The 71,276-nt window shown below is 44.6% G+C and overlaps 2 protein-coding genes across 3 annotated transcripts; one reads left to right on the forward strand and one right to left on the reverse strand.

The window, feature by feature from the left end:
- The first annotated feature begins 13,838 nt into the window (after nucleotides 1–13,838).
- Nucleotides 13,839–36,239, forward strand: MRPS18A (mitochondrial ribosomal protein S18A). Of its 2 annotated transcripts, none has more exons than XM_050893643.1 (6): nucleotides 13,839–13,938; nucleotides 14,102–14,133; nucleotides 17,680–17,784; nucleotides 24,846–24,969; nucleotides 25,782–25,848; nucleotides 35,482–36,239. In XM_050893643.1, the coding sequence occupies exons 1-6, from the start codon at nucleotides 13,839–13,841 to the stop codon at nucleotides 35,624–35,626; spliced, it is 573 nt and encodes a 190-aa protein (XP_050749600.1). In that variant the 3' UTR covers nucleotides 35,627–36,239. The 2 variants fall into 2 exon arrangements, with proteins under 2 accessions (XP_050749600.1, XP_050749601.1); XM_050893644.1 differs by having other exon boundaries at nucleotides 13,926–13,938; nucleotides 14,057–14,133.
- Nucleotides 36,240–38,073: 1,834 nt separating this feature from the next.
- Nucleotides 38,074–57,190, reverse strand: RSPH9 (radial spoke head component 9). Its single transcript, XM_050893642.1, has 5 exons — nucleotides 56,964–57,190; nucleotides 56,541–56,703; nucleotides 55,834–55,963; nucleotides 55,129–55,275; nucleotides 38,074–38,328 (listed from the first exon to the last, which is right to left on the reverse strand). The coding sequence occupies exons 1-5, from the start codon at nucleotides 57,188–57,190 to the stop codon at nucleotides 38,168–38,170; spliced, it is 828 nt and encodes a 275-aa protein (XP_050749599.1). The 3' UTR covers nucleotides 38,074–38,167.
- Between the last annotated feature and the right edge of the window lie 14,086 nt (nucleotides 57,191–71,276).

A 71,276-nucleotide genomic window follows, 5' to 3' on the forward strand; every position in this document is an offset into this window, starting at 1 on the left:
GCTCCTGGGCACCCGGGGAGGCTTTGGCAAAAGAAAGCAACCCCCACTCAGCGCACTCTCAGTGCTGCACCTTCTGGGAGGAGGCACCTTGCCCTGGGCTTTCCTGTCCTTGTTAGTTTAGAATTTAAGTTGCAGATCTGCACAAATGAATACACGCTTGTGTGTTCGGCAGAGCTGTGCAAGTAAAGGAGAAGGGGTTTTCTGCACGTATTTTATGGCACTGTCTGGGCAGAGATGGGAGGGAGCTTATACGCTGCATGTGCACGTGCACATTTTCATGTTGTCTGCACGTGTGTGCATGCGTATGTGCATTTCCATATTGTGTCTAATAGGCTCTTTGTTTCTCCAGAGAAGAAGGAAAAGGAAATCCGCATGTAATGAATCCATTTATTTTATGGAGCTCCCCTGGAGAGGGGCAGGGGAGCACAGTTTATGCAAAAAACCAGGCAGCTGCTGTTGGGAGGGGGACATCAATCTGGTTTTGATTTTCATTCGTAAGTGGAGGTGGCCACACAAGCCAAGGCCTCATAAACTCCCTGTAGAGGAGAGTGGCCCGTTGGTGTGAGGCTGTCAGAGCCTATCTGGCCATTAGTATCGAGCCGCTCTCCTCTGCATCTGACTAATTCCCGCCCTGTTGTTCTGCCTTCCTAGGACGTGTTTCCCCGTGCTGAGGCCTCCCATTAGAAGACAGAGGCAGAGCTGTACTGGGGCACAGACTGAAATCTTTGTATTGAAGGGCAAAAAGCCCTTTCCAGAGCATTTGCAGTTCATGTCACAATCCAGTGTATACTGTATACTATTAAAAAAAACCCAAAAGCAACATGACTTGTACGCTACAGTCCAGTTCCTCTCTGCCATTTATAAAAACACAGGGAGTGAGATGGGATGGAAAGACTCCTGGGCTGGAAGAAATGGCCTGGAAACTACATACCACTCATCAGTTTTTTCCATCCCTACTATTTTGCATAACTCAATGCATCTCGTCAGGACTGTGGGTACAAAGGGACAGTGGAGAGTTTCCTGCTGGGAAAGATGCTGTAACAGGGGCAGAGCTCTCGACAGAATTCTGTTTTATTATCTGATTCTTCATCAGATTAAGGGTCCATGGAGTTTATCCATCAGTAGCACAAGAGAAAACTGCTCTTAGCATACTCTAACGCACACTATGACAGCCCTGTATGACAAGGAAGTTACATTTGGCTTCCTGATGTTCTGCCCCCAGCTGTCTGTGCCAGGCACAGCTCATATGCAAAGAATCTAGCTCAAAATCTAACTCAGGGTCTGTATTCTTCACCATCACCTTGTGCATGCCCGGCAGGGGTAGGCAGCTAAGTGGACAGAGAGATATATCAATTCAGGAAACCAAGAATGAAAACTAGTCTTTTCTGAAAACTGTCCTCACATGCTACCAGCAATTAATTACTGGACAAAGTTAATAAATTTTGTATTTTAGTTACTCTCTGTAATTCAGGTCCCTACAGAGGACACAGATTCTCTAGTTCTCAACATAGAACGATATTTTTAGATCACTCAGATACATGTTGTCCTCACAGAGAACAGACAGCACTTGCCTGTTGACACTGAACTTTAAAAGATTTTTCCTTGGCAGAATTAAGGCCCAGTGGTGGGTCAGTGAGAAGAATTTGGAAGAAGAGGTGTGGTTCACTTACCACTCCCTAAAATGCCCAAACCACCTTGCAGAAGAAGGATTCAATCTGAGAGCTGCAAAAAGGAAGGTGGCTCATTCACATGTAACACCTTTGTTGACTTTCCAGGTAGTCTTTCCATGGCTTTCTAAGAAAGAACTTCCTTTGCCACCAGCTTATAAGACAAGCATGTTTATGCTAAGCTGCCAGCAATACAGCCCCTGGCATCACACTGCTCTTGCATTACCAGACATTCTGTACCTCTTGTTCCCTAGCATCTGGAAGGGAGAAAAAAAAAGCTGCTTTGAAAGTATAAAGGCCAAGTATGCACTGATGTGAAATGCTGACTTTAAAGAAGCGGCCACAAGGAATGTTTGTTTCTGAAACCAGTGGGATCAGGGCCTCTTCTTGAAGCCAAAAGTGGTAGGTCAACTGGGCCATCAGTTTTCAGGCCAAGAGAAGGAGCTGCTTTTACAGGCCACACTGGAAAAAGCTCCTATAATGGAGTCTGATCTGTGGAGGAAGGGATCAGGTCACAGAGCTTCCACCAGCAGAAGCTTTCCAGGATAGAGTTGGAACCATTTCACAATTTTGTTTTGAAAGAGACCTAATTGTGCACTAAGTCTCAGAACTACTGGCCCTGTAGCAGAGACTAACAAAGATCAGCTGAAAGGCCTCAACTTTACAGTAAAGTGCCATTATCCACACTTGCCCCTTGAGAATCCCCAATTCAATGACTTTACTCCGTTTGAGAGACAAGACTGAGAACCAATGAGCAAAACACTGTGCAAGCCGGGTGAGTAGCTAAAAGTAAACAGATCACCTTAATGCTCTCCTGTTTTACATTTTCCTTCCTTGTATATAACCATGGGTATCTTTAGTAGCATTGCAAAGGATATTTAGAATTAGGGAAATGTTGAACTGATCTACCTCCCCACCTCATGCATGTTTTCACTTCCACTTATGAAGTGCACGTTTCAAGTCATCTTATGAACTGAACATCTTATGAAATCTTGGTTGAATGATACTGTATCAATCAAAATTTTTCAATGGTCCCTTCAGCTACAGCTTGTGCAACTCTTAATTTTAATGTGTTCATCTTCATACAGACCTACAGGGAAGAGAGGCACAATTATGCTCCAGTTATGGTTAAGTCCCTGAAGAACTCAAAGACTAAGGCTTGTCCCACACTGCAAAGCTCATCCAGCCAGAGGGCTGCTGACATAACTGTGCCAGCAAAAACCCTCATGTAGATGCATTTAAACTGATGCAACCCTATACTGTCCTCATTTTTGTCACTGGGTAAACAAGGAAATGGCCCTAGGCTGGGAAGAGAGGAGGCAGTAAACGATACCCAGTCCAGCAGAAAGACTTCCAGACATGCAGACCATGTTCCCACTAGGTGGCTCTGCCAATGTAGCTATGCTCTTATCATTCAGTAATTACTCTAAGCTATTATTTCTCAAGCACAACCACATAGACCACGTGTAGGTGCTCCGTACTTCATGAATGGCCAGCATGCAAAAACTTGTTCTTGCTATTCTCTTGGAGTTTGACTTGTGCTTCTAAAAATGTGTCATTTGATTGGTCACAAGAAAAACGTGTTGGAAAAATCACTTCATGACTTGCCAAGGTCATGCAGAAAGTCTGTGGCAAAGCAGAGAATTGAACCCAGGTGGCCCAGCTAGTCACCTAAGAATACGGATCAGATGCTGCATTAGAAGCAGGACAGCCTGGAAGCATCCCAAGAAAATTTATGCCATCATCAGGATGTAACAACCCAGAAAACAGGAAGCAAAATAATCCTGGGAGAAAGGGTGAGCTGCCTTGACAGACAGACATAAGGGCATGCTCACATATGCTACTGCGTGGCTAGAGACATGGCATGCCGAATATCCCACAACATAGCACTACATACATTCACATGTCATGCTATGATATGACACCTCTTCTCCAAATAGATGGCTCTGAAGACAATGAGAGGAAATAGTTTCCTGCAGTATCTCTGAAGATCAAGAGAAGCTTCCATACAACTGGGGTGAGGACTACACAGTGGAATTAGACAGCAGCTGTGAGCAGAGAAGTTCCAGCCTGGCCTCAGGGCACCCACAAATGGCGTATTAAATTCTGCTACTCCTTACATAAAAGCTACAGGTCCATTGCTTTGGAAAGGGTCTTAGTAGACAACGAGGGAAGTTGAGAAAAACTTAAGGAGCCTAGTCTAGTTCAGCTGGTCAAGAACAAAGTCCCTTCTAGCAGCAAATAACTCAGCATGGCCCTGACTCCTTCATCTAGGAGGTGACTTCCATCCAAGAGCTCCTCACCAGGAATTACACCTTTTCAGCCAGCTCTCTGCAGTTCCTACTGACTTGGCCTAATGAAAGTGACTCCTAATCAAGACTGGTTTAGTAAAGTTCCTACCAGATCAAAACTGACTTCAGCTGGCTCCTGTCACTTCCAAAAAGCTCCTGCTGATTTGGCTGACTGTCCGAGCTCCAGGAAAATTGCATGTAAGCCCTGCATTTGCAGAGGGTAAATTCTCCCTTTCTGGAACACAAAGGAGACAGGAGCAAAGCCAACAGGAACAAACAGAGTCAATTTGTCTGGATGGAAATGTTTGCAGCAACCCCTGCTCTAGGGCTACTGACCCTCAGCAGCACACCAAGACATCCTAGGCAGACCAGCATCCTGGGCCTCAGTGACACAAGCTTCCCCAGCCCCTCGGCCACTTTCTTTCTAGCTTTTTTTGACTGCTCCAGTCCTGGACACCAGCACAACTTCATGCTGCAGGCACTTGCAGAGAGAACTATCCTTACGAAGAGTTATTTCATCTTGCAAGGGGCTAATAATTTAGTCCTGAAGAGGACACTCGGAAGCACCCTGTACTTTGGAGATGAGCCCAGCAGGACTTTCATGCGCTTTCCTCACCCCTCTCAAGCCCTTGGCAGAACCAGGATTCAAAACAATCGCTTTGATTAGAGGCTTATGGCCACTTAAGCATCTGACTTCCATGCATGGCCCACCTGGCAAGGCAGGCACACCTCCCCCAAACCCACGCCGGGCCCATAACATTTGCAGGCTGTGTGGGCTGCTCTGCTTCAGGGCCGAGGAGCCTGCCGCGTTCCCCTCCAGCTGCGTCGTCGGCAGCGTCATGCTGACAGGTTCAAGCCGTGCAGAGAGGGTTGTTTTTATAACCCGCTCTCGTTTAACAAAACTTTCCCAAGCTTATTCCTCTACGTTATAGTCAAGATCACCTGCTGGTCAGGGGGATTCAGATTCTTAAAGGAAAATTGCAAAAAAAACAGGAAAGATTGACACATAGTGGCATCCAAGGAAGAGGAAAGCACCTTAGCACTAACCAGTTACTCCAAATACTGAGCTCTGCCAACATCCCTCGTTCCTGACTGGCAGCTCCCCTCCTTTCTCTGTTGTTCCCTGGTGTCACCACAATAAACTCTGCGGATGCTCCTCATACTGACCTGCAGCTCTCCTACTATTCCAGCCCTGGGACCACAACGTGTTGCCCAGGAGTTGTCTTTGAGCCTTGATCGATAGCCCCCAGTGCCACAGTGACATGCTGGTCTACTCACACGTTAAGCACAACTCAGCTCTGTGATCACCCATCTCTGCTGGCACGCCTTGGCCTTCGCTTATGACACCCCAACTGTTCTTGTCCCAGATTCACAGCACAGCTCCTTCCATGCACCTCAGTCCTGACTCACCACCTCCTTTAGCCCATACAGACAGAAACCAGCAGATGTGGAACATGTGAGTCGCTCTGCTACACCAGTCCCAAGGTCTCTATAGTTCAGTATTTCACCTCTAGAAAAAGCTACCAGACAAGTCAGGGGAGGATGTAAAATCCACTTAGTAACCTGTCCACCATCCAAATTTGAACTGATATTAGTTTAAAAGCCTGAAACATTATGTTTATTCTGGCTTTCAATTATGTTATTGATAACTACAGTGACTGTCCACATACTTGCCATTCACACACTGCCCAATCAAGTATATTCTCAGTAATACTGATGAGCACACTGAGTAGTGTTGCTCAGGTCTTTTCCTAAACTAAAAGAATTAAATTAGAGCACTTCAAGACGTCTGAGCAAATGAGTTTTCTCCCAGTCATGCATTATCTTCTGGCATTCTACAGAGAACTTAATTTGCCATTGAGCTGCCTTTTCAGTAAGCTTAGCTGGGTCTCTCTGAACTTCCTCATAGTTCCTCTCTAGTCTTGACCAACCTAAATTTGGCTAGTGCTCACACACTAATATTTAAAGCTCCCACAGTGCAAATGAAAAAAACATGCTATAACAGGATTCTAAACAATGCCATTTGTTTTTTGTTTTAAATTTTTTGTATTGAATTTCATGCTCTTGAATCCACAGCCCTGGAGACCAAAGCCCCCTTCTTACCCGAAAGGAGCTGCACAGGCAAGACAAGAATAAGTTTCTTCACAGTGTGCTGGAGGATCAACTTCAACCTTCCCTAGTGAGCTTAGACTCTGAGGAATATTTAGTCCACCACTTCTTTGATTAAACTATCAATGAACGCAATGAAAGTCCAATGTCTTTTTGAGACAGGGATATTCTCGCCCACTAGGAACTGGACTACAAAAAAACAACTTATTTCACACATGTGCTGCCAAAGAGCTGTCAAATGGAAACAGCTTATTGTGAAATGTTTTTGTCATGAGAATGAATATTCACTCAAGAACAAAACAAAACCTATCAACCTCTCTGACTTTAAAAACAAAAAGGCCTCTGGCCAAGATTTTCAAAGTTGTTCACCACCCTCAGTTGGCTTGAGATCCAGGATCCAACAAAGTTCAAGAGCTGCTGCCCAGTAGGGCAGGGAATGAGATCCCAAACAGGTGTGGACCAGGTGTGAAAAAGTAGAAGGTTAACACACCCCATCCATCACTGGACAGCACATCTGTAAAAACGGAAATAAATATTAACTCAAGTCAAAATCTTGTCTGGAGATGAGCAGAATTCTCCCCAGTGGCAACTAAAGAATATCATGTGGTGAGGACTGCAGCTGAGCTGATTTACTGCTAAACTGTGTCTGTATGGCTGCAAGAGGCTCTCGTTCCCTCACTGCTGAATTGCTTCTTCTCAATACAAGAGACAAAGAGTCCTAGTGCTCTTCTGGATATCTCTCTGGTTCATTTTTCCAGTTGCAAAGCAAATGGTTTGAAGTTTCATTGTCTTGCCAGACTCATAAAAAGAAACTATCAAGCGTGAGCCAAATTGTGAAGAACAGCATGTTTTATGAAAACTCAATTAAACTCTGGCCATCAGTATCTCACTTTCATCTCTGCCGAGCACTGTCTCAGCTTTCTTGTTGCATGCCAAGCTCATATTCTTCTCTGATTCACTCAGTGAGATTACAGTTAACAGTTTTGTTTTGTTGTTTTGGAGGGGAACGAAGGCAGAGTCCTTCTTGTTTATGTACTAGATCTGCAGGGTACCAGAAACAAGTATCTTTGGGGTCAGGAGGGGAGTTATTTCCATGTCTCAGATATCAAAATGGGAACTGCTTGTCATTATCACTCACACAGACACTGAATGCCTTTCCCAGAAAGAACTGACAGAAATTAAATGAAAAGAGAAGCAGCACTGGACTGCAATACGCTTTGGAAATCCTCATCAGTGGAATAGCTCTTTGAGCTGCACAACATGGCAGAGGCCCATGTAGACCCTACAGTCCAACATACCAGGAGAATTAGAAAGTGTCATAAAAGTACTCCCGTGCCCTTCTTTCTCCAAGGGAAATTCCCTTTTCCCTTATCTGTCTCTAAACAGATAAGGCATCCAGCCAGCTGTGACTCATATTAGGAAGCTATAAGAAATGCAAGAGCATATTGTGTTTTCACCTGACTGGTAAGGAGGCCAACACTATTATTTTCCAGCAGCCTCCAAGTCTCTTCCAGGCCACTGATTAATGAAAGTAAAGAATTCACTAAAAAATGCAATGCAACAGATTGCAAAGCAGAAAGCGCATACAGCAAAGGATGAAGTAAAGCTGATTTTAATAGACCAACAACCCTCACTCCAGCCCATCTGATCTTTTTTCCAACATGCCAGTCCAGGAAGCAAGCTTGATGATGACTGAAACAAAACAAACAGAGATGTCCTACTGTCTTGTACTGTTATCACTCTCCTATTGTCTTCTACTGTCTTCTATTTAGAAGAGTGTCTAATAAGACTGTCTCCTATTGTCTACTACTCAGTGTAATTTTGGTGCTAAGTGATAAAAATGCAGTGAGAAGGGCAGTCCCTGCTTTTATTTGTCATGATATTTGAGGCTTTTCATGCTGAACAAGATCAGAAAATGCAAAAAAATAACCTAGAGAGCAAATACATTTTCCAGATTTGCAAAATGCAAAGATAAATTGAGGTTCAGATAACTGTGCTCAGTTGATTAGACAAATCTGCTAGGACTCAGGGTGGTAGCAAACATAGGTGTGTCCAAGAAGTGCCACGTTCTAAACTTCTAACCAGCTGGAAAACAGCAGCATCACAAAGAAATACCACTCTGAGAGCTACATCAACAGCACAGTTGCCTAAGTGAGCGCTCTTCTCAGAAATACTCGGAGGAGTTAGATCACTGAAAGCCTCCAGAAGTGAAGGGCTTTGAGGCGAATCCAGCTGATATATTTCTTATATGGTGCCAGCATAATTTCCCCGAATGGCTAGAGAAAAGGGGAAGCATGAAAAGGGTCAGTTGGGAATATATGTGCATGTGGGGGAGGGGGGCAAAGAAAAGGCAGAACTAGCTGAGAACAGGCTCCATTTAAATTGCATACAGACCTCACACAAAGCACAGAGAATTGGTCAGTAGATTGAAGCCATCTGGCTGGAGGAGCCATAAGAGTAAAACCCTGCTGGAGATCTCTCCATCACGTCCCATCATGGTCCAACATCAGAGCACAGCACGGGCTTCCCCTACTCCAATCTCATGGAGCTAAATATGGGAAGAAGAGCAAGAAGAGGACTGCGAAGTTCATCGTTACGACAGAGCCTCTACTCTTCTCGCAAAGTATAAACCCAGCTGGCACTCTCTCCTGCAAACTATTTCAGTCTTGACTCTATGCCTTGTTACAAAAATCCCACTTCACTTAAAGTCTAGGTGTTTGACTCCTGGCTGGAACGGGCTGCAGAGCCTGCTCTGCGCTCAGACAGCCTCATGTAAATCTTGACTGGAGTGATCGGAGGCTGAGCTTGTGGATCCTCCTCCACTCAGAGGCAGGGGTGTGAAGCTTACAGATGCCCACACTAACTACTCAATGCAGCAGTTTCTACAGCGACACATCAGTTTGCCAGAAGGAAGAACTGGGCATCACTGGTTTTGCCTACGCTGTCCCAAGGCCTCTCTGGTAAACCTCAGGCTTTGGTGGCAACAAGAGAGAAACTGAGTCAAGGCTATACGTGCTGCAGCCAACAGCACAAAACACTGACGCAGACAGCTGGCTTCAGGCTCCCCAGTGAAAGACCACCCCAGGGCTCTCCTCATGTGAATGAACCAGAGGACTCCAGGTCTCCTCCTACTCATCCTCGCCATTTACAAGCACGTCTGTTGTTGAAGGCAAACTCAGCATTCATTACAATCCAGCCTGGAAACATCTGAAGACACAACATTTTTATTATAAAAACATATAAACATGTTTTAAAACGTATAAAACATATTTTATTTTTATGGCCCAGATAAACCCTCTGACTTCAGTTAATGCAAATTAACACTGCTTGTGTTTCAGCACACTGGTATCTGAACATTCAACGATGTGGTGGTCTTTATGCCAACCATCCCTTACAAATTCAATGTTCTTTCTTCATTGTCTGTTTTTCTGAAGTTTCGCCTTCACCTGGGTTGGAAAAAAAAAGGCAGTTAACATCTGGAAAAATTAAAGCTTTGGAAGTTTGCCGGTCTGATTGCCATGGTGTTGTTACAGAGTTTTTGTTCCTTATGATTCTCCCATGCAGCCCAAATAACAATTGCCAGAGACCAAATCTCAGTGCAAGTGGTTCAGTTGTTTTCCATCACTTTGACTTGCCTATATGGAACATTCCCAAAATGTCAAAAGTCATTAATATTTTTTAAACACTGAAAATCTCAGAATTTATCATTTCTGTATCAGAAGTGATTTTCAGTGATCCTAAAGGTTTCTCCCGCTAACAAATACCATCACTGAGGTATTTCAGCTGGTGCCAGCAATGCCACAGATACTGGGTATAAGAACAGTAGCAGTGAAAATATATAAGGAGAGGGGCGGGGGGAGAAACAAAACTGAAGTGCTCTTGAAAAAGGAAGTTGGATTAATTTTCCCACTGGATTTTTCTTGTTTACACTTAGCTTGAAATCTTGGAAGGAAACATAATGAAATTATTACTTGGTTATTTTACTTTGAAAAATAACCATATCCACTGGGAAAATAAGAAAACCTTAAAAATATAAACAAGTTATTTTCAAGTGAGTCGCTCATTCTTCTACGAGAGTGCCATCTCTTCCTGCTCTCTTTGCAGCATTTCCTTCTTACCACCTCCAGCCACCTTTTCATCCCCCTACACACTTTGAATTATTAATTTCTGTCCCAATATCATTCCCCTCCACCCTCTAAAGTCTGTTTCAGAAGCTGGTTCTCACTTCTTCACGGACACAGGCATTTGGGGTAAGCTGTTGCTGTGTGGAAATGGGCAGGCCCTTCCTGCTGGTGAGCGTGTGGTCACTCTTGACCAGGACACCTGATTCACATCAGATGATGAACCCTGAGGAGATGAACCCTGCAGGAGCCTCCATGCCCTAACAGACTCGTGACGCTGGGCAACCTTCAGAAAGGTTTCTGTATCGCAGTGGTTGAGTAGGGTGAACTGCATTTTTGGTGCAACATGATTGTTACTCTCTTCCCTTATTCAGACTTAAGAGGGTTTTTTGTCACTTTTTTTACAATCAGATATCTCATTTGAATTATCCAGACATTTTTTTATGTAACTATAAAATATTATTGTAATATGCTCTTTCTAAGCATGGACTACCCAACAGGATAAACCCGTGAATCTGTGTCTTTCTCGCTACAACTGAGCATCCCCAGAACAGTTCTCAGGATCTGTAGCATTTAATATACGTACATAGCTAATGAGTCACTTTGAAGAGCTCACTAAATTTCCTCATTTAAAATCTTGGATGATCAGTTGTTGGACCTGAACACATTTCTTCTGCTTTTGATCACCCAACATCAAATTACAAGCCATAATATAAATTCTAGACATTTTGCAACCTACTCGTCACCAGATTCAGGTTTCCTAATTTTTCAAGACGGGGGAAGGGAGGCGGGCTGCTGGATGCAAAGTGAACACTGACCTGCACTGACCCCTTCTGGAAAGCACCAAAAATGTACCATTGGAAACAAACCTGTACTGGTCCAGGGGGTGCGTGTGGGAACTACGTGACCTAATAGCTTTTTCCATCTCGATTTCTATGACTTTTAATCATGTTTGGTTGGAACAGCCTCAGCCTTCGTTAAGTTATTTGCACGGGTAAGGCTCTGGAGCAGACATACATGTCATCCATTCACATCCAATGGCTGTGCCCAAAGGACCAGAAAGGCCCAAAGGACCGGAAAAGTTTCTTTGTAGTTGGAAGCAGAAAATAGTAATACTTTATAGGAAATAAGAAAAATAGCAAAACACATTCCATTTTTCAGACAAGAACAGAACACAAATTAGTAGGAAAAGAAAAACGGAACGTTACAGAACATCTACAATGTCTAATCCCAAAGCAGTTCAAACAAGGGAATACCGTTTCTCTGAGAACAGTCCCATAAAATCTCTGGAGGCCATAAGCAACTAGGACATAAGTTTCTCATCTAAAATACGATACTTTCTTGCTCCTGACCAGATCCACACTTGGGAGCGCAGGTTTGATTTTAATTCAAAAGGCAAAGGAGTCATTCTTCAACGGCTGGTGACATCCCGTTCCGTTCCTTGGAAACGTCCAGTTCTATCTAAACTGGACAACCCTCCGCAGTGCTGACAAATCACAGACCATGGCTGAACTGACTTACAGAAAGAAAATCACTTTCATTTCTCTCTTGTGTACACGAACACAGTATTCAGGGCTATTTTTCTTTTCCCCTGAATACAAGGGCTTGATGAAATAAACAGATTCAAAAATTATCTGCAAGAAATCAGAAATATGACCAATTTCCAAACTTGGAAAGAGATGATGGGCTTCAACTCAAATTGGCACATGCTTTGTTTGTCTCCTTGGGACTCGATGGTCTGCATTGCTAACAGTTGTAGAAAATACTCAGAAGACAAGAAAACATCTCGGGACAAGAGGCAATTCGCTCAACCCAGAGACTGCAGGTTTTTAACAAAGTAACTATTTTCCTTCTTTGCGTTACATTATGTGTCACTTAAATTCCTTTAGAGACAGCATTTGAAGGTGAGGCAAGCAAGCGGAGTACTTACTGTATCTGAACTATCACTATGTTGCTGGCCTCTTTCTGTCCAACCAAAAGCCACAGCGCTGCCTAAGTATCTGCATCAAAAGTCCTACGACATGGAGAAACTCTTGAACAGGCCCTAACTCTTTGTCTACATATCTTTACCATGGTGAGCCAGCACTGTGCTTACCAACTGTTCGTTTCTATCCCATGAAGAGAGCCACCCCTTTAGTCTTCCCCATCACAAGAGGCAAGGAAGCCAGCAGAAGAAATTGCATTTAAATTAAGCCATTGAATAAACTCTCCTTTTAGGTTGTTGCAGCCAAACTCCTTCCACTAGGATAAAACTCTCTATATAAAGAAAAAAAAAAAAAACCTCATAAAAATGTGACATCACTATGCCACTGTGCCTAGCAATGTTCCTTCTCCTCATAAGGAAGTTATCCCCAGACTGGATGGCAGTAAATATTTTGTTTGGCTCTTACGTTTAAGGTTTTAGACAAGCTAAAGATCAGCCTGCTTCTAGAAATCATTATATAGCATAATGCAGCGAGAGAGGAAGAGATCTCTTCCGGCAAGCATTCTTACTCAATTTGTTCTGAGTAACTGGGATGGCCCTGTTTTCATTGCTTCGCATAGAGCACAAGAATCTGGACAGAAGCCCTGCCTTTATTCCCACTTTTTCGGAAAGTCCCGGAGTGCTTAGGGCTGCCATGGAAAGACATTTGCAAACTGGACTGTAACAAGAACCACGTGTAACACACGAGCACAGAGGTGGAATACCTCCTGAGACAGGAAGATCAAATTTTATTTTACATTACATTTTACGTTTCTCTCACAATTTATATTTTATACCATATTTTAGGTAGAAGCTCAGAAAAATGTACAGAACATCTTGCACGAGCGCTGTTGATCACTGATGGAATAGAATGGCATGAATGTCCATCAATGCACATGACTTCCAAGGGCTTTTCTCTCACTCCGTTAGTTTTGCTTCCTGGATTTTTTTAAAGAGTTGAAATGACAAAGCAAACAAGCACTTGGGGAAGCCTACAAGCTGCCCGAGACCTGCCAAAGGCAAGTGATATTAAAACAAAAATGGAAAGCATCTAAACTGGACCGACTGGTTACAAGAGGAAGTTTACAGCCTGGCAACATGCCACTTCAAATCTTCACCTGCCAAATTACATGAGCCAGTGCAGGAACATGCCATGACCTCAGCATCCCTGGCAGATACAGATGTGAAACCGGCAGATTTGAAATAATCCCCTTCCCTGCACCCCACAGCTGGCCTGAAACACCCCAATGCAGGAGTCACCCTGGAGCCCATGCAAACAGAGGAGCCTCTCCACCACATAGTTTAAGATAAACCACCCCTTGCTCTTCCTCTCACTGGAGAGCCAGGGGAGACTCAGCAGCTGTGGGCAGAGTGTAGCTCAGGCCTTCATAACACAAAGTCAGCACTACCTCTAGATTCACCTCCATCCCAAGCTGATACAAGCTCAAAAAAAGAACCCAAAAAACCCAAACCCCAAAACCACCAACAACAAAAAACCTTAAAACAAACGAAAAAATAAGGAACACCACCCCAGGGGAAGATGCTGGGCACGGGAATAACAGCCGCCCGTTTCCGCCTTCCCCTCAGGTAACAGAGGCGGCGGAAAGACGCGCACCAAAATGGCGCCGGCAGAGCCCGCCTTCCCGCCGGCGGAAGCGGGAGTGACGGCAGCGCCAGCGACGGCAAGATGGCGGCGCCTAGCCTGCTGCGCGGGGGGTTGAGGCGGTTGTTCACCGGGCTCTTCGGAAACGGTTGGGTCTCACCGCCGGCCCGAACCCTCCGGGAGGGTGAGTCCGGGGGCGGCCCCGGGCTGCCCGGCGCCCCGTTGCCTCACCGCGGTCGGGAGAGACGGCTGCGTTCGCTGCATTTCACCCTCTCCCCCCCCCCAAATACTGTTTCTTTTAGGCTGAATGAGTCTCATTTTGTCCTCCCGTCTCCTTTTTTTTGCAGTCGTGGAGGTGACTGAAGGCAACACGACCACAGTAAGTCCCTGCACCCCTTTTCTTCAGTAGCTGCCCTTCCTGTCGCTTCTCCCTCCTTTAGCCTCCTGGGTAGGTGGTGTGTGGGGGTGTGTGTGAGCCCCCCGGCCCCCCTCAAGAAAAAAAAAAAAGGCAGAAGAGTCGCTTTTCTGCCTGAAAGACATCTCAGGGTGTGAAGGCAAAACCAAGGTAGGAGTGCGTTGCAAGTGCAGGTAAGCGATGGAGGGTTTGGGTGCTGAAGGTCAGGATTGCCTCCCTGTTGCTGGTGATGGGTGGCTTCAGTCAGAGCCACCCATGAGCGCCAGACCCCTCACTGCACTCCTGGTAAAGTTGGGAGCCCTGACCAGAGGCATTCAGGGCCCAAAACACAAGAGGCAGTTCTTCAAATGGGTTTGTTTCTTAAAGCAGTGACACTTGGCATCGTCTTGAGTCTGGGCAGGCACAAAGGAGGTTTCCCTGGTGGCTTTGTCACTTCACTCTGGGCCAGCAACGCAATGTGGCATCGTAGGATGGCTCTGTACTGCCTGCATGCCACACACATCGCTTGTCTTTGATCTGTGTTGTGTTTGATAATCACTGTGTGTGCCATAGTGACTGCAGGTGATACAAAGCTTGCATCTTGTAATGCATTTGGTAAGAAAAAATTTTCAGTGAAAGGGGTATCGTCAAAGGAAGACCTTAAATACTAAAGGAAAACTGCTCCTGAAAATAAAACAGAAGTTCTGAAGTAACTGATAAAGAGCATTTTCTCAGCTACAGTTTAAGACAGAAAGGAAAAGACCAAAGCAGTTGAATTAGAATTTTACTTAATTAACACCGTCTGATCTGTTGCACTTTATCAAGAGAATTATCATGTTTTAGAAGAAGCACTGAAATTACCGGGCGGGGTGAAGGAGATTGCATTATTCTGCTCACATTACATATGCTAGTAGCAATCTATGCCTTTGCTGGAGACAGGTAGCACAGATATTTTGAAATGTGTAAATAAGATGAGGAGAGTGGAGCGGGAATTATTTGGGAATAGCTAGAAGACAGTGCATCTAAATGCTAAGACATATATACATAAATAATAAGGAGGGGACAGACTTTCTTGCTTGCTGATGAAACAGACAAAACCCAGTTGTTCATACCTTTGAAAGTCTGAGTTTCCTTCTTGTCATATTTGTATAAGTGGACATTGTCATATTTGAAACCTGAATGGAGCAGGTTACTTATATTTTAGATATATGGTATCAAATAGAATATGGCAGTTAGCAAGATCTCTAAGACGGTCAAGAAAAATAAGTTAAAGGTGTGACAGTAGGTGTGATGGAAAGTCTCTTTTTCTTCTCTTTGAGTGCCAGACTACTAATCTTTGCCCAGAGACCTGAAGGGAAGGCTTGTAAGCATGCCCTGAAGTTGGTTTAACCAAAACAAGGGGGGAGTGTGCACAGCAACACAACACTCACAGTGGATTGCTGTATTTGGCACTCAGTTAGTTTCACAGGGGATGTAAATTATAATCGCAAAGTCCCAATACATTAACTGAGGCTTGAAGTAAAAAAGGTATGCGTTGCAGTAGTAGAGCCCTTTAGAAAAATAATTCTTCCTGGCTCATTGTAGAAGCATAAGGGAGATTTGGATATTTCTGCTGTATAATATCCTAGCATCAATCTAGGATCCATCAGTGCCCCTAGATGAGGAAAATCTTGTAACAAAGGTGTAAATTGACCAACCAAAGGGCTAATATGTTTCTCAGTATATCCTCTGGTCACTCCATTTATCCTACCAACTCTACGTCAGTCTTTTCTGAATCCATCTTTCTGTGCTCATCTTTCTGTGTGTCCTTGCTTTTATCAGTATTGAAGGAAGTGTTTGACATGAACCAGATGAATGAATCCCGAAGAAATCTGGATTTCATCAGCATACTGAGAATGTAGAGCCTCTATATTCTCTCCTGGTTCTCTAACAGAAGAATAATAACTGAATGGGTTAACTATGAAAGTCCTCAGTAGTTGGGGAATAATTGCCAAAAACTGTACACCGAGATTTATCTCAAGAAAAATTGATGTTGACATAGCATTCTGAATCTTTATTCATTTCCAAGATGGAATTACAGTCAAAGTACAGTCTGAAGCCAGACTGGCAAGAATCAAGACCAGATACACCAGCTTCCCAGAAAATAACTTTACCAATGAATAGAAAATTAAATACTGGTCGATATTTTATATTCATAGTTACTTTTTTGTTTCTGTAAAACTGGCTGTTCTACTTGTGGGGGGAGGAATCTTACTTAAAAATTGACAATATTTTCTCTCTTTGAGGTACTGAGGTGCTTGAACTACAAATAACTTATCTGTTTCCATTTTGCCATCACTAGACAAGAAAGACACAAATCCATGGTATAAAATAGCTCTGACAGTTCAGCTGGATGCCAGTGTCCCATGCACGCTTACAGAAAATGTCATGCTTTTCTCTTGCCAGGTTTTCAGGCACAGAACCTGATGGTTCAGTCTAAATCAGTCAGCTTTTTTCTTAAAAGTAACATTGCATTCCACCCAGGGCTGCTTTTTAAACTCTCTGGTGCTTGCGCTATTTGAGGCTGTCAGTTGGTGTTCAAAACCTGGTTTTAATCTTAATTTGACCAGAGGAAACTTCCAAAATATTTTTGAGCAAAAAATGGCTTAGTTTTATTGTCTTTTCTGTCCATTCTGCTGCAATTTGAGATAGCTCTTGCTTCTATTCATAAGTCCTCAAAAAAAGACAAGCACACATGTAGATAGACCTCATATTCCTAAAATATCTACATTTAGAAAACAAATTTCTCACTTGAGAGAGTCTTCCCACACACACCTTCTACATCTCTTTGCATGTTACTTTTGTGAAAACTTGAGTGTTAGATGTCACCACTTTGTAGTGATATAGAAAAGACTATAAAATGATCTCCTAAAGGAATTGTTCAGGGAATTAAACTGGATAAAATATTGGTGTATTAAAAAAAACCAAACAAAAAAACACCCCCAAAAAAACACAAACCCACAGACATCTCCTAACAGTCCTTTCTTAAATTTAACTTTTGCTCAGAATTTTCCCTGTTGGTGATTTATAATCTAGCAAGCCCCTGCATGTTTTTATCCACAATGTGCATCTGCTATTCTGTGACATTCTCATATTCCCAGAAAAAATGTGTTTTAAAGCTTTTGGCTAAAGGGCCATTACAATTTCAAGGCATGGTAGTTCAAAGGAGTACTGCAATAAATGGAATTCAGGTGAATATGAGAACTTCACACTGACTGTGAACTAGTTTACATTTAGTAAAACATCTACAAGAATTTACCAAATGGTTCTCTATGCCCTTGGATTTGCTCTTTTCCCCATAGTCTGTGTATATCCAAAGTGCTTGGTATATCTCTATATAAGCGAGTTGAATAATGCAGATACTGTTCCCTTTGCATCTGCGCAATACTGGTCAACATGTTGTGGTCTTGAGGAAAAGTATTCCTCGAGTCACAGGTGCAGGTAGAGGTCTAAACTATGCCTGATCATTGTATCCTTTGAATTGTTTCCTAGATTGAAGGGAGAATAATAGAGGATGCTGAAACACCAACTCCTCCAAACCCCTCTGGCCAGTGTCCCATCTGTCGCTGGAACCTGAAGCATAAGTACGATTATGTGGTAAGTTTAATGAAGGAGAGTTCCCCCATCCTCATAACTAGATAAATAGTGCTCTCAGATCCACATACTGCACAACCTGCCCCTCTCCTCTTTTGCTGGGTGTAGTAAAGATAGCTAACTCCATCTCTGCTTCTCTTGGATGTAACAAGAGCTTCCTACATAGTAATTGTTTGCCTTGGCTGATGGTGTTCCTGGGAAAAAGAAGGATGAGCTCATATCAAATAGGTTTGGAATTATACACATGGCCATCTGATCTGAGAAGGCCATATATCTGTTTTGTGCCCAGCTGCCTTTCAGCATTGCACTTCCAGGAGAATCAAACTGGAATGAAGCATTTAGTCAACTGATTCAGGCCTGTTCTAACTCGAGAGACGCCGAAAGACTTGACTAGATCAATTATATGTCTTCAAGCACTACAATTTCTCATTGGGTCAATGACCACTAAGGTAGTAACTGTTCTATATAACTTTTAAAACCCTTGATGGGTATGAAGGAGAGCCTATGTGTGTACATCCCTTGCAACAGAAAAAATAGGTTTGATTCAAGCTTTTTGCAGGAAATGCTAATGAGAAGTTTATTAACTAATGAGAGGATTACTAACACTAAATGTAGAAGATGGGAGGGAAATCCTGTAATGCTTTAAAACAAAAGCACAACAGTCAAGAACACTTTAGAATAAGAAGTGTGAGATAGAAGATGGAGAATGTAACTTTACAAGAGGTCATTCAAACACAGAGTTTACAAAAGGACTAAGTGCCCCCTTGCAAGCTAAAAACCCAGTACTGGAATTAGAAAAGAAGAAAACCAGACAGGAACATGCTGTTACTAAGATAAGGCACCAGAAAACTCAGAATAAGTTAATGTCAGTAGGATTAGGGCAAGAGAGATACAAATGCATCTGGAGGAAAAGAAATCTTTGTGAGAAAGAAAGTCCATTAATGAGAGGAGAAGGGGACTGAAAGCCACATTGGCTGCAGAATGACCAAGCTGCTCGCATGCAGTCCTAGTGTGCACACACAAAAGAAAAATTATGTTTTAATATCTAGATAGTAATGGCAATCTTGGAAATGTAAAACAACAGGAAAAAACAGGTACAGAAATAACTTAAGCATTGAATTAGGTACAGACCAGCAGGCCTGGATTGCATGTAACCGCAAGATCTTAAGGGAATTAGCTAACAAATGTATTATTTCACTTGCGGGACTTTTTTAAAGTGTGAAAAAAATCTTAAGGAATTGCCAAATGGTTTGAAAATAGCAGGTGAAATACTAAGTAGTTGACAGAGGAAGGAGGATGATGCTGATGATTACCACCTGGTAAATCAAATGTTGCAAATTCCAAGTAAAATGGTATCAACTAGGAGTAAAAACAAATAACTTGTTGGATAGGACTAATTATGACTCATGAATTATGAAGAACATGAGTACAGAAATAGTGCCAGACAAAATACTTGCAATTACTCCAGGCAGGTGAAACAACAGATGTGAGATGTAAATGAAATATCAGTTTAGTATCCTTCAAAGCCTGTGTTGCAGAAATTAAGTTGTCTAGGATCTGAGTGTTGTCAGTGATTCTGACTCGGGCTGGATGCAATATTAAACAGTGAAATAAGTTGGGGAAGTATTTAGTGTTCTCTGGTCTGGTTTCCCAACAATGTGGGAAAGGTAAAAATACAATGAATTTGCAGATGATAATAAATTAGGAGAAATGGCAAATATCATTAAAGTATGGAAAGTACTACAAAAACAGATTATGTTTGTTTTGTGTTGTGCATCTTTGAATGCAGCGATTTCTTGCGACTCTTTCCTTCTTCACAGTTGCTGAATTGTGTTGTGATCAAAACAGACCAATCACACTGGAAAATGCTTTCTTAAGGTTAATATAGTTTTATGTGACTTTTAAATGCAAGGAGTCAACAGCATAATTAAACTGGGTAGTTCTACAGATTTCCAGAAAGCATTCCATGAGTCACACATTAACAACTCCAGAGAAACTATAAACTGATGCTCAGGGATGAAATGAGCCATGGGAGTGGATTAAATCTTGGAAATTAATATGCAGACTGACTTTTTACTATTGTCTGTGATAGAAGACCCTGTTGCACGTAGAGATAACAGTGCTATCAAGAACCAAAGAAGCAGTTTCAGACAATGTGATGCTGTAGAGCCTGAGTTTCAGGATTAGAATTAAGCTGTTGGTCCCAACAGACAATGTAAAGCATGAGTCTTAGGTGTGTTTGTAGAGTGAACTAAGATTACGAGTTTTCTTCCACACTTCAGTTCAGTTTGATTCTTGGATCCTGACTTCTGCTGTTCAGTATGGAGGCAAGAGAAAACCAAATATGAGGAGGGATCCTGCAGCCAGAGTCTTGAGAGTCATTGCTAAGATTGTTCCTAAGAAATTGTGGTCCTGAGAGACAAACTAGGAACATGTCCATCCTGGCTGTCGTGTAGTTTTTGAATGCATGTGCATCTGGTGTATATATATCCAGTACTCCTGCTGTAGAGCAGAGGAGAACCTGGACAAAAAGCTAAAAAGGGCAGTGTGAACTGGTATTCAGAACTGTAGAAGGTTCTTACCTCGGTATTTAGAAGCATTCCTCTGTGGGGCTGATGAGAACTAGGAGAAATTTCAGAGAACTAGGAGAATTTTCACTTCTGGAGTAGACCACTTCTGCTTGAATAAGTCCCTTATATGTTTAAATGCTTTGTACCAGTCATGGATTTTCAGGTTTTTAAATGTTAAGGTGAATAAAATCTCCCTTTTCTGCACAAAAGTGCTCTCTGCTATTTTTCTTTGCTGCAGCAGTGATGAGTAGCAGAATCTTGAAATGCTTAAATAATAAAGTGCAGGCATTTAACTGTGTGAGTAATTAAACAGTGGCACAATTTACTCACTGGTGGTTAATTGTCCTAAAAGTCTGTAAATTGAGAATAGCTATTTTTGTTAAAGATACAGCCTAGTTCATATAGCATAACCTATAATCCGTGCTTGGTAAGAGATCAGAATAGATGGATCACAGTGGTTTCTTTGAGATTGATAAGCTGAGATCAGTCAGTTGCACAGAAGGGAAAGTGCGGGCTTTTTTGCTTGGGACGCTTGTAATTGGACTGAATGAGGCACTATGAAAAGGGAAGTGTTGAATTAGCCCCTGAGGGAGCTGAGTAATATGACCTCACAGGACTTCCCTTTTGTCATGTGCAACGAGCACAGTCTAAAGTAGTGGCATAATGAGTTACTTTGGCTGTCAGAGAACTGGGGGACCAATGTTTCCAAAGTTATTAATCAACTGAACAGGCATTGTGAGCACTAGCAGGTCATGATTCCAACCTGCCTCAGCTGTGGTGTGGAAGGCTGCAGTTGTCTTTGCCAGTTCAGTCCTTAGCCTTTGCTGATGCTCAGGATAACAGAGCGTAAGGTATAAATTCACATAGTTTGTGGTCTGCGTGTGTCTGTGCATTGAAACTGAGACCTCAGTTGATTTTTTTCACATCCATTGGAGATAAAAAATTATTTTGGTCATTGTCAGGATGCAACTGAATTGAAACCTCCAATCCTGTTATGAAATGCCTGGAGAATGGTGTAGAGCTCCCAGGAGTAAGGGAGAAAGGGAAAACTAGACTCTTGTATAACTGGAAATAATGACTGGCTGACTTGTCTGATACAGCCCAGTAGTAATTTGGCTACACAGACAGAACTCTTCTTGCGGTAAATGAAAGTTTTAGTGAATCGCATGTAAGCAGTCAAGGATCCTGCTTTTCAAAGTGTCTGCAGATATTAAAATGCAGAGATGCCTCTGCATTTTGGTTGCCATCCATTCATAAGAACGTGCTGTACATAGTGTTTCGTTTAGCAAGTTTATCCAGCCCTTTTAGAGGTGAAGGCTAAACTTGTTTTTCGTTTTCCCCCTTATCCACTTCAAACATCATTAGTCTGAGTGGGCAGTAAATATGTCATCTTGCTTTGGCAGCAATTAGGGGAAACCAAAGTGCAAGCTTTGCCTATTAGCCCTAGATTAATTCAATCCAAGTTGTTTTCATCAAATGCTGCAGATTACAGGGGTGGGAATTTGGGTCCAGCCTCATGGGAGCTGTCCAGTGATTAAAGCAAATCCGTGGTTACAGGCTTGGCTGTCCGCTAGCACAAAATGTGAATTTCATGGAACATGACGGCACCATGAGAACTTGCCAGACATATATTTTTTTTTTTTTCTTTGACTGCTCCACATACTTGTTCGCTTCCCTCCACAGCTGCCCCATAAAGTTGGCTGTACCTGTCTGCTTTCTCCCTGTGGTAAGATGCATCTGTGCAAGTACTCTGGGAGAGGCGCCTGGCCTGTTAACTGTGGGGATCTTCAGAAATGGACAAACCTTCTGTCAAGTGTGCAGCATTTTAAGCCAAATGGCGTGAGTGTAATTTGGAGCTGCAGCGGCTGGGACATAGATGATTTCAGTTAAGAAATGACTGCTGCACAAGGGTGTTGGTCAATTGGTGACACTGTTGGTCATAAATGATAACAGAGAACGGATTTTCCTGATTTTTTCCACAGGGAGAAAAAGAAAGACTATCTCCCTTTGCTTCCCACCTCCCCTCTTTGCATGGAAACACTTGATAACAAGCCTGTGACTCCATGAGGCGTGGTGGTAATATGAGAAATCACTTCGACCACACACACCCTTCACAAGAGCCTGCGGCCTCCTTAGGCTTTCACGGCTGCAAAGACTGGAACAGCCTCAAACTTGCAATCAGCTCCCTTTTTCCTCTTCCCCACAGAGTAATGCAGCAGGCTAGTCGAAAAGGCTAGAAAGTTTTTCTAGGCACTTGGAGCTGAACAGCCCTTTTTCACTTAGGGAAGTGGTATGTTTGTGCTAAATGGCAAATTGAGCTGTTGGTGATTTGGAGAACTGGATGGCTAAAGAAGTGGAAAAAAGGGGATGGAGTCTTGCTCTGGTTTCCTGAATCCAATCCAGTGCATTTCAGGAGTGGCTGAAAGTCAGTGCCCTTGGACTGTTTGGCTGGCCCTCCGTCCAGTTTCCACCAACGCAGCTGGCACCAACTGGTCCCCTGGTTACTGTTCTCATGGGCAAGGCCATGTGTTGGCTGAGCTGAGGACACTTTGCTTCCATTTTAACCATAGATGGCCTCTCAGGAGCTTGCTGCTAGTTGCTCAGCTGTGCTTTTCTTGTTCTTTGGATACAACATCACTCTCTATGGTGGTAGATAAGTCATTTTGTATCAGTGAGAAGTTGCCTAACCTGCTGTGTTTTCAAAGGAGCTGGATCTGAAAATCAGTCTGAACACATTCATTGTAGACAAGTGCAGAAAGGAAGCTAGATAAGGGAAGAGGGAAATTGTGTGTCATGATGATATTAGTGAGGGTGAGATTGAAGGCAGGGAGGGGGAAGGATAAAAACAAACCACAAAAACCCAGAACAAACAAAAAACCTCTAAATTTTGACTGCAACACTTGTATGACAGCATCTGTCAGAATCGATCATTACCAGAAAGCCATACTGAATTCCAGCCACCCCCTTCAGAGCTGAGCTGGTCTTGTGCAGTGGGGGTGGATGTATAATTCCTAGACAGCTACATTTTCTGAATATTCATTTTATATCCACTTGTGATTGTTTGCTTTTGCAAGGGCAGTAAATGAAGCTAGGAATGTTCCAGGGAGCTCTTTGTAAAAGAGCAAAGATAGGGGGATGGGAGCAGGTCTGTGAATCTGTGAACAACAGGGAGATTCAGGGTCACCCAACGTGAAAAGCAACAAGTACTCTTCGTTCTTGCCTGTTGCCCTAGAGACAGGGGGTGTAAAGTGCTGACATACCTGGTTTGAATTCTCATTCTGTCAGGGTGCTCGCTGGCAGGTCCAGCCTGCAGGCAGCCTCTGTGTGGTCCAGCTACCTCAACTATGAACACGTTTACAACAGCGGTGGAGAAGTAAACTCTCAACCAGCAAGAAGTCTGTTAACAGATGGGGAAAAAACAAGCACAGGAGTCTCCAGAGACCCTTTGGGCCAACTTATGCTGATGTCAGCATGTCAAGGGGACCTGCCTATATTGGCCTGAGGGGTACATCTTCTCTGGTCCTTTGTGTGGAAATGGAGAGCACGTATCTTAATACTGGGCTGTTGTACTGTGTACAGTTAATGGGACACTCCTGCAACAGCTGTTGCTGCTGTGTTTAAAAATTTGTCATCCCAGCCCTGTGATACTATCTGATCCTAGAGATCCCTTTAATTTTGTTTTTATCAAGAATCTTTATACATTTCTAGAGCTCTTAATTGGAAAGATCAACAGCAGTGTAATCTAAATGATTACTGAATCACAGACGAACCCTCGGCATGCTCCGAGTGCTCCTTCCATCCAGCATGGCTGTAGCAGCCCCACCTAATGCACGCACAGTTGAAGGACTGAAGGGAGCAATTTATCCTATTAGGTCTTTCTCATCAGCACATGTTCTTTTCTTACAAAAAGCTTCTTCGTGCAAGATCTTGGACCATTTCCCTGCTCTCCACCCCTCCAGAGAGACATGAGGGAAGTTCCACCATGGGAAACTGGATAAAAGTTTGAGGAGTAGATAGCAGAGAACAATCCTGCTCTGAGGGAACAAGGAGGGAGGCCAAAGGTGATCTAACATATCTGTGACCTTTAGGATAGCAGCTGTGATGGCATTTCAAGTTGTGTAAACACTACCCATCTGTAGGTCTTGTGTAATTGTGCCTGAGTACGTACGACACATTATCTTAGCTAGAATCTTGGAGCAAGCGACAGTGAATTAGCAGGGATTGCAGCTGACGACATGTGTTTACACTAGTGAAGTCAGGGGAAGACTCAGACCATCTGAGTGACCTTACTGAGCTAAGCTGGCAGGCAGAGCGACAGCAAGCAAACGCCACTTGTTGTGAAGCTGCAGCCAAAATGCATAGCAAGGAATCATTGTTTTGTTTTGCTTTGTTTTGAGTTCTGTACACGGTGTGAGAGTCAGCACAACACCTAAGAATCACAGCAGTTAAAGCAGCTGTGGCACTGATGGTTTTGCCCTTCTCTTGCTCCTTCAGGACGTCTTGCTGTTGAGTCAGTTTATCCGTTCTGATGGAGGGATGCTGCCACGAAGGATCACAGGCCTCTGTTTGGAGGAGCACAAGAAGATTGCTGTCTGTGTGCAGATGGCTCACCGTGCAGGTACCTAGCCTCTTCCTGAGACAACCCCTTATGGTGGGGTACCCATAGAACCCCTTGAGAGGGGTCTCCCGCCCAATTAGCATAGCTCAGTAAGATGTCATTGTCCAGTCACCCGGCAAACTCATTATGGTCCAAGTGCTGGGACAGGATGATGGACCAGAGACTACTTGTTCTGCTATCTATGTGTCTTGGCTCCTGCCTTGGCAGCAGACATTTATCCTTGTAGATGAGTCTACTGTTGCAGAAAGATCTGGGAAGTGGATCAGTCTCTAGTAACTAATGATTAAATACCAGCTTCTGAAATTACTTGATTTAGTGTAAGCTTGACCTATCCCATTAATAACATGCAGCTGTCTACCATCTGCCGTGTGAAGACTTTTTTGCTTTACCCTGGGAGCAGGACCCAGGTTGACACAGTCAGAGTATTGTGCTGATCTTTTTGCCTGGTACCTGAGTTGTACCCAAGTTAAATGGACTGAGAATTTTAGTAATCAGATTTTCATCCTGGCGATGGAATCTGATTGGACACCAGTGCCCTATGTGCTCTCAAAAAGCCTCTTAGATGAGCCCAAGGGCTGTGTCTTTGGTGTGTATTTCCTCTATATCCAGCAGAACCTCCTAGCTTCTCTTTGGCTGGGATGCAGGTTCAGCAATGACTAAAGATAAAATACCCTTTCTACTGTACTTTTTTGCTGTGCTGTCCCAGTAGGGACCTAGGTTGCCTGGCTTATGAGGTGTAATGTAACTTCTGGATGTTATAGAGGCAAGGAGGCACTGCAAAATATTCTCACGCCTTTCTTTTTCTGTTTCAGGTTTGTTGCCAAACCACAGGCCTCCACTTCCTGAAGGGCATATTCCCAAGAAACCCAATCTCAACAGGTGAATAGTCTTGTCTTTTCACATCTGTCTTTTTCAGGAATAGATTGGAAGAGGAAAAGCAGTTCCTTATAACTGGGTAAAACATGCCTCAGGCAATAGGGCTCATAAAGAGTACTCATAGCATTTCGGAGAAGGAAGGTTTGTCACGATATTCTCTTGTCAGTCTTTTAAGGACAAACCACATCTCATTCAAACCATTTATCCACACAGGATTAAAACTGCCACACATGTTAGAGTCTGCCCTCCCTTCCTCAGCTGCACTCGCCTCCTCATCACTAACACTCAGTAGGGCAGACACAAGAGGATGCCTCAGAGATGGAGTCACAGCATCCCAGACTAGCTGAGGTTGGAATGGGCCTCTGGAGATTGTCTAGTCCAACCCCCCTGCTCAAGCAGTGTCACCTAGAGCAGGTTACCCAGGACTATGTCCAGTCAGCTTTTGAATATCTCCAAGGATGGACTTTCCACAGTTTCTCTGGGCAGCTTGTTCCAGAGAACCACCCTCATAGTGAGACAGTGTTTTCTTACATTCAGACAGCATTTCTTGTGTTTCAATGTGTGCCCATTGCCTCTTGTCCTGTCACTGGGCACCACTGGGAAGAGCCTGGCTCCGTCTTCTTTACACCCTCCCTTTAGGTATTTATAAACATTGGTAAGACCCCCCTGAGCCTTCTTTTCTCCAAGCTGAGCAGTCCCTTCTCTCTTAGCCTTTTGGTACCTGGCCCCCAACAGCAGGAACCCAGGAGGGGTACCAGCAGTGAGTGGGGGGCTGAGCAGCCAGGAGGGGCCCATGACAAGCCTGTTCTGCTCTGCTCCATCCCTGTTTCCTCCAGTCAGTGATTTGCCCTCCACCTGCCCTTCCTATGCAACAGGGTCTCTTCCCCCTCCCCAGCCTGAATGGCCCCTGGCCTTTGGTGGGCGAAGGGAAAGCCTGCGGCTGCCTCCTGCGCTGTGCTGGGCGCTCGGAGGTGCTAATCCCCTGTTTATGACCTCACACTCTGTTTCCATGGGGATGTCAGAGCGGTTTATGAACCTCGCATTAGCAAGCTGTGGGGTTACCAGAGGCCATGGGGCTGTTGCTGGGGGAACTTAGGCTGCAGGGCTGGGGACGGCTGGAGACTCCTGCATTTCAGGTCTGATTCTCTGCAGTGGAGATTTGAGGCAATCTCTTGGAAATGTCCCTTGGATGCTGGCAGGCTGCATACTGGGTATCAGTGAGGATCAAATCAGAGGACTCTACATTTGATGCAGCCTTGTAGCCATCAGATACTTCAACTCTGAAAACTTCTTTCCTGTGTCTTGCAAGTCTTTGGGATTCTTTAGTAGCTGTGGCTATCTAGCAGCTGTGGGGTGGAGCACGTTATCTAGTTAGCATTCACATAGCAACCCAGCATAGCAGGTTGAGACAGGAAATGGTAAATCCTGTATCTTGCTGGAATCACACCAGGACTCCAGATCTAATGCCCTGACTCTTATAAATTGTTCCATAGACTTTTAGTGAGAACAAAGAACGGATACCTCCGGATACATTCTACAGGCAAGTAGGTGTGCTACACCTCTAAAATTAAGAGATTTAAATTGGAGATTAGTATCCAAGCCCTCCCTATTGCATTACTAGTCCCTCCCTACACCACCCTTGTTTTTCTTCTCCCAGCAAGGGAACGTAGCAAGGGTGGAAGCAGAGTTTAGAAAAAGAGAGCAGAGCTGTTGCTGAGGAGATGGAACAGCATTGAAATAGGCAGGCTTTGGGGTCTGGGTGGAGACAAGAATGGGATCAAGAAATCGGATTGAAAGTTTCGGTGGTGGGGCTGGAACTAAACAAATGAGGCCCAGAGCCAGGATAGAGTGCAGGGGTACTTCAGGAGTGCTCTCCTGGTCCCTCATGATACTGTCTTCTCAGCCTGCTGGAAGGGGAGAGCTCTGTGTGTTGGAGCGTTGCGAAATCTTGGCCATTGCGGTTCTGTGAGTTTTGACTGTGCATACCCCCACCTGCACTTCCCACATTGTTCTCTGGAACAGTAGCTGGCACCACATAAGGCAGGAGATACAAATTGCTTCCTTCCCCTAGACTGAAGGGTACCCACATGCTGAAGACATTCAACCAGTACTTATTTTGGGAATGAAGCCAGAGCTTTTATCAGAAGTTTCCCACATAAATGACTTGTCCAAGCTTACCTTGTCTTTGCCTCTGTACTTCTTTCTAAAGCATTCTGTAAGTCTGTAGTAATTTGGGAAGCACTCAACCTGTGGTGCTGCCAGATGCAAGTGAGCTGGCAGGAGAGGACAGGCAGAATTGGGCTGGGACTTTTGAGTGGAACAAGCTGCCTTGTTCAACGCCATGAGAACATGACCAGGTCATCCTCTAATGCTGTCTGGTGTAATATCAGGGCTGCACACCTAACTTAGCCTGTTCCTTCAAAGCATTTGTGTCTGCTGGGTTTTTAAGTGCCAGTTCAAGAAGGGATCAACAGGATCTACAGAGAGCCTATTATAGCAGGCAGTACATTGCACAGTTAAGTGATATATTTTCCAAATCCTTGAGCTTCAGCTCTTCTTGAGATCAGTGTAGTGGCTGCTCTAGTCATCTTCACCTCTCTGCTTAAATGAGAGGTAACAGTGCCTTTTTGCACTACTGTTGTAGCCCTGGGAATGCCAATGAGGAGAAACTGAGATGCCCCATAATATGCTTGGGCCCCTTGTTAAAGCTCTTCCAAGACAGGAACACAGGTAATCTACATTCCTTAACATCAGTTTAACCAGCCCTTGTGCTCTCCAGCTCTGCCTGCAGTAATGGCTTTTTCCGTGCTCCACCAGTGGGTCTACTCTGAGTGTGGTCTTGAAATACGCTTTTCTGCACCCCATCCCCTCCAAAATAACCCTCACCAGCCATACTTCAGGAGCAGACTGAAGTGCCCATGTTGTAGATGCTAGAGCTATTGAATTGCCACTAGCTGCTTGAGGGACCTTTAGCCTGATCTGTGAAGGAACCAGGGATCCGGGCACAGCAGCTTGCCCATTGCTGTGCACTGATGCTTGCACAGGTGAAAGAAGCGTCACTTTCTTGGCTCTGCAGGAGTCTGGTCCTCCTTGGTCAAAAGAAAGTAGTCATGCGGAAACAAGCCAGTGAACAGAGACGGAGACAAACTTGTATCAGGGCTGCAAACTGAGATGGATAGTTCTCATAGGTGGCTAGTAGTATCCAGTATACTGAGAATTTAGTCCATTCCCAGTCACATGTCCTCTGTTCCTGCTGTCTCTCCCCCTCACTCATCTGCACTTACTCTCTTGCCATCAGGAGCTTGCATTGCATGTGGAAGAAAGCTTTGCATACAGAAGACACAGTTCCTGCTATACTGTCCTAAAACAGGAAGATGCAAGGTGAAGATAATAGAGCACAGTAGAAGCATATAGTCTGTCTCAAGACTGTGACAATAAGCTTTGCCCTGCTGAAGGACAGCATTTCTCTCCAGAGTCTTATCTGTACTTTTGTGTATTCACCCCTTCTGCCCTGAAATTCCTCTCATTGCCCCCCTGTAAGGAATCTGTTTAACTCTTCACTCTGAATTGAGAAATCTTTCACTTTTTTAGAGGAGGGACTTGTGAGAAGTCACTGTCTACTCCGGATGTTACCCCACATACTTCTATGAGAATTCCTGCCATCTAGGGACAGAAAATCTTACACTGAGCTGAAGAATGTTTTGCTGATGGTAGAGCTCTTGACATTAGACTACAGCATCAGCTGCTAGAGTGACAGGACCAAGATGAAAGCCTAAGATAACCTTAGGCACTGATTCCACTCACACCACCTGAGATTGAAGGAGATGTGTAACTTGAAGCGGGAGTCAGAGCCCAGCACCTCTACCATAATACAGACCTGAGCATTCACTTACTGCATGTAGACTCTGTGGATGTTCTGTAGACTCAGAGCAGCAACCCCTGTCTGGCAGAAGTCTGGCAGATTACTTCATTTGGATGAGCAATCCGTTTCATTTCTCTCCGGTCTTGCAAAGTTCTGGTTGATGCTCCCTTTGGCCAGGCTTCTTCCAAGGTTGTGTCAGTATTTTTGAGGGCAGCTTCATCTGCTGCCAAAAGAGGGACAAACCAGCCTGATGAAAAACTGCTTTGTCTCTGCTCTTTCCCCCTAAGATGATGTACAGGCCAGCTGCATAGGAGGAGCTGTATGGCTCCTGGGCAAAGGTGCTAAGGAAGTACATAAAGAAGGGCTGAGGAGCTGTGTTAATGTATACTTTTGAGAGCACCAGAAAAGCTGCGCCTCAGCCTTTCCTTGGCTGCACTTGTGGCTCTCTTGGCCAGAATGTTTGGCCCATGTCATGTCACCCTGTTTAAAGTGAGCCTGCTTCAAATACAAAGTGTCTGACATGCATTGGCTATAGCCTAGCTGAGATTAAAATGTAACATGCCACAGTACGGAACTATCAGCAAACTGTCTGGTTTTAACAAGGGTCAGGGGTGCTACCCTGGCATTGATCTGGTGATGTGAAGTGTGGATTTATCATCCAGAACTCCTCTGCCTGCTCTGCCTTTCCAGAAGGTGCTCTTCTGGTGCTTAACAATGTCTTCCAAAAAGCAGAATCCCTGCTTTATTTTCTGAAGTGGTTTTATTGTCTCCATTGTACGAATTTTGGACATTCCCTCCTACGTGCCCCAGATTTCTCTGCAGAGAGGTAAGAATTTCCCTGCTTTGCACTGGGTCACTTGGCAGCTGGCCTCCCCCTACCCACCCCATCTCCTGATCCTGTTTCTACTACTGGAATGCAAAAGGAGGAGCAGAATGCTTTGGGAAGTACTGGCCTGCAGATCCCGCCTTGTTCTTGGTCATCCAGCTGTCTAGCACAGTATGGGATCACCTATCCAGGATGTAATGTAACGTACAGGAGGAGATCGGCAACTGCAGAAGAAGGTATAACATGAACGTGAAATGCCAGTTTGAGCCAAGCTATGATGTGGTCCTGGGGATGGTAGGAGACGTATGAGAATACCTTGTGGTCAGAATTCAACTGGGGAACGCTCCACAGCTCTCTCTTCTACGCCTGCAGTTGGGACACTGTCCAGGTGAGATTTACCATGATATTTCTCACTTCTTGGACTTCAGTTCTTTGCCTTTTTGCTTTCTGCCTGATTTATTTTTGACAGCGATAGCTCATGAATGTTACCACTTAACTGCTTTACTAGCTATGGGTGCTTTTAAAGAAATACGGCCATGGGAGTACCCACATCATCCATAAACTCTTGAGTCTACTGTCCTCCCCCTCTCTTCCATATTATTTGTCTGCAGAACTTGGACATGGAAAACCGATGAAGTTTACCCCCATCAATGCAGAATTACTCCCTGCAGTTCATTTTCTCATGTTTGGCCCAGTCTGGGGCTTTCACTGTTTCCAAGGGATGATTCCACAAGCAAATTTGTCTTGCAGCCAAGGATTGTTCCCTCATCCTCAGCCTGAATTCTCCCTTTCATAACTTCCTGCTGTTATTTCTGCATCCATTTGTGCTCCAGCCTGGCATGTTCCAGTTAAGTGCTGCAGCAACAAAATATTTTCACTAGCCCATGAGGCCGAGGAAGTTCTCAGGGATTTCACCAGCACCGTGCAGAGTGACAGACTGTTCTCATATTCCAGAGTCAAGTGCATACAGGCCACCACACACCAGAACCATTTGGGAAATGGTCAAGCACAGCTGCAAGTGAAATTTCTATCCCTGCTTTCAGGAATGGAAACCTGCATAGCTCAGCAGTTTTCTTTCCAGCATGGAGGTTGTCGCATGGATAGTGTGGACTAACACTGTATCCAGAACAGTCACTGAGTTCAAGCCAGCATCTAGATGCTCTCTTAATGTGAATATAGCACTCATTTTCTTCTGGCAGGTTCAAAATAGTGGTTAAACACAACACTGTGAAGTTGTTCCCTTTCCAAAAGGACTAAGGGATGTCACAGGTTCCCCAAGTCTGGGCTCTGTCAGCAAGAGGATGTCATCTGTAGATGATGGAGTACTTGATTTTGAGTGCTCAGCTGCCACTCCATTTTCAGCTTCCTACTGGAAGAACAGAACTTGGCACAGATAATATCCAAGTCAATCCCTCCTCCATCATCTGAACTGAAGAAGTTGCTATGTGTTAGGAAAGAGGCAGGTTCCATATGAACTCCTCATGAATTACAAAGTTCTCAGGCTCTCTGGACACCTCTCGTCCCTGGGAGCAGAATCTGGTTTCACTGCTATCAGCATTTCACTCCAGCAGCATGTGGTTTTTCTCATCTGCATGGAAACTGTGCTGTGCATAGCATGTGAATTCAAAAGCAAAGAGCCAGAGCGGCTGCAGGTGAGCAAAGCCAAGAGGTGTCATGGGAAGGGATGTGGCAGGGAGGAGGCAGTCTTGCCAGCACTTTGATCGAGTGCTTCCTGCAGTCTGTAGCCCTCTGCCTTCTGCTCTTAATCCAAACAAAAGCCAGATCGAAAAAGTTCAGTGAGGGTTCAGACGTTCAGCCTTGAACTGCACCAACATGGCCTTTGCTTGGGCTGCATGCAGGACTGCAGTTGCCCCAGGAGTAGGTCATTTCCCTTAGCCAGCACTTGGAAGCCCTGTGCCTGCTCCTAGGTATTAAGTGGCAGCCTCTGAGTGGGAAGGCTTTGGGGCCCTCCTGCCCACTGAATAAAATCCATGGAAACGGACTTCCACGTGCCACAGAGATTTTAGGTGATCGCAATGACTGCAGGTGACTAACCTCAGTTGTTTCCATCCTGTTTATATCTTGCCTTTTCTCATCAAGGAAATCCCCCCAGGGTTCCCATTACGCTTTATCCAAACTACTCATTTGTGGAGCTGGAGTCTAGGGATTCTGGTTGTTGCCCAGGATCCTACCATACTCAAGGGGGCAAGCAGAGCCCTGAGGTGAGTTGCTAGTCCCCGAGATTGGCAGGTCTGTCCCCCTTTGTCCAGAGTAGAGAGCTCTGCACACTGAGATAACAGGTTAGGAGACTGCAGACCAGCTGCGTTTGGCATCCACATGGAGGCTCTGTCCTGACAACTCTCAGCTGGTTGAGAAAATTCAGACCATCTGCCGGTGTGTGTTTGTAGGTTATTGTAAAAACTCCCCAAGCCAAACCATGTGGTTGGATACAATGGAAAGTTGGGTGACTTGGCTAGAAAAGGGGGTATGCTACCTTACATGGACACCGGAGTCTGCAGAGAAGTCCTGTGTGCTGGGCTTTGAAGCTCTCATATGTGAGTTTTGTGGATTGTTTTTACTCTCGGGAAAAAAAAAAATCTGTGAAACAGTAGGACCTGGGGTTAGTCAAAGAGGAAAAGGAACTCTGACTGCTCCCAGGCATCAGGCTTTTGCCACTGCTGAATCAAGGTAAAAAAAAAAAAAAAAAAAGAGGCCGCAAACAAAATAGGACAAGTTTGAGTTTGGGACAAAGCAAGTATTAAAAGCGCTAAAAGCAAATGTGCTCCAGGAAGGGAAAGCTTCCAAATGTCTGTTTCAGCTAACAATGAAAAGCCCCAGCCTGCAGTCCCCAAAGGAAGCCAAAAGCCTGGACCAGAGGGCTGGATTAGACCTGCTCAAAAGAGAAATAACAAAAGCTTTAAAATCAGGCCATTACTAAATCCTCCTTCCTATGCAGAATTGGGGTGTGCACTTCCAGCCCCCACACAGAAACAGAGGGATTTCTTAAAAAGCCACTGTCTGTCTAAACCTGCACACAGCGTTGATGTGTATCTCACATTCATGCATTCACTTCTCTCCCAGTGAGGTCATTTATTATCACGGGAGCACTTTCCCGTAAGCATGTGGACACGTGACCAGAACTGCACTTGGCACACTGATGCATTAAAACAATTTGGGATTTTTTCCTCCTTCGCTGTAAGTGCAGTCTTGTGATACCAAAACTTGCGCTACAGACCTCCCCCTGCAGCAAGGACAATATGAAAACAAGGACCTAGCCCCATGTGCCTGTCTAATACCCCTACAGCTTCTCACAAAGGAGCTGCCTTGCCATGGTTCTTTGCCAGATTCCAAACTGGGGACCTGTGTTTGGTCTCTCTGAAGTCCCCTTGCATGTGAAATTAGAGACAGGAGAGTCTCTCCTACTTCCTGTCCTGATGTTGTTATGTAAGGGATTCCACTAATGCACTAGCATAACATTAAAGGTCAAAAGGGACTAATTTAATGCACGCATAGGAGAACAAGTAGCTGGATCTTGCTCTATGCCGTCTCCCAGATCCCTCCTGCTGTTGCTTCTAGGTGTTTTAACTATCATGAACTCCTCAAAGCAAAAGGAAAGCATTTTGGAATTGGCTTCATTTCAGTGGCAGGAACCTCCAAATGTGATTCATTTTTCAATTTGTGCTGTTCGGGATTGCTGAGGAAGAAAAGTGCTAGGAAAATGGGCTGCTATTATATAGTCTGTAGCTGCCTGGCATAGCAAGCTTTCTTTGTAGTTCTCAGGAATGTGCCAAATGCCTTCAAACAAATGCATTTATGTGGTCTCTGTCCAAAGTTCTTAATATCTCAAATTTGCACGATGCAAATAAAAGGTAACAAAGCTGTTTGGGGAGAGGATGACTGCTTGAGGTTACATTAAGACCATGGGATTACTCAACAGAGGCATGCAAACATCGCTGGACAAAGTTTATCAGTCTGTTCCAAATTCTAATTTGTTGGAGCATTGTTTGTGCAGATTATGCTAGGGTTTTACTTTGGATCTTTATTGTCTGAAAAGACTGCTCTTTCTCTAAGGACCTCTATTCCCCTCTCTACTGGTAGCAAAAGATTTAAAGCCTAACAAAACTCCAGGCCACCCAGCCACAGGGTAGGATTTCCAGTAACTGATTCTGGATCTGAAATCCCCCGCTTGTTTGCAAAGCCAAGTCTAAAACTTCAAATGGTAAAAAGCAGAGGATATTTGCCAGACGTTGCTCTTCACAGAGATTTGTAGTTGTGATGATAATTCCATTCTAGTACCTCCACAGAGATTTGTAGTTGTGATGATAATTCCATTCTAGTACCTCTTACACTGTGGGTTCTGACTTCCTGCATCAGCAAGCTGCAATAGTATTGTATAGAGAACACTAAAGCAAATTTGGACATATGAAAATACAAGACTAGGCCAGAAACCCATCCCATGCAGAAGAAATAATCGATTATCCACCAAAAGTAAACAAATCCCCTTTTAGAGACTTTATTTCTCACAGAGTTTAGCCTTTGTAATTAGTTTACCTTATTGAGGCCAGCTGTTGAAATAACACCTCCCATAGAGGCTGGATGCATTCAGTCTTGGACTTAGTTGCAATGAAGGGATTTGGCACTCCAGTTGTTTAGCTACAGGTGGACAACTTGCCAGCAGCCTGGAGACTACACCTGATTTGTTTTGTGAGACTGGAAGTCAAGAAGGTGCCAGTGGGTTCAGTACAGAGGTGCAGCTTAGAAGTTCCAAAACAAACAAAAATTCCTTTCCAGTGGTCCCTTCTGAATTGAGGGAGTTCTGCTCACGGTTATTCCTTTTGATAAAGAGGCATGTGGGGAGGCAAAGGCTACAGTGCCTGTTCCTGCTTCAGGCGGAACCTCTCCTCAGTGATCAGTCTCAAACTGAAATGTGTTTGTGTTGTTTTGACAGGTATCTGACCCGCTGGTCCGTCAGATCGGCAAAGCCCATCTGGAAGAGGGGCCCTAAGTGGTGCAAAAAACCCATGCCAGTCGGACACCCTTTGCTGAAGGATAATGTCAAATATACACACAAGCCTCTCTGTTTAAACCACTAGGGGCCAGAACTGGCATAGTCAGTAAGCACAACTGTTTTCCACTGTTCTGCTTTTTTTGCAAGTTTGTCAGTATCTCAAATTTTCTTATTCCAAAACTGTCATTAGTAGTCTATATTGTCTCCAGTGAATGAGCTGCGATCTGCTCCTCTAGAAGAATACAAGATTCAGCAAAACAAAGTTCAATGTGCAGAATGATTTGGAGAAAGCAGGGGGCAAAGACTTTTACCTCAAAGCCAGAAAGGATCTGAAGGCTTTTGTTTCATTATGGTCCATGACTGGGTTTGGAAAAAGATGTTTCCTTCTTTTTCCAGCAATGAATGGTGATTCCCCATTAACATGTGTTTCAACTCAGATTTGCCTCACTTGGGCTTTTGTACCTGTGACACAGATGGAAGAAAAAGTCTCCTGCAGCACTGTGTTTCCTTGGCAGTAACAAAAACTGTTAATGACTACTGAAATTAATTTTTTTTATAATCCGTACTATCCATAATTTGCAGCAGAATACCTGTGGCAGTGGCAGACAGGCATGTGCGCGTCTTACATGTCCCCTTAAGGATTTCTGGCTTGTGCTTCACTCCTGGATCTAGCAAATACAGAATGTTCACATCCTTGAGGACTTGGCCTGTTTTTTTCCCCTTGCAAATACATTTGCCATAAGTCTTCCGTGTCAGTGATATGGCTGCTTCTTGGGATAGTTTGGGGCTGATAGATGTGCATAATTTTCCATCCTGTAACTAAAAGGTGGCACCATTTCTCTCCCTGTACAGTGCATGTGTGCACCTTCCACCTGCTGACCACTGCTACTTGAGAAGCGCTACTTATGGGCCTGGTATGAAAGGCTCATTAAATTTATCAGGGTCATTATTGCTTTGGCTCCATTTCTTTGCTATTTATCTGGGGGCTACAAATCAACACAGCTTTTTTATGCACTACTATGCCACTTAACCTTGTACTGCTTTCATCAGAATCATCTGCTAATACCTATCGGCACGGACAGGAACAAAGGGTAAGGATAAACCCATATTACCCAGGAAATCAATTAGATTATAATGGTTCTTTTTAGCCTTACTTTGTGAAATGGAAGCCCTACATTCAGCCCCTTGAGCTGCCCAAGATCTTTTTGCTTTGGGAGACAGAGCCAAGATTTCATTAACTATACTGAGATAAAATCTCTGGCTGACCGTCTCTATTTTATGAAGCTTTGAAACCTACAGCCCTTCAGAAAGGAAAAGATTTTTCTTTCTTCTCCTATGTACAGAAGTTACTATGTCTTGTAGCCCAGGTAGCTCTGCTCAGTGAGCTTTACTAATGGAAAAGTCACTGGATTAAACCACTGCCTTGAGATGAACCTGAATGAGCACATTTTGCAAAAGACCAGGTGATGCCCACAGTTAATTTTTTTCTCCAGCTTAGTGCTGTGAGCTGGAAAGACCCCCCCTAATTTTGGTGAAACCTAACATCTGAAAAACAAAATACTCTCCTCTCTTCAATATGCCTTTCTAGAGTTCAGGGTTTAGTACATATCCCTTACAGTATGCATCAGCTTTCTACTCTGACTCCAACTCTATTATTTTTGTTTGTCGTTCATGGGTGACAGCAGGCATTCATTCATGTTGTCTCCAAATTAGTTTTTGTGTAAGCATGGTGTCTTTGTAATCAGACAGATGGCCTACGTTTGATTTCTGACTGTTGTGGTTTAACCCCAGCTGGCAACCAAGCACCACACAGCCGCTCCCTCACTCCCCCCCAGTTGGGATGGGGGAAGAGAATCGGAAGGGTAAAAGTGAGAAAACTCATAGGTTGAGATAAAGACAGTTTAATAGGTAAAGCAAAAGCTGCGCACACAAGCAAAGCAAAACAAGGAATTCATTCACTGCTTCCCATCGTCAGGCAGGTGTTCAGCCATCTCCAGGAAAGCAGGGCTCCATCACACGTAACGGTTACTTGGGAAGACAAACGGCATCACTCCGAACGTCCTCCCCTTCCTTCTTCGCCCAGCTTTATATGCTGAGCATGACATCATATGGTATGGAATATCCCTTTAGGCAGTTGGGGTCAGCTGTCCCAGCTGTGTCTCCTCCCAACTTCTTGTGCACCCCCAGCCTACTTTCTGGTGGGGTGGTGTGAGAAGCAGAAAAGGCCTTGACTCTGTGTAAGCACTGCTCAGCAATAACTAAAACATCCCTGTATTATTAACACTGTTTCCAGCACAAATCCAAAACATAGCCCCATACTAGCTACTGTGAAGAAAATTAAGCCAAAACCAGCACACTGACCTAGGGCTTTGCCCGTCCTGGAAGAAAATGCCATTCGTTACTATCTAAAGGATCCGCAGTGACACATTACAGGGAATTCAATCTGGAGTTGAGAAAGGATTGCACACAGTGAAGTCCTAGGAAAAGAATCAGAGCCAGACTCCAGGCAGAAAAGAATCATGCTCAAAGTGCAGAGGTTTCACACATTTATTAGAACAAGCAGTAAACAAAAATCTCCTAAGTATAAAATCTAAATGTTCTCGAGTCCTCATCCCAGACAGGAGAGTCACAGCATGAAGGGCAGATCTAAGTTCTTCTCACCAGTGCCAAAGTAGACGTAGCCGTATTGCTTGGTCATTGGGACATGGTAGAACGTCAGTCCCAGCCACAGCAGGCTCCGCAGCACCACCACAGTACCTCCCTTCTCTAGCTGGACAGTCCAGGAGCCTGTGCAAGAACATGCTAATGAGTCACTGGAAAGGAGAAAGAGGCAGCGTTCCTGGAGCAAGCTGTCCCTAAGCTGAGACAAGGACTGCAGTGGCTTCTGCCTGACCAGTGAACAGTGCACAAGGCTGCACTGGAATTTGTGACACCTGAAAAGGAGGAAGTCAGGGAGACCAGAAACCTTGATGCCCTTTTTTCTTTTGCCAATTCAGCATTACAGGCTACCCTCGTTTCCAGATGTCTGTGTCTAGGTTCACACGGTAGCACATTCCCATGGCTATGATGGTAATGTCATATGCGTCACAGGAAGGGACCCCTGGAGCTCCAGACTTGTATACTTGGTCCCTAGGAGAGGCTACAGCTATTCTTGGCCGCTTCTGAGTGGGCAGCAGTTACTCTAACAAGCTCTGCCACCTACTTGGTCTAGCTAATAGCTATAGAGAGCCAAGACTAGCTATAGCAATCCTGCATAGGTATGAAATTTCTCCTTAAAATAAACTTGTAGCATTAGTAGTGGGAAGAGGAAGGAGGCACTTTCCTGCTCCAGGGAAGACTGGTTTCCCTGATGCAGTGACTGGGAAAGAGGAAGAAGAGAAAGTGAAAAGCAGGGTATTTCCTATCTCAGACAAATTTACAGAAAAGGTTAATTTTCTTCAGTCTTTCTTGGCTCCACCATTGAAGAGGATGTGCGTGGTAGGGGCAAAGGGATTAGTTTCCGCATTAATTTTGCTTTGGCTCTGCAGAGGAGGTTCAGAGCCAGTGTGAAAATGCAGTTTCTCCTGGATGCAAGGAGCTCTGAGCCACTGAGTATTTGTTTAGCATCTGACACAACAGCCTGGGAACAATGCTGGAGGGGAGGGGGCTGGAGCAGCAGCTTGGATTCAATGCTGGAGGGCAAGGAGCTGCCAGGAGAAGAAAATACCAGCTTCAGCACCAAATCAGTAATGCCTAGAGGCTACAATGTAGGGAAGAAGGTTCCTGCTGAATCTCCATCTAAAAGCAAAAGCAGCAGGCCCAAGTTAAAAAAAAAAAAAAAAAAAATGCAGTTGGAGCTGCCAGGCTACTGCTGGCCTGGAGTCAAGCGGTCAGCCTATCTGCCCCCAAAGCCAAAATCTGCCAATTCCAGAGTAAGCAGAAAGCCCATAACGCGTTGGGCCAGTTAGACGGTATTCATCCTTGTAGATAATTTTAGGCTCATCAATTTATGCTATGACTCATGCTTACTCATGTCATGGTTAGCCTGGGGAAGGGCTTCTGTGGTTGCTGCCAGTCCTCCCCCTCCCACTAACTTCTGACTCTTGGCCAATTTTAGTCACATCCGACAAAGGGCTGAAGGGCTTTAACACCGCAAGTTCCTACAACAGGTCTCCACAGGACGTGGCCCAAGAGTTGACTGCAGCTCCTAAAGCTATTTATTTGGTCTGCCAGCAGTTGTGAGGAAGCACAGGCTGTTTGGCTTGCCTGGCAGCCAAGAGGTAGCAACTAGCCGGGCAATCGGTGTTTGTGTAGCTTTGGGCTCTTGCACACTCGCTCACAGTAGGTGTAGTTTCTTATGCAGTTCATGGCAAACTACAGTAGTTATGGGCTTGAGGGAGGAGGGAAGTTGAGGGGAAACGTATATACGGTGGCTGCAGAATCAGAAAGGAACAACACAGTTCAAAGCCCTGTAAAACCAGGTGTCACGAGTTGTGCTGCTCACCTCTTACCTATCTCTTCTCTTTGTATTTCTGTACTTTTCAAAAGTTTCTTGGACACCATTGTTTCCACTGTCTCCTTCAGTAGCAAGTTCCACAGGTTTGTTATACCACAATATGCACAAGTCCTGTGTCATCTTTGATCTATTAGCTTTCAAAGTACTCTCTCCAGTTATGTGCAAACATGAAACTAAATGAACAGCAAGAACGCCTACCTTCCATGACAGTCACTGAACTTTCTGAAAAACAGACTCTGGCTGCAGGATAGAAGTACAAAGAAGACATTCACAGTCTTTAAAGACTTGGAACATTTCTGCACTGGAGAGCTTACTTCTGACTCACTCAGCTCCATGTTTCCACTAAAGGCAAAAAGCTGGAATCGCAGTAAAGCAAAGCACTACTTAATATAGGGTAGGATCAGTACAGGTGCATGCCATCTTTTCATCTTCCTTGCACTGTGACATTTTTTGCATAGGTCCTAGTTAAAACATGAGCTAGTGTCTTCACAAGCAGCGATTTCACATGCAAGGCACCCCCAATCTCCCATGCAGTCTCTCCAGTGCCACTCAAACGGACACAAACTGGACTGGATCTTAGTCATACCTGGAGTAAAAACACATATTATGGTTCAGCCACTGGAATTACAAATTCCTACTGACTGGGTCTCCGACAAAATCTGCATGTTCTTAAGAAACTTCACCACCTGGATAGCATGGAAACCCAGATGAAGAACACTTCACTACAAGGCACATCATCCAGTGGCTGAAGCACTACAGCCATCTGCTGTCAAAGGACAAGCTTTCAAACAGTTTCTTGAATTTTGCCTCTACAAGTTTTCAGTATTTGCTAGTGGCAGCAGCTAAACTATGCATAGGGGTGTTGAGCAACAAGTGGCAAGCAAATAGGTCTGAATGTAATTGTGACAAATAACTTTTTCCGTTTCTCCTTTGAACGCTGAACTGACTTTGCTTTCAGCGCAGGGTTCTTGTAGCTTGAACTTGCAGAAATGATGTGCAAGCCCATCCAAATATTGGTGGTTCTTGCTGCAGCTTTACGCATTGGTTTGCAGGGGGGACTGTAAACTTTTGGAAGAGTTTCCTCTGACAAAAAGATAATGGAATGAGGAACTCTCATTGTCTTTGATTTAGGACCAGTCCTCTGAGAAGCAAGTCTGCCAAGAATAGGACTGTGCCTTGCCGGGTAGTAAAAGCCTTTAGGGATTATCTAGTTTGCTAATGCCTCCCAACATACTGGAAGCATCCAGCAGCCTGGGTACATGTGATAGCTTGTATATATATGTTCACGTACACAGATGAACCCTCTGTCCCAAACTATTTACAAAGAACAAGAAGAAATGCCTGGAGCATGACAAGTGGGAAAGGCGAGAGGGAGAACAGGGATATTAATGCTCTCAGGAACTATATCTGGATTCAGACTTCTTTCTGTTGGACAAACTCGCAGAGAAGGTAGAGTAAATCAAGTTCAACTTCATTAAATCCCCATATCTATGTTCTGGGGCAATACAGTACATGGATCCGTGATCTCCTCAGAACATTTACCCAGTGTCACACAGGCTTATCAATCTCCGCAGAGTATTCATCAGCAGTTAACTCTGCTGATCAAAGGAACTTCCCATGCACCTTCACACCTGGCAGAAAAGGACAGATGTAACTGAAGACAGCTCCATTCACCTTTATGCTAGATCTCTGAAGGCTGTCATGTGCAGCTGCTTCATTTCCCTACCGTCTGTCCAACCTGCAAACTCTCAAAGGGCTCAAATTTGTCATCTCATAAATGTGAGACCTTTGGGGAATATTAAGTTGTTATACTTTCCAGCTCTTCTCTGATCCTTGATTCTGCATCTAGTTCTATGCAAATATGGACAACGAAGTCTTCCTGATGCTGCATAAGTTTTCGTGTGAAATGAGCACCTGAACAAAACAAGCAGGTTACTTAAGGGCAATTCCAACTGGACTGATGCAACACAGGTTGAGGACAGGAAAAAATTGTAAGAAACTGCCTGAAACTGTAATGTCATTTTCACTCAGATCCTGTTTTCAGCCAGAATGATGATTAGTCATAGAGCTGCTCTTTATTCTGCAGAGCCAAACAGCAGCAGCGCCACCTTCCACCTTTTACTAACCAGATCACTGGGGACATTTTTCTATCATCAAAGGTGATTTATTCAGTATAGTTTTCCAGACTGGACTTCTGCAACACACAAAACCCATTCAGAAACTGCATTTGGCACACAATGCTGGTGTCTGCCTTCTTAGAAGACATCACATTAAAGCTCTGGAACCTATCTGCTTATTTTGGTCCTTTTCTTTAAAGGAAGAAATTAGAGCCCATTATCTCAGTACTTATTTTTTTCCATACCTCACTACATTAGCAGCATTTGAGGAAATGGTCCAGAAAACAAAATTAATATTTGAACTCATGAGACATGGAGAAAGTTGTTCTCCTCGAAAAGATCCAAGACAATTGTATTCTCTTCCATCACAGCTCAAATCTCACAATCTTCAAACAAGATGCTTTTTCAGGCCCACCTTTCTTGTAGGAGTTTGAAATAATGATGTCATAAATCACTCTAAAAGTATTTTAATCAGTAGCTAATGAGCAGTACAAAATAATAGCTTAAAATGAATAAGCCTTCTTTCTTCCTTCAAGAGAAAGCCTTAGAAATGCATTTAAGAACAATATAAAAAGGGATGAGGAATTACGAAAATGAAATGCCGCTTTTATCCTTTTTTTTTTCTTTTTTTTTTTTTTTAAACTTCCCTGCTATTACAAATGGTGCTTGGAGTAAAATCGTTGCATAGGTAGCTGTAGGTCTGTATTACTACAAAAATGCAGAAGCAGGACGCTGGGTTCAAATTCTTTCTAACATTGGCTCAGAATATCCCATGGCAGTCCCTCTGCTCGTCATTGCCCCTGTGTGAGACAACATGTCTCTTACTGGGAGGCTGGGAAGCTCAGAGCATCATTCTGTAAGGTACGCCAAGACTCCTAGATAAAAGTTGTCAGGAAAAAAATTTAAAAATTATTATTTGCATTGGAGAGAAGACAACTAGAACTAGGAGACAGCAAGTAAAAGCTGGCTTTCCTAGAGTTAAATACTGATTTTTAACTTGCATCTACGTGCGAGTTGTAGCCTGTATTGTCCCTAAATCAGGCAGCAGAGTTAACTTCACTCATCATGCAAAGCTCGCTGAGGTGCAGGGAACCGGAGGTCATTGCTGTCACGCTAGAGATTTCTAACAGTAACACTGCTCTGGTGAGGTTTCCATTCTTCAAAATACATTTTTTAAAAGAGCAAGTCAATTCTTAAGCTGCACCCAGCAAACCTAAGGAAGCCAAGCACTGTCTGTGCTGAAACTATTGCATGTTGCTGCTCCAGAAGGGAAGGGAGGGAGCTGCTGTGTGGGAGGAAAGAGCATGGGAAAAATATCCGCTGGATGAAGATCTGGAGCTTCCTATTCCCTGTTCAGATCAGGCTGCAGCCTCCACCCCTCCAAACACAGGCAGGAATTCTGAGGAGTTCCTTACATCTTTCCCAAACAAGAAAGTGCTTTGAAGATCCTTGATGCTCACTCAGTGTTAAACCACTGCCTTTTTTTATGGCCCTTCAACAGCTGCCAGCACACCAGGGCTGAATTTCAAAAGTCAACCTCCTTCTCAGCTTCTTCTTCCTTTCCAGTCGCCAATAGAAATCCCTGTCTCATCCCCCATGTCTGTCTCAGCTCCGGGCTGAATCTTGTAATTCACAGAGGCAATAGGGTTTGTGAGACATTAGCTTTTAAACAAAAGCCTTTTAAGAGGGCTGTTTGTAGAAGAACTTTCCTGCCGTAACTGGTCCACTTTCAGTATGACCTCTCGTAACATTGCTGCTTTGGAGGTGATTCAGCAATGCCTCATTTCAGTGCAGGCTTGAGAAGAAACAGCTTTAAGAGCTAGACAGCCTGATAGAGAGGCTCCATGTCGCAAAAGCTCACAGAGGGTCATAAAAGTGACATTATCAATTCCTCTTCAAAGGAGGAAATGTCTCAAGGGAAAAGCAGCTACAGCATGGTTGCACATTAACACAATATGCTGCCACAAGAGCAGGTTATAACGTATCTTGCTGCAGTCAGTCCTGAGTGAGAGTGAAGTATGGAGTTATAGGACAAATATTAACACCCAGAGAAGGGCAACATAACTGTCTCCCTTTGCAAAAGCAGCCGCTGCTTGGCTGCGTGACCCCAAGCACTTAGCTCTGACAAAGCTACACTACACCCGTGGGATTTAGCTTCCATTTCCCTCCAACAGAAAATCCTACACTGGGAAGAGCTTCCTACTTCTAATTTGCTGCCTGTGGGGAACAAAGACAAATTGCAAAGCAGAGCAGCTGTAAGGAAAGGTCACTGTGCTCTGGCTCTCAACAAATGTCGCCACACGGACATTTCACGCACAGCCTACCAGCCATAAGGACACATCCAAACACTCTTATGTGGGGCTCAAACTCCTTCATGCCACTTACTGGCTGCAAACTAAATCTCTTTCATTTGCTTGACACACCACCTGCACCCCATATGTTAACACTGCTGTCAATATTTCCAATTCCCCATATAACTATTTAATAATAATTAAATAAAAACACAGACTGGTTGCAGGTTCAGTACTATTTTAAAAAGCCTCCAGAGCCAGGAAAGCACAGCTTACAAACAGTCAGATGCTGCCAAGCAGCTCTTGCGTGGTCCTAATGCCTGCCACGTCTTCAACACACAAATACAACCATGCCCAAACCTCAAAGTAAAATGATCTTACTTCAGAGGCTTTTTCTCTCCATTATCCTCTCCCACTGGGGACACCTCTGCAGCACAAATGATTAAGACAGGCCGGGGCCTTCCATTTACACACAGAGTACCTGTTTCCTGCTGACAAGGAAGACTCAGGGATTGCAATGTCCCAGATGCACAGTATTCAGGTGCCTCCGAGCACTGGGTGAAATTCAGGCCATACTTGGACATCTGACAATAGCGCTGCTTAATGCAGTTGAGGCAGCCTCTGCCCTCAAACCCTTACTCCCCCCCTCATCACTCTTCCATCATAGAGACCACAAAAGTGTTTATTTACTGTTCAGTGAACCAGGTCAGGGAAACGATCTGGTTGAAAAATAGTCTAGCCAAAAATAAAGTTATTTTTCCAGCTGGAATCTGGCTGCACAGCCAGCAATGCCAACACAAAAGAAGGGACAATACACAGACGTAAATGAGCAGCAGAGGATGGGAAGGACTGAAAAAGCTAACACAGAAGTAATACACATCAAATTACAGCCTCCCTTATTGCCCAGTTAGTTTGCCCTTTAGTCCTAAATCCACCTGATAATTAGAATAGAGCTAGAATCCTTTTTACTTTTTTGTTGTTGTTAAGAAAAAGATGCAGACTTTGCACAGAAAGCATCCAGAACAAAGATTAGGAATGGGGCTATGCATTAGAGGAAACAGCAAGACAATATGCAATCAAAACTTATAAGGAGTAGGAAAAACTGAATAAAAGCCCTGCTATTTGGATTCTGACAACTACAATACAGATCATTGTATCTTGGGTCTTCTGTAGTAAATTCAGAAATCTCTCAGAGTGGCAAAGCACCCTCTTTCCAAAGCACAAGTTTACGCTGGATCTCGTCACACTCCATATTTCTTGTTCAGCTGGTCGCTGTGGAAACGTTTTTGGAGCGTGCCAGGAGTCACGTAGCATCTACCTGGGGAGCCCCTGCATTAATCCGTCACCTTCTTGGGCTTCTGTGAGGCCATTGGTTGGTAGGACGAAAAAGAAGGAGTCTCTCACCCCTCCCTGCTCTGAATGAAAGACGCTTCCTCTAAATCTTGCTACAGGATTTCAGGCTCAATTCAGCTTCTTTGGAGCTTTTGTGACCAAACAAACGTGATGTCTTTGAAAGAAAGATTAACAGTTTGATGAAAGGATGCAATGGACAGCTTTGTTCTAGCCTGCTTCCCCCTAAAGCTTTCGGTCACTGTCACTTTCTTACCCACGGGAGAATATCTGTCTGACTCTCAGAGGAGATTACGGCCACCTTATAAGATTTTGCCTCTCCTGATAACAAAGCATTGGCCACTTTGAGGAGGTGATAATGATGAACAGGGGCTGGATTAGGGGCAAAGAACCTCACATTGATCTCTGAATTCTGAGAGAACACAAAGCAGTCGATGCTGGGATTCAAAACCCACCGAATGCTTAGAGCACATCCAATTCACTCTCCTGCAGGAGGGGCAAGGCTACAAGCCCTGTCAGTCCACCAGTTGTACTTCTTACCTCATCATCAAATTAGCAGGACTAGTTAAAAGGGCTTAGGATGAGGAACAGATGGCACAGATTATAAATTGTCGATGTTTTCATGCTAAACAAGATAAGAATTCTGGCCCAAATTACCTGAAGAGTTTACCAGTTTCTGAGAAGACCGTCACACTGAGCATATCTACACAGCACAGTGCAGTTGTGTTAATATTTAAGCTAATTCTGAAGACTGAAGATGGCTAAGCATCTTCCAATGCCTGGGATAGCCTAGCTATCTCTGCACAGCACAACTGCTGTACAAATACACCCATAGATGAACTGTCCCTTGTCCTTTTCCCTCTACACACAGCCACACACCCCTTCAGCATACACAATTTCAATCCATACGATATTTGTGTACAGTAAAACAAGACAACGCCCATTGACTTCCTCCCTGCAAAAGTTCTATGGCCAAGGGGGCAGCAAACCGCAAAGCAAAGCTATATGCAGGGCTGGCACCAATGCCAACTGCTGCGCAGGCAGGAGCTGCCACTCCTTACATGGAGCCCCCTCAGAAATAGATCACTCCTAGCAAAACCAGACCTCATTCTGACTTCAGTGACACATGGACTGCCCTAGGCTTTCCCCTGCAAGTAATTTTTCATCATTCCCTAGAGAAAGGGTTAGGGCAAGGCTGACTGATGTGGTGATAAAACTACAACTTCTGGTGCTAAGAGGCTTTACCAGCATTTCCCATCAGTTCAGCAAGAAATTCATCTCCTTTTCATGTCCAATAAACCAGGGGCTGAAATGGAGACAGGGTGGGCCATGATTTCTTTCACTGAAGAGGAAAAAACTTTAAATACAATCCCTGGGAAGTTGCTATGAAGACTCCGCTTCTGTCCTCATTCTTTCACTGCAGCAGTCAGGAAGGCAAAGGACTCCACCACAGCTCTCAGCTGACGGGCAGCCCTGCTCCAGTATAAACTCATCCAAGGCCTCTGACTAAACAAGACCCCTGAGGTGATACAGACCTAGGACCCAAAAGCAGTGAATGCACTGCTTTATTACGCATAGACACAAAGCCCAAGGAAAACAGACTCCTTTCCAGAAATCAAGGCAGACCATGGACAGCCAGTCAAAAGCTATAATACTAGCTGGCTCTGGAGTCCTCCTGCTGTGCTGCCACGTGAGAGGTTCCAGTCTGATCTTGAACTTCTGAGCGGGCAGCGCCCCAGCTGTAGGAGGGACATCCTGTATTGCTCCCAGGCAACTCTCTTGGGTCACTGCAGGAGTGGCCTTAGCCTCTAAAGGCTCCCCAGTCCACACATCACTAGCAAAAATGAAGAGTGTCCCTACTTTTGAAGGATGTAGGAGACATGTTTATGTATTTGCGTATGTCCATTGCATGCCTGTGATTGCTAAGGATGCTACGACAGCCATTGAAAAGCCCAGTGACCATTCTAGAAATTGCCTAAGCTTGGAAGGGACAGAGTCTCCTCTCCATACCTACAGTTCAGGAGGTCAATAAACCACACACAGTCTGGAAACTCAGGCCATACCTTCTCCTCAATTTGATGCTGCTCTTGGTGCTTTTCTTTCTCATTTTACTTTTCTGTGGTTTCCTTTTCTGTGCTGAGCGCTAACAATGCTGGCACCATAGTGCGCCCTGGTGGAAGGTAGCAGCTACGGCCATCCTAGAATTAATTCTAGGGCTGGCTGACTTCAGTTTTAGCAGAGAAATTCAGGTACCAATGCTTTAATAACCCACTGAGCCAGCTATTCAGTTCGATTCCCACATCTGAAAGCCAATTGTTCTGATGCACACTGATCTGTTTTACTCCTTCTGTACCACTGTGTTATAAAGCTTGTTTGTCAAAACCACGTGTATAAATGTCAGGTAACTCCATGGCATACTGTAGCTCAGTTTCACACACTCACCAAGCCTAAGGATCACCTCTCCTAACCAGGAACGAGGATAGCTCTGAGCCACACTAGGTATTTCAGTCTACATTTTGGCTACCTCTTTTTATTCTTGCTAACTCGAAGCACTGCCCTTTCATTCATTATGGGTCTTTTAGTTTGGATTTCAGTGAGACAGCTTGAAAAGCCTTGTCCCCGTGTGGCTCTTGGCAGGCTAAGAAGTAAAGTGCTCTTGCTCTCAGCTTTCACAGAGCCGGGGAGGTGCTGCTTATTGTTAAGCAATGAAAGGGGAGGGCTCAGGTCACATCTGTGAAATGTTAGCAGAGAAGGGAGGCTGGGTGAAAGTAGGTGGCCAGCACAGCATAGCACTTTGCTGGATTTTGCAAGGCCACTGGGGAGATAGGCAGCCATTTGTCTTAGAGCCCTGATAACGGGCCGACTTGCTCTCTGCTGGCTAGCTGGGGGTTATAAATACCTCTGCAGACACAGACTCTTCAAATGGCTGGAGACGGAGGCTGATAGGGGATTAATCGCCTGGAGGGGGGGGTCGAGAGGGAGTTAATTAGCTGTGTTAATGCATGGAGATAAAGCAGGTTCGTGTCTCCTGGCCTTCTTCCTTCCAGCACCTGGGCTTTTGGGGCAGCCAAGATGGGGTTACCAAAATGGCCCTTGAGAGCGGTCAAAGGAAACTATCTCCCACTTGGAAATGCAACCTCTCCATCTTCAAGGGCCCATTAAGCACCAGCTTTTGCTAAACCAATAAAGAGCGTGCTAATGAAGCTCGGAGGACAGGAGGTTAGTGTTCTAACCCAGGCTACCGTTCAGCAAGTTTACAGAAAGGCTAGTGCCCAAAGTATTCAGCCAAGGAAATAGCCAAAAATCCCTTTGTCTGTAATGCTGTATAAGGAATGCTCCAAAAGCACTGCACTTTCAGGTGAAGAAATAGAGCTACAGACTGAGTGGCTGTCACTTCCTCCACAGTCAAAATGGTAAAGGAGCTGAAATGATCTTCTGTCTAGTCACTTCTCCTCCTCCTCTAGCTGAATCTTGAAACAGCAAGTAGACAAGACTCACTATGATCCACCTTGCCACTGTATACCCATTTAGAATGATGCTAGAAAATCTCTCTCAGCATTACAGAGTCAGGAATTACATCTGAGAGGTCTTAGCTCCCCCAGTTTACCCTCCACAATGGACAGCAATAAGTCAGGAATCTCCTCAGTCCTCTTTTGAGCCTTCATGCATCATAGCTCAGGAAGCAAAGTCAGCTGTACTGAGAGTCCTGCACTTAAAGTCACTGTCTCAGGAACCCATTGTCACCTTTGTGTTATTGTCACTGACAATGAAGAAGCCCAAGCTAAACATCACCGTCCACAGCTGTCGTCAAGTTTACAGCCAGGTGTACCAGGAAATCATCTGTTCTGGATTCCTACATACCACTGCCCATTAAACTGAACTCAGTTACTCATGTCTGAGACTAGCAACTTACATTTGCATTTGGCTAAAACACAATTCCCAGGAAGACATCCAGCATGATGCTAAGATACTAAGAGACACAGGCTCAACCATTGCACTTGCTAGCTGGTAATCATTTCACTGTTAAAATTTGTACCTAATTTTTAATTTTATTTTTTCTGGCTATAATTTTCAGCTGCTGGTTCCTGTTATGCCTTTCTCTGCTATACTAAATAGATCTTCAGTACCCAATTCTTAAACTCCATGGAGTATTTACACAGTGTAATACAGTCACTCTCATGTTCTTTTCCGTAAGATAAACAGATTGAACTGTTTATGTCTCTCACCAACCCTTGAATCCTTTGTGGCTCTTTTCTGCAACTCTCCAGTTTTGCAATGTGCAGTAATCCAGTTCTGATTCCACTAACAGTATATGCAAAAGTAAAGTCACCTCCCTGTTCCTATTTGCTACACCCTTGTTTATACATCTACAGATCATATTAGCCTTTTAAGCCTCAGGATCAGACTGGGAGCTGATGTTCAGTGGGTTGTGCCTGGATTTCCTTTCAAAGGCACAGCTTCCAGAATACAAGTCTGGCTTCCAGTTCCTGCTCTTAGATACATGATTTTGCAGGTAGCTACATCAAAATGTACTTTATTTAAGTAAGCCCACTTTACCAGATCTCTGTAGCCATCTTGTCCTTGTCATTATTTGTCTCCCCACCAATCCTTTACTTCTAGATCATTTATAAGTAAGTTGAAGAATATCAGTACTGGCACTAGTCCCAGATGAAGCCCCTTCTGACCCCTTCCAGAAATACACCCATTCAGTGATTTCTGAATCACAACTACTAACCAGGATAAGTTTAGGGGAATATTTCTGCAATGCTGGGATTTATTAAAGGTTAGCATCATAAGTATGCCACAAGTCTCCTGAGATAATGATTTCAGGAGTAACTTATCTGGCTCTGCCATTTTCATTGACAAACAGAAAAGGCTGCCTAACTCTACCCTCCCTTAGCAAATAGTCTGAATAGTGTCTGAAACAGTATTTTATTGTCTTAATTTGATGTGAGTCCATATTCTTTCCAGAAACAAACCAGAAAAAAAATTATTGAGCATTTCTGCCCTTCCACATTCTTATCAGCCTTTTTACTGTCACCATTTAGTGATGGTTTCCAGTACCATTACTATGCTTTCTTTTCCTCTCAATATACTTGAAAAAATCCTCCTTACAGTTGTCATGGATTACTTCAGGTTATCCTGACTTCCTTTGTCATTTTCTACTCATTATCAACTCTAACTGATATCAATCATTAATTGTTCCCAACTTTCTGTATTTCCTTTTATATTGCTTTTTTTTTTTTTAATTCTAATTCCTACTTTTACTCCATCAGTGAACTGTGGTAGTCTTTCAGCCAAAAGCAGCCATTTCTTGACTGGGAGTCATGACTTTTGAATAAAATCTTCTCATAGAAATCCTATTTCTACTCATATCTTTTCCTATCTACATTTTTTCTTTCCCTTTGCCTCTGACATACCTCCCCTCCTGCATTAGTTTTTAACAGTGCCCTGTTCGTGTCCCTTATCTCCATATCAAAGTGATCTGAGTCAGCAATCTGTAACAAACCTTCAGAGTCAAGTTATTGCTTTTCTGAACTGTAGTTTGAAAGCGCCAAAGAACTGAATTCTCCATCCCCTGTTTTACTTCCTCCCAAGCTTTCCATTCTATGGTAGTACCTTAGGCTTTCTCCCATCCCCTTCCTTTATCCTTGCAGAATGTAGCATAGCCTGATCTGATACCATGGTCACAGTAAAATCATCCTTCCCCCTCCATTTTCACTTTCCCCATCATGTCGGTGCCTGACAAGTGACTATTATTTCACATCTACACATTAGGTCATCAAGTGAAAATGCTGTAGGCATGCTAGGAATTATTGCTATTTGCTTTGCCATTCCATTATCTACAAGTACACGTAAAACTGCCACAACTCTAGTTCCTGAAATGCTATTGCCCAGGGTGCCGAACTTCATGCAGCAAAAAGGACCATGCTTGCTATCTGCCAGCAGCTGAAAGGCTACATCTAATTGTGCATAAAGTTGAGCAGATTGTCTGCTTAGACTAGAGCAAACAAGCTTATCTTTAATGCAGACATATGGCCAGCAAAACCTACAGATCCCAGCATGCAACACTCTGGCCAGCTGGCCATTTGGATCAGAACGAAGCATTACATGATCTGATACTGTGGTGCCAGAAGATCAGTATCGCAACCCCTCCATGTTCAAAAATCATGAGTCAGGCCACTCAAATTCATGAGTTTGGCTCAGAGAGCTGGAGATTTTAAAGGGGATAAACCAACTGAGTTTGCTTTTGAGACAGGGTTCACCTTCTCCCACTTTTCTCTACAATCATTAAAAAAATGTATTTTTTTTAATAAAAGCTAAGTCACACAGCCACTTGCCTCTGGGAGCTGAGACACCAAAAAAACCAGACAGACTCACAGTATGATTAGGGGAGGAGCAGCAACATATTCTGAACTCTTAAAGTGCACAGATAACCTGATAGATAGACACACAGACAGAATCTGGAACCTGCAATCACCACAGATATCACTGGTAAAGATAAGGGTGGCAGACAGTTTTGTTACAAAACTCCAGGTTTTCCAATCTTGCACTAAACTCTGCTTTTACCATTGTTTCCTTTATTCAACCAAGTTTTAACTTCCTTTCTTCCCACCTTTCAGCTGTCATATAAAATCTTCTCTCTGCCTCCAACTTTCCATTCTGTAAGACACCTCTGCTCTCCTATAATGACACACCATACATTTTATGACAGTTATCCCCTTGACAGCCATCACAGATGCTCCATCTCCAATTAATAAAGAAAACTATTCCAACAGAGTTGTTACTTTTAGACAGGTTAAAATCAGACCTTAATCTCTCAGTCCTGTTCTTTAGGTCTTTTAAGATGCTTGGGGAACGCTAGCCAATGCAGGCTGGGAGAATCACTCAGATGTCGCTCACCCTTGGTCCACTTTTTGTGTATTTGTTGAGGGCAGAGACAGTTCTGGCTTCAGTCACAATTCTAGATGCAATAGATTTGGGAATTCCTACTTCTGCGCTCACAATAACTGTTCAAGAGAGGATTCAGACAGGAAAGGCAAGAAAAGCTTCAGGTCAAAATGAGGGGATTTGCCAGAGCTATGAACAACATGTCAGGAAATAGAAAAAGCACTGTCTGCTCTGGGTCAGGACCAACATGCACTGGCAGAGCTGAAGGAAGGTAATCCAAGAACCAGAGTGCCTTGCAACCAGGAGTGAGTGACTTTGGCAGAGCCATGCTGATAAAATCAGCAGAAAGCCTGCGTCTGCCCTCTATTCTTTTTTTTCCCCACATTTTCACAAGCAACCAGTACTTTAGGCAACCTGAATGCTTGTTAAGGGGGGTGGGTTGATCTTTCTTTAATGTCAGAGCTCCTATCTGCATGTGATAGAGTGCAATTAGAGAGGCTACATGCCTTGCTGATCCTGTAACCAGTTCCTGTCTTACTTCCTTCGCCTGACAAGCTCATTCCATCAATCCCCAGGTTCAGTCCAAAAAAGAGCAGGACAATACAGCGAGAGCTGCACAGGCACCATGATGAATCTTCTCCTCTTCCATTAAGAAGCACTCAGCTGCACTTGAGCTCAGGTAGTCTTTGAGAGGTAACTTTTTTTGAGGAGTCCAAGATCTGCACTGACAGCAACAACCTCCCAGGAAAGGGGCAAAGGTTCACGCTTACACAGACCTCAGGTTGCCACAGGAAGACAAACATCACAGTGGCACAGCTGAGCCCCACTTTCTATCTGCCACTGGGTAAAATACAGCTACAAGTCAAATTTGATTTAAAGACTTCAACAAAACCACCATCTTCATGTCTAACACACAGCATGACCTTCCTGTTGGCTTGTCCCTTGAACTAGATGTGAAACACTGCAGAATATCTGTAATCTTTCAAAGGTGCCATTCTCCATCACAGCTGAAGGTGGCTAAAACCAGCTCTCTGATGCAAATTAGCCTTCAGGCTCATAGTCCTTGGTGCCTGTTTTCTAGTGGAAACATAGAAAGCACCGCAGATTCATCTCCTGCTGCAGTGCCTCTGTGTTTTCAGGCCTCACAAAATTAAAAAGTCTCCCTACCACAAACCCTAGGAAAAAAGGCAGGGGGAGGAACCCACAAACAGTAGCAATGCCTGAACTACCATACGAAACTGCAGCTAAAACTTTCTTAGGAGGTATCTAGGACCTAATCCCCCTTGCAGTACTCCTTTTTGAGTCAAAAGGGCCAACTCAATGAGCCAGTGTATGTAAAAATGTGCAATCTCTCCAGACTACACCTCTGGAAAACAACTGCAGCAAGGACACTCCCAGTACATTGAACAATGGTTTAGATTTTAGCGCCGTTTATGCTCTGAACAGTCAAAAATGTTCAGAATTCAGGCAGGAGCTCACTAGGTTCATTCTCAGTTCTGTTTTGCCAAAGGAATGATTGGGCAATATATACATATATATGACCAAGTCTGAAAAGCTATTTACAGCACTGGCAATTCACTGTCCTTCCAGCCAATTCCATCTGGCACAGGTCGCCTACTATCCTATCCTGCTGCTCCAGGATAGGAATAAAATAGCAAACCTAAGTTCTGATTGTCTCCCAAGAATCTTTCTAGACAGCAGGATATGAAAACACTTGGCCCAATCCGAAAAATGCAGCAAATCAGCAAAAAGCAGTTAGAAACAAATAAGAAGTCATTCCCATCTCTTTAGAGAAATATCCTGCCACAGGAATCCCTGGAAGAGGCTTTAAATGTATTTAGCAGTTGTGTCCAGCAGAACAGTAGAGATGTGAACTGAAGATACATTCCAGTACAAACATCTTCCTTTCTCCTGCCACAGTGTGTAATCCCGCTAGAGCATTTCTCACACAGTTTGTCAAAGGAACATTTGAATTCAGCCTCTCAGAGATATCAGCTTAGTGTTAATGAGAGCCCATTTAGATAAAGAGCAGCAATACTGGGTGGGACAAGAGGTGTGAAATACTTCAAATCACATAAATTCCCTCTATCACTGGTGGAGTTATCTCTCCCTGTAGGGACACCAGCTGTCACAGGCTTTACAGAAGTCAGGAGGGAATATGGCACTCAGGCAGAGGGGTAACTGTTGGTACGGTCAGAAGACCTGTTGTGAGGATGTGACAGCCCTGGTACACTTACATCTTACTATTGTAAGTGTTTATAATTGCTTGAAAAAAGGAATTAAGTACAATGTTCAGTAAAGGATAAAGTTCCTTTACAGATTCGCAAGAGCTTCTCCCAAGCACACTAACTCCATGGTAACCCACACCTTGTCACCCCGGCATTTCCCAGGCTACTCAGACTGCCTTCTCTCTCATTGCATCTCTTGATTCTGCTACCTTTACCTTGTGGGATATCATGCTCCAGAGAGTCTAGAAAGTCAGTGGATGGGTCCAGGTCAGCCTTCTCCAGCAAGGTTTTATTCTTCAGGTTAACAGGCTCAGTAAAATGGAAATAGGAACTTAACTTTTTTGCCTCCGTCAAAGAAAGACCTGCAAACAGCCATTGGTGACCATTAATACAGTGAGCTGGACTAACATACATTATACCATCAAATGTCATACTGTTTCTCTAATGCCCACAGCATAGGACAGAATCACAATCTTTCTCCAACGGACTCCACAGAAGACCAAAGGCTTGCCAGAAATGGGTGGCAGTACTCCCTGATGCTGTTTAGAGACCACGCTAACTGCAGTCCCAGATAAGCAACGGGCATGAGTTGAGATCAACTCTCTGTGCCCATTTGGTTACATCCTATCTCTAGATGGAGAATTCACTGCAGCTATAATTGCTAAACACTGACATAAACTATACACAGACAAATGAAACTACAGGTTTAATGACTCAGAGCCATTACTGACTCTCCTCCCACCTTCCAGTGTTGAATCATGCACCTGAACATTAGTGGCATTGGATTCTCTCCTCCCTGTTCATCTTACCCAAGGAAAAAATAAACCTGAAATCAAAACATCAGCTAGAGAAAGTCATCTTAATTTACAGCCTTTATGATCAAAGTACAGTTGATCCTGATAAAGACAATGAGAAGTTACCTTCAAAGTTTCTGTTTTCATGCACAGACCCAAGAGGAGTCTTCACAAATGCCCCCCGGGGGATGATACCAACTGCTCTGTCTATCTGTTCTATCGTAGCTACGAGGCGGGCCTCCTCCTTGATCATGGGCTTTAAAAAAAAATAGGCAAATTTTAAAGGCAGGGCTTTCCTTGTTGTAATTTCTGAAAATAAACTCGAGGTGACAATAGAAACCACAACAGACTCATCAGCTTGGAGCCTGATGGCACTAAGAGGAGGACCACGAATCGGACATTCTTCTCATAAGAAGAGAAGCAGGAGCAGACAGTCTAGATTCACAAGAGAATTAACCGTCCCTCCCTTCATCCATCCTTTCCTCCCTTTCAATTAAGCTACTTATGACTTGTCTATAAGTTATAAAGTATGGTACCTGCAGTTCCTATGTAAAGCTTCAGACACTGCAGTGAGGATCCGTACCAATTGTGTATAATAAAACATAAAGGAGAAAGAATATCTCTGAGCTGTGTCTAACTCCAGGAGTAACTGAAGGACGAGTTCAATCAAGAAGCCATTGCTACACAATGCCAGTGAAGAGGAAATTGTATATATTCTGCCTGAGCACAGGCTCAGTCTGCTTATTACAAACAAGGAGGAGGAGCCACCACCTGTCCAGTGTGAGGGGTACAACTGTAGCAAAAAGAGTTCAAAAGTGTTTTGCTGTATTTACCTCCTTACCATCTTCAAACAATCTTTCAGCATCTTCTGCGTTTATCTCAGTGTACTCGTACTCAAAAGAAGGATCCCCCTGGAAGCGGCCCTTCAGCTGCTCAGCCTGCGCAACCATCTCCTTGGTCGCTGGTTGCAGGAGGCTCCACTCCACGCAGTTCAAGCTGCCAGCGACAAGCACGACACAGGCCCGAGCCCATTGAAGCACAAGGCTCGATGCAGCCTTGCCAGGCCCCTCAGGGCACAGCGAGGCTCCCTCCAGGAGAGCTGGGCAACACCCCTCCGCCCCCGGCTCTCCAGTCCTCTCTCCCCTCAGCCCGCAAACCGGCCTCCCGAGGCTGTTTAGGCCTCCCCGGTCCCACCTCCCCAGGGCGGTACCCGTCCCTGCACGGAGCGGCGGTGAGGCCCAGCCCGGCCTCCGCACCTGTAGAGGCGGCTGCGGGGCGCGGCGCGGTCGGGGCCCAGCCCCTCGGCGATGTAGTAGGCGCCGCGCACGCCCTGGATGCAGCCCCAGAACCAGACCCGCTCGAAGCGGTAGTCGCGCTGGAGCAGCAGCAGCGACGCCGCCAGCACCGCCCGCTTCTCCGGGCTCAGCCCCGCGCCGCCGCCGGCCGCCAGCTCCAGCGCGGCGGGCAGCGACACCGCCTCCATGGCGGCTCCGCGTCGCCGTTGCCAGGCAACCGTCGCTCGGGCGGGCAGGCGCCGCGCCGCGCCGCTGCCGCGGAGCTGGGGTCAAAGGTGACGGCGTGCTTCCGCTCGAGGCAACGGCCCAAAACGTCAGTCAAAGTCAGCGCCCTGGCAACGGCCAGGGGGAAACGGCGCCGCCATGGCAACGGCGGGTGCCGCCTCTCCGCTGCCATGGAAACGGCGCCGGTGGGCGCAGGCGGAGAATGGCGGCAGCTCGCCGCCACCGTCCCCGCTGGGCGGCCGGTGCCGGGCCTCCAGCCCGGGAGGGCGACCGGCTTGGGCTGAGGGCCCAGCCGAGCAGGCCCCGCGGGTGAGGCGGGAGGGGAGCCGCTGGGGCGGGCGCCTCGCGGCGGCCTCAGTAGCTCAGCGCCTGCACAGATACGGGGTAACGGCACCTCCCGTGTGGTTCAACCGCTGCCTCGGCCCGGGCCTTCCCGCCGCGGGGAGCTGAGGAGAGCAGGGCAGTCACGGCGAGGAGGCTGTGCGCCGTCTGTGGGTCAGCCGCGGGCTTCCTCTAGAGCAAGGAAGGAGAAAGCAGGGCCCTGGAGAGCCTGCAGGCAGCTGCCTGTGCAGGCAGATTTGGCTGTGCCAGTCCTGTGTAAAGCTAACCGTGTCCCGAGACCCATAGACACTGACAAGCAGCAACCCATTAAGAATGCAGTTACAGGTGGCTGACCTGCATAGGTGTTCCTCAATTTCAAGAGGCCTAAATCCAAAGGTAAGTCCAAAAAGCAGGAGGACATACAATTGTATTGCACCTTAGCTGGGATACCACAAAGGGCTCCATTTTCCTGATTTCTTACATGAACAGCAGCAAAAAAACCCCTCTGAATCTCACTACTTACAGTGTCATTTTTACAGATCTTATCTAGCTCATGTACATCTATAAATAAATGGCTTATTTATAAATGACAGCATTTGGATCACTCTTTGGGGGCTCATTTTGCTGAATCACGTACAGACAGACATCCACAAAACAGCTCCTGCCCTAAAAATCTTGCAATATCTGGCTTAATACAAAAAGCAATAAATAATGAGATTGTGCAGCTGCTTAGACAAATAGAATTTCTGTTTGATGTCTTTAGGAACTTTAAGCTTTTATATGTGTGCATTATATAAATAAATGTATGTGTGTGCACTTACATTTCAATCCATTGTCACATCATAAATTCTTGGATTTCTTCTTCGTCCATTTCCTGTTCACTTCTAAGGAAAACACTGATCCTGGGACCACTGCCTGTAACAGTCGTCACCTGCTTGTCTGTCAAGTGAGATGTTTAATGAGCTGTACAGCACACAATCTGACCCATTAGTTTTACTTACGCCACACAAAAAGCGACTCAGATTCCTTAAGGTTAACCGCCTCTCTTTGATGTGAATCGTGCAGAACATGCGGGAGTGACCGCAAAATTTTTGTCCACGCTATCACCTACCACTGTGCCATAGTCTGATTTTCTCTATGGGAATAGGAATTTTCAGGCTTTGTAAATTCATTTAATCACCAATGCCTCTAGAACCGTGTGTTGATATTTTATGTTATGGCTATTATCCGGCCAGTAAACAGTAGAACTGCAAGCCAGACTCATTTCATATGAGTCAGAGAGGCAACCTGAGACCATAGTGAATTTCTGCCACTGTCAACCACAGCTGGATTCAAACCAGATGCTAACAGCTGAGAGGCTCTTTAGCCTGTTATGGATCTTCTAAGCCACCCAGTCTCCAGTCTTTGCCTGTCTTGACTGAAGATTATCAAAAAGGAAATCTATAGCTTAAGGAAATTCTTCCTGGTTCAGTAAAGTCTGGTGGGTAACTGTACTCTGCCTTGCTTTGTCTTGACCCCAATTACTAAACACTGATAAGGATCAGGAAGTAAGTGGTTGTATTATTTAACAAATGAAAGGTCAAAAGCGCTGCTATTCAGCAAGGTCAAAGGTTACCATCACTGTTATTAAACAGTTTGAGAGCAGCTTCTCCCATCCATTGCCATCCCAGGCTCAAACAAGGAGCTGCTCAGCAGTCGGGCAGCCAGGAGGGAAGAGAGGCACCAGGCATCATTCAGCCGGCTGCTGGCTAGGCAGCTTTTCTTAGAGAGCTGCTTCAGGGAGGGAAGGTGCCATGCTCCAGCAACGCGCAGCAGCTCCCATCGGAGGACTGAGCTCTCCGGCCTTTGCCCAGAACACGCACGTACCTGTGTGCCAAACAGCTTCAGCTTCTCCCAGCTCCACCCTGTTAGAGCTGGCATCCTTTTGGGCGAGAAATTAAACTTGGGTTCCCTTCCACTCGTCTCAGGCAAGGTGCTGAAGCTCACAGAACTACTTGCAGCATCAGAGTTAAACATCTTGAAATACATGTAAGTTACTGCTGAGCGCACAGTGGCTGCTGTATGGTTGCATGGCTTTATAAAACATTTGAAAATACTTTTAGTAATGTAGTAGGAAGTGAACTCATTTTCCTTCATGTTCTTTAGCACACCTCATCTCAAGAGAAAGAAAAGTAGTTATTAATCCATGTCACCATTTTTGCTGGCACAGTTTAAGAAGGCTGCCCTCAAAATACTCTTGCAGGACAACTGTTGCACTGCTGCTGACACTGCTCACAATTTATACTGTTATCCATCATCCAGATCACTTCTTCATGTGGCAGGGACAGTCTGCAGTTGGTTCTGACACAGCAAGAAATAGATAGGGGTTATTCCTCCCAGGTGTGTTGAATATAAAGTTATTCCTCCCAGGTGTGTTGAGCATAAAGTCTCATTTTCCTCCCAATTATCTCAAAAGTTCAGACTGTCTCTGGCTTCAGAAACATTGTGGCTTTGAATCATTTTCCTGCATGTAAGTCATTACTGTATAAGGCAAATAGGATAGTAAAAGATAGTAAATAAGAAAGTACAGTGTTGTCAATAAGGAAGGCATGATAGATGGCTGTTTGACAGAAGGGGAGGAGATTGTGGATGACAAACAGTTGAACAAACTTCAAGAACTGCAAAGCGAAGCCTTGAGCAATGCTGAGCATAAAGTAAGGAACTGGAGCCAAGCAACAGTTTAACAGCAACAGAAGGGACTAGGGATGTTCCTACCTGGTATAATACAGACACTTTCCTCTGTCTTGGAGATTGTACTAAATATGGCAAAACTCTGGGAATACTTTGACTGCAAACTGTTCAAAGAAAAAGGATGTGGGTCTTTTGGCTTGTCTGGGACCAATGCCGTTTTCTCCATTAGTGAGACCTGAGCTAGCTGTGCGCAGTCACTGGGAGACTCAGAGAGGAAGGGGTGAGGGTGCAATGGGTGCCACGGGCAGGGCTCCTCCACATCTGGAATCCCTGCAGTAGCATTCGCAGTAACAAGTCCACAAGAAATCAGGCTAGTAGGTCAGGATGGGAACAGCTGCGCTGAGGTAAAGGGGAAATCTGTGGGATGACTGTGACAAGCCTTCCCTGGAGATTCTTTTTGGCATAATCCTGGGCAGGCAATATGCCCAAAAAAGTGGTTATCCTGCCCTACTCAAGAAAAGACAGGCACAAGAGCCAAAGAGCTTTGTTGGTTTTGTGACATGAAGTTTTCTATGTCTTTAAGGTTCATTTCGTGCTTTTCATCACTCCCCTAAAAGCATCTATTTTCCTGACTGCTCTTGGCACAGGGGACAGGTAAAGAGTTTACTGGGGTGAGAAGTACCAATGTGCTGATTATAGCATCTTGCCTGGGCATCACATGAGTAGCTGTGATACTTCCAGCTAGCAACTGAACGCACACGTCTGTCTGTGTGTTCTTCAGGTACCCAGAGGGGTGAGATGCAGCCCTCTGACCTTGCACCCACCATGCTGCCAGTCTAACTGCTGACAATTTGAGCAGGAGGATGCTGTTGAGGAACCCTGGGAAAGACAAAACAGCACAGTGAGAAACTGCGATGTAAGCGTATTCCTGACTGTGGTTAGTCTTCAGGAGGATTTAATGCATTGGTATAGGTGTCATCCATGTTTCAGGCTGCCCATCATCCTAGTGTCTTGGCACTAGGAGTTAATATATTCACAAATAACTAGTACAGGTTTTTTTAGACATCCTAAGCAAGGATAGGCACTGCATGAAAGATTGCCAAATTGTTTTGGTGATTCCCTGGAAGCAGCTTGCTGATGATGATCCTTGGTCTTTACGAGTTCAGTTTTTAGGACTGACGCTTGTCTTGTCTCTACAAGCTGCGGTTGCTACAGCAAAACGGTGGAAGAGCGTGTCTTATAGTGGCAGGGACCTGAATGACTTAGGCTTTTCAGAGCCATGACCAAGACTACATATCACAGAGAGGAATGAATCAGCAGCCATCAGTAAGCACAGCCTTGGTGTAACACAGTTTAATCAACTTGTCCTTGGAAGAAAGCCCAACAAGTCTGCAGCTTGCAGGTGGCTCCAGGCAGAACCTCTCTAAACTGTTTAAGCACAGGGGCAACAAAGACCTGGGTGATGTACAAGAAAAGCATGGGGCAAGCTGACAATGGGATGAGCGTTTCTGGCCTACTACCTCAGAGCCCAGAGCAGAAGTGAGGAAGTGGATCCGGGGGAGCTCTGGGATCAGAACAACTGACAAGGCAGATCTCATTAACTAAAGATGACGTTTTCAGAAAACATCCTTCTTCTAGTAAACTTTGCATTTATCTAGGCAGAGCTTATTTCCATTGGAGACATCTGCATCTCTCCCTTTGCCAGATAGTCAGAGACCACTGGCCTTTTCTCATGTCACTGTCTATAGTGATTGCTATTTCCAACACCTTTTTTTTTTTTCTCAGGAAAATACTTCCCAATCTGAAATTTCTGCTCAGTCTCAGGCACCTACTTAGAACTATTAACCTTTAAAAATGTGCAGGAGCCAGAGACCAACTCAGTTGGGGTGGGTGGCTTCAGATGACTGTCTGCACCCTCCAAGCATCAAACACCCGGAGAGGTGTTTGCATCCCTGTCTCTGGGGCACTGACTCTTGTCAGCAGAGCTCAGCCATCCCCGCAGCAAGCCTTTTGCCTTTGTGTGGATTCACTCTTCCCACCTGCTGCTGAATTACTGTGTTTGAATAACCCAGCTGCGTCGTGCTGACACTTTTATGTGGTTTCTTTTCCCAGTAATAGAGTGGAGCCAGGTAAATTATATCTGCAAAAGGGGAGGAAAAGAGGGCTCCCTGCACAACATCTGCTGCAGAGTCTGTCCCTCCACGTGCAGCGTGTGGCCCTCGCCCAGCCAGCCTTGCAGTTGCGCTAACAAAGGATGGTTTTCTTCATTTTTACTGCAAAACTGAAAAATATGTTCTTTCTAGTTCTGGAGAAAATGTTACTTCTCTGAAATTTCCAGCCTTTCTTTCCCAACGGTGCCCCGTTCTGGGCAGAGATTGAGGAAATCTGAGATGACCCAGGAGAGAGAACAGCAGAGACCTCTGCCTAAACTGTTTGAATAGCTAATACCCTTTCCAAATACTGGCACCTGGGAATCCTTTAACGACTTGGATGGTGCTTTGGGTAGACTGAATATCTCCTTTCAGAAACAAAGACTTATTATTATTTATTTATCTGCCTTAAATCTTACAAGCAGTTAGAAAGTAACCCTTTCTTGTATTATATTCCTGCCCCTGTGCTGGATATCATGAGACCAAAGTGTGCCCTCATTTACTCTGATTTAACAAGTGTAAGTCTATATTAGGGCAGATACTTCAGATTTACATCAAATTTTCAAAGAGCAGAATTTGTCCCTATTCATTTAGTAAAAACTTAAACACACACTTCCCATTCAGAAGGGAATTATATGTGAAAAATTCCAAATATTAAATGGATGTGTGCCTCCAACATAGCTACTGAAAAGCTAAGTAATCATTTGTAACTGAGAGGAGAAGGATTGTCACTGAAAGAAGTAATAGACCACCCTGTAAAATGTATTTTATCCTCTGTGTTGAGAAATTGTTTTAATCAACTGAACCTTTATTGACATTTCTTTATTGGCAGAGCTCCGGTAGGAGAAATTTTTCCTTCTTGTCTGCTTAAAGACTCCTACTTGATCTAAAGAGAGAATGCAGTCTGTGGTTTCATGGGCATGCATGAAGACTCTTCTTAATAACCTGATCCAGAGTCATAATCCTTTGAAATTTATTTCCTACCTCTCCTTCTTGCCTTGATTTGTTTATTAGTGTCTGCATCACTCCCAAAACCTGATTAACTCTATAAAATCATAATTTGTAGGCCTGAGCCACACGGTTCCTTGCAGACTCCAGCCTTTCTTGGTTTGATCTCTTTTCCAGTTCTCTGATCTTTAAATAAGTGAAAGAGTTTATAGCAAAAAAGTGAACAAGTAAATACTGCAACTTTAGAGATTTTCCTTTACATGAGCCCGGCTTACACCTGTAACCTACAAGGGTGGAGGGTCACTCTGGGTTTGTTCAGCACCTAGCAGAATTAATCCTCCCCCCGGTCTCACTTGTGGCCTTTAGTCTGTACGGGAATACAAGTAGCATCACATATAATAATGATAATAACGACTACCAGCTTGCTTTCTTGTGGTAACTGTTATATTTGCCTTTGCTTCTACCAGCCTCTACCTCTGCAGCACAGTGACCTTGTCCTTGTCCAGCAAGTCTGGAGGTCATTGCAGATCTGAGCCAGGGAAGTTTCTTCAACAACAGTAAGAGAAACCACATGCCCAAGACCCAACTGTGAGTTTATCAATGCAGCAGCACAGCGCTATGCCAATGGAAAATGGGGTGGGTCTCACACAGTCAGTTGTTTGGGCTTTATAGCCAGCCACAGGGCAATTTCATGCTCACAACAACTTTTGAGGCATAGAGGTATATCTGAACTGCAAGGCCTGGGGCTGTTTTCCAGCTTGGAGGCCCAGATATGCACTGCAGTCACATCCTGCTTGCTTGTCAGGATGCAGCCTGGGTGTGTAACTATCTGTAACTATCTACTACCTCTGTTCCCTCTCCTCCCTGACATGCTTCTGGCTTTCCATTGGAAAGAAAACTGGGATTGAGGGCAGGGGAGTGGGTGCTGTAGTGGACTCCTGGTTTAGACAGCCATAGCGTCTCTTATGGTTCACCTCAGACTAATAACAACACATCACAAAGCTTGACCTGGCACAGTAGAATCACTGTGGGATGGGCTGTTGCCAACTTCTGAGCACCTGAGACATGCAGACTTGGACTACAGCAGTGCTTTTGAACCAAATTTCCTTTCCCAGTGAACCATCACTAGGCAACCTCAAGCACCATTTTTTTACAGCTACCACTACCAGCAGGGATGAGTTAAGGTGTAATTGTTTTGGGAGAGAGCTGTTCGGGTCAGTACTGACTGATCTGGATGCCTAGTTCTAGGACTTCAGTGGGTCTCTGTGTGCAAATGCCTAATCAGTTTCAAAATACAAAACAACTTAATGTTTCCTTTTCATTTGACCACAGCTTTATTTTTGCCTCTGTTAACCCAGAATCACATCTTGGCAGCTTGAGATCATTTATCTTTGAAACGATGGGCCACAGCTGTATGAACTTGGCTGAGGGTAGGTGAAAGCTGCAGCCTATTTCGAAACATTATCTACTTGATGTAAGCAGAAATAGGAGCTCAGGTAGGCTGTTAGATGTGTGTATTGCTGAGTGGTCGGAAGAATCATGCTGTGCAAAAACCCTGAAATCAGAAACTGTATCTGGGTTAAAATACAGGTTTAGCGACAGCCAGAGGCTGCTGGTTGAAGCCTAGGTCTGGCAGAAGTCAGTGGCAAAGCTTTCATTGATTTTGCTGGACCAGGATCTTGTCTGTAGAGTGCAAATAAGGAGTCAATCGAACAGCAGTAGCAGAAACGGCAGTAAAACAGTTGTGGTAAGGTCAGGTATGATACTTGATGTTTTGCATAGAGAAACAAAATTATAAACCTACAATATGAACTTGATGAGAAAGTTAAAGCAGTTGTGAGGTGGCTACATGCTCTGAAGAAAAGCTGTAAGATAACATCATGGGAGGTGATTAGAGCATAACCTGGGCTCTGGTCATTGGGAGTACCTCTCTCCCAAAGAAAGCTCACAGCTGCTCCACATTACTGACTAATGTGGACTCCTAAGGGGACAGAATGCCTCACAAATTACTTGCTGTGAGAACACAAAAGCATGGTTCAAACTCCCAGAGGACTTCTGGTTACAATTATATAACAATGCTAAAGTCCATTGAACTGATTGTTTAAGCCAGAAGTAACCTTGGCTGATGACTAGCTCCCTTGTATGCTGTAGAAATCCTACCTTGTAAACGTTCATAGACTTTGTACCCACCAGAGCAGCCCCCCTGCTCCCTCATTAGTAAGAACATCAAGGCACTCATTCCTACCCTATAAGAATTGGTTTGGGAGAAGACAGCATGCAAGAAATCTCTTTTCTGTTTAGTTTAAACAGCACTTCATTGGGTGCTATGAACAACTCATGAATAGTAACATTATCATTTCTGCTCTCCTCCATTTGTTTTAACCTGAGAGATTTAATGCTAATAGAACCTGAAGGTAGCAAGGAAAGCTTTTGTTTGTGCATTTAGTAAGTACTTCTCTCTTCTAAATCATATTTTATAAGGATTCTTTCTTTGCAGGGTTATGACTCTAGAAAAGACCTTGGGTGGATGAAGAAATCTCCCTCTCTTAGGTGCTGTGTTCCAGAAACAGATGTGAATTGTGTTCTATGGGCAACTCATATTGATTTTTTTATTGTTACAGAGGTTGGGCCAAAAAATAATGGGTCTAGTGAAGGCAGTCAAGACAGCAGGCCTGTGAAAGTAGGGAGCAGGCAAGCAGCAACTGTGAATTTCACTGAATTGATTTTGTACAGCAAAAGCTTGGTAGACAGTGCCCTCTTTGTTCCACAAAGAAGAATGCAGCCCTCTGAACCTTGCTGTTGCAAGAAGTAAGCAAAATTCTGGCTGAGAAGTATATTGAAGAGATGCCAGCCGTTCAGCCTGGCCTGCTTGATCTTTGTGTGTTTGGAAATCCTGTGCAAGTCAGGGCTCCTCCAGCCCAAAGTGGAGACCGCAACAAATATTTGAGCATAAACTTTTGTGTCCCTGCAGGGAGATCAGCAGACATGGACACGCAAGCCTTTGCCAGCAGAAATAAAGAGGGGCTTTGACCCTCTGTAGGAGCACCAGAACTGTATCCGCTTCAAATGCTGTTTCTGTTGAAAGACTCTTGGAGTTTGGAGCCTTTGCAGGACCCAAATGCAGGGATCCAGCAGGATCCTCACTCATTGTATTCCCTGTGCCTCTACTAGAGTTCAGCCAGGCTTGTCACAAGCTGGAACTGTCTCTCCTCTCCTAATTTTGGTAGCAACAAGAGGTCTGTTCAGGGAGCCCTCCTGATTGAAAGAAACACAAACCACAGAGGTGCCAGGGGCTACGAGCAAAATTTTCACGCTCCAGGAAAATACAAAGTTTCTGGGCTTAGAAACAAACCTGCATGGGAAGGATCTGGAAGTAGCCTATTGCCCAGTGGTGTGGAAATGCGTGTGGTGGACAGGCTGCACTCGGCATCAGGGGGTGCGGCAGCTGCTGTGCCTGGCGCAGGCACACAGGTGCTATAGAGGCCTCAGCTCCTCGCAGTTCCAGGAACTGGAGGAAGAAGCAGCCAGGAGGAGCAAAGAAAACACAGACTGAATAATCAGGAAAAGAAGATAAACTGTGCTGAGTGGCAGCTGGTCTTTAGAGAACAGGCTGTGTAAATACCCCAAGGGCCTTGTGCATCATCCCTGGGAAGCTAGTCCCGAGAGAGGGACTCAGCTGGATCACTACGCCACTGCACACTGGAGGTATGTTTACTTCTGCACAGCCTTCAGTGTTTCCTGTGAGAACATTCCCTTGCTCATAACCAATATATGCTGACCTTTCAACAAGCAATGTTTCCTTTCTGTGTCTATACACATTTGTCTGTGCCAGGAAAAGCCTCCAGATAAATTATTTACTGCTTATCTTCTTCTAGGCACAGAAGGCAGAGGTGCAGTCTAGTCCTGGTTTTCCTAGTGTTGAGTGGGGAGACCAGCCGCCAAATAACAGGATTCTTCATTTTGTCTTCCATGCATAGGTGACACACTGTGTAGTTTCTCTACCTGTATATTCTTATACTGGAAGCAGTTTGTAGGAAGAACTTGCCTGGCATAATTTTCAGCATCATATATACTGACAGCTCTACACTAATACTGTTGCAGTGGTTGGGATGGGTGACTTTTGGAAGAGGAATGCACCTTGGTAGCACGGTGAAGTTCCAGTGCCTGCTGTTAATGTTGCTGCTGGCTGTAATTGTGCAAACCATCATTCAATGAATATTTCACAAAAGGTATCACCAGTTTGTCCTTCTAATTTATCCTTAGGTCCATTTTGTGTCTGCTATGTCCCTTTCTTTTTGTCCTTTGCTGTGTTTCCCTCTTCTCTCTCTGTCTCTGTCCCTCCCCTGGATCTCCAGCAATGTGCCTTGTTATGTTCATTCCCTGCAATTCAGTTGTACTGGTAGACTTGCCAGTGCTGGAGGCATGCAACAGTTTTGGCACTAGCTTTGACGTGATCTCCAGTGATCCTGGCAAAAGAACTGACCCCAGCCTGGAGCTGTGGGTTTCCTTACGGGGCTCTGCAGAGGCCCCACAGAGCAGGGATGGCCGAAGGAGAGGAACAGCTGAAATGATTTACTATCAAACAGTTGCTTTGTAGAAGCTGAGGTTTGGATCAGAAGACCAGTGCTGTGGAAGCAGCGCTTACATGTCTTCTGGCCCTGCTTGGTGCTTGGGCTGTAGCTGTTGTAGCAGTGAGACATTTGGTCTTGCACTAACGAAATCCTTGGACTCTCTTCTGCTGTCTCTAGGTTGCAGTTTCCACCCTCCTCTTCCACGCTTTTGGTACCTGTCATCACCCAACACCTGGTTCAGCAAAGGAGCTGTCTGACAAAAATCTTTCAGTGACTGATTTACTCTAGGAAATTAATACATAAGAAACTCTTCCTAGTACAGTCTACACCAATGGCCTTTCAAGTGTACTGCAGTGTTATAGGCACACTGTGCTTGCTTCCTGACACGGACAACGTCCCTGCTCTTAGAAACCGTCAGTCTGATTTAGAAATGAAAAATGGCAAGAGACAGCAAGGAAGAAGAGAGAAGATGTGCTCTGTGGCAGGCATCTGCCCTCTCTGCAAAGCACGCACATTACTTAGAGTGTTTATTTCATGCAGGGGAAAGGAACTGGGGATTAATGGTTGTCTTTACTCTGCAAGTGAGAGGCAGGTAGTAGAAACAAACCAGAGAGTGGAAAACAAATGTAAAGAAAGAACTTGGACGTTCAGAAAAGGAGGTGAAAGGGACTAATAGCATGGTGACTCCTGGGATCTAATTCTGAACTTAGTGTCCCGCTCCTTAGTTCTCTGAGATCCATACAGTGTCAGTTAAGGATCTGAGTCATCCTCTTGTTTATTGGCTGTTGATGGTGCCCACAGGCTCTAAATGAGAACAGATAATTATTTGCATTTACTGCAGTACCAGGGAACTTCTGCTTAGGATCAGAATCTAATTGTTCTAGGAATACAAACAAACAGAAAACACAGAAGCACAGAAAAAAGCAAAGTCACTTTCAGTCTAAGTAGATAAAAGAAAGAGCTGGAGAGAGAAAGCATTATCACCTCCTTTTCATGGATGGGACTAGAGCATTAAGAGATCAAATAACTTACCCAAAGGTGGGCCAGGAAGTGAACCCAATCCATCATGAGCCCTTGCTTGCAATCCCATCTCTTCTTTGCATAAGGACTCTGCTCCACCTGTGCAGGGAATGTGGTCATTTAGCTAGCAGGCAATAGTCTGAAAGGGGACATAGAATTCCTGTTTTAAGATGTAAGTTAAGTTGTAATTTTTATAAGGTATAAGAACTAAACTTCAGGATTTCTGTAAGAACTGATGCTGCTAATGACTGGCTACTCAATTCCATGGACCCATGAGAAGGACTCAATCAAATTATTTCTGTGTTTATACTCACTTGCACCTATGACTTGCCTAAATCTGACAACTTATAGGAGGTGCAATAACCACCTAAATACTAAGGGCAATGTTTTAGGACAGGAAAGCAGGGGAACTAAAGACTTGGAACAAAAATCTGTTTTGTGCTACCTATTTTTAATGGAGACTGTCTTGAATATCCTCTTGAAGAAAGCCTGTCTGGAAGTTGCTGAGGGATGGAAAAGTCAGCTTGTTTTTCCAGAGGCTGAAGTGGTTGCAGCCACTTGTTGTATTGCAGGTGGGCAGTGGGCACGCAGCTGGTGGCTCCTGTGAGCCCATCAATTTGCCACTGTCATCACAGCTGCTGGAGAGCCATTCCTGTATCCTGCCCTCTGTAAACAGCAGCTCATAACCACAAAGCACCAAGCGTCTCTGGTCCAGCATCAGCTCAGGGAGCCAGAGAGCTGCCTGCTGAAAGCTGCCTTCTGTTTGCTTGCAGACATGTCAATATTTACTGAGGCTCCACTTTTGCCCAGCTGGAGCATGACAGCTTTGCCACTCTTGCACTCAGTGGCCCTATCTTCCAGCATTAACATCAGGAGGTGATGAGTGACCAGGCTGGCCTGATAAATGAGAAAAGATCTGCAAACAGAGAACAGCAAACACTTCCTGGGGGGCTCAGGACACCTGCTGAGAAAGATGTTCTTTTTTGCAAGGATCAGGTAGCCTATGATGCTGTATCAGGAGAGACACAGGAAAGGTGCTGTCGTTGGTGTTGGGTGCTAGGGAAGGCCCAGCTGCGAGCAGGGGTACGTGGTGAGCTGTTAAGGTGGCCCCGCAGGTCAGGCACGGTGCGATCTCAGAGCTGTAGGTGTGTTGCTGGGCTTTCAGCAGAGCCCTGTGAGTGCAACAGCCTGGAGCATGTGGCAAGGAGTGGGGGAAAGACAATCGAAGAGGTGCACCAGCAAAGTTGACCCCCTCTCCTGTTTCTGACTGTATAGGAGATGGGGAAGGCAGGACGCAGGATACACTTGCGGGGAAAGTGCCATCACAGGCTGGAAGGCAATGAGCTCCACTGCACGGTTACAGCTGCCATTCCTCAGTTATCGAATGTGTATGAGTGAGCCATTATATGCAAATAAAAATCAAGAAGCCAGTTTCTGCCATTAAGTCTTCAAGCTTAATTCTCTGGGATTTCACAGCTATTTGCGGACTGTACTGGTAGGCACAATACAACTAATGGTTTGAATTTGGCTGGAGCTTACTGGCATGTTCTGCTCTGCATTAGGCGGACAATAGCTCCTGGTGGTGGGGACTGGCAGAAGAGAGGGATCAGTAAACAGTAGAAAGGGCTTAGAGATACTCAGGGAGAGTATTCAAAAAAGGATAAGCTGTTCAGTTTGGGCTGTTTCTTCTTGGTTAGTTTTTTTCCATCCCTCTCCATCAGGACCCTCTAGGGAAAGAAATTTAAATGACTGAAGTCTGGGCCTTTTTGTACTGTCTAAGTAAGTGACACAGGAGCATAAGTCCTCCAGAAGTTGGCTGAGGCACCTTCGAAAATCCCTCAGAGACATCAGTGTGGGTGGCAGCATTTCCCTGAGGATTTAGGAAAAAAGAGAGGGTGAGCAAGGAGGATATGAGGAGCAGTCCAGCCATTACATGAGTAAGTGGTGGCTTGATACAGCAGAGTGCAGAATAAGGGAGGCAGGGATAGACAGAGTATTGAAAGGAAGGCTGTGGATGATGAAAGGAAGGCACGAAAAAGATACAAAAATGGGGAATAATGTGGCTTATGCACTAAGTGAGAAAAACAAGTTTTGGCAGCTGAACTGTGTATAGAGTTGGGCAGTGTCAGTAGCCCGTTCTGGCTTTTCTGATGGCAAGCTTTGCATCACGGATGGTTTAACATGGCTTGGGACTAATGACCCAGTGGTTCAGATCTCCTTTCCCATTATGAATTGGATGGTTCACCTCAGTGGGGCCCAGCATCCCGCAGTTAAATGCTCATGTTTTATGGTCACGGGGGTTCATTTAAGTGAATTTTTACAGAAAGGTTGCCCCATGAAACAAGGTGCCACAGCAGAAAAGGGTACAA

This window comes from Gymnogyps californianus, chromosome 3, assembly GCF_018139145.2.
Source record: "Gymnogyps californianus isolate 813 chromosome 3, ASM1813914v2, whole genome shotgun sequence".
In the NCBI taxonomy this organism is placed as follows: Eukaryota; Metazoa; Chordata; class Aves; order Accipitriformes; family Cathartidae; genus Gymnogyps; species Gymnogyps californianus.

Bases quoted from the DNA above. Each gene is read 5' to 3' on its own strand.
- RSPH9 (XM_050893642.1), bottom strand. From the start codon at position 57,190: ATGGAGGCGGTGTCGCTGCCCGCCGCGCTGGAGCTGGCGGCCGGCGGC. The intron at 55,964-56,540 runs GTAAATACAGCA...TTTTTTTTAAAG, and splicing joins TGTTTGAAGATGGTAAGGAG to CCCATGATCAAGGAGGAGGC. The intron at 38,329-55,128 runs GTAAAGGTAGCA...GTTCTTGCACAG, and splicing joins GGAGCATGATATCCCACAAG to GCTCCTGGACTGTCCAGCTA.
- MRPS18A (XM_050893643.1), top strand. From the start codon at position 13,839: ATGGCGGCGCCTAGCCTGCTGCGCGGGGGGTTGAGGCGGTTGTTCACC. The intron at 14,134-17,679 runs GTAAGTCCCTGC...ATTGTTTCCTAG, and splicing joins CTGAAGGCAACACGACCACA to ATTGAAGGGAGAATAATAGA. The intron at 24,970-25,781 runs GTACCTAGCCTC...TTTCTGTTTCAG, and splicing joins GCAGATGGCTCACCGTGCAG to GTTTGTTGCCAAACCACAGG.